At 43.3% G+C, this 72,089-nt stretch overlaps 1 protein-coding gene across 2 annotated transcripts; it reads left to right on the top strand.

Annotated features, from left to right (window-relative positions):
- The first annotated feature begins 31,207 nt into the window (after positions 1-31,207).
- On the top strand, positions 31,208-71,610 carry tfpia (tissue factor pathway inhibitor a). Of its 2 annotated transcripts, none has more exons than XM_041200142.1 (5): positions 31,208-31,435; positions 40,069-40,269; positions 55,592-55,771; positions 68,201-68,386; positions 70,273-71,610. In XM_041200142.1, the coding sequence occupies exons 1-5, from the start codon at positions 31,363-31,365 to the stop codon at positions 70,287-70,289; spliced, it is 657 nt and encodes a 218-aa protein (XP_041056076.1). In that variant the 5' UTR covers positions 31,208-31,362; the 3' UTR covers positions 70,290-71,610. The 2 variants fall into 2 exon arrangements, with proteins under 2 accessions (XP_041056076.1, XP_041056075.1); XM_041200141.1 differs by having other exon boundaries at positions 31,210-31,435; positions 40,066-40,269.
- Positions 71,611-72,089: the final 479 nt, after the last annotated feature.

Raw genomic sequence — 72,089 nt, 5'->3', positions numbered from 1 at the left:
TCTGGTTATAATCGCCAACTGTGTTTGGCCTCCACCAGTCCACATCCGCTCTGCATTATTGTGTGCTGTCTTCTCCTGAAAAGGAGTGAGGAGCATTGACTAGTCCACCCTGTACCTGGATCGCCATTGCGTCCCTGCCACCCCCACCTGAGGAAACCACTGCAGGGATCATGTGAATCGTGATCCTGGAGTAGACGCACACTCACACCAAGTAGCCAGGGCTGACCCCCCTTCTCCACATGCTGCCTGCATCATATTTGCCACCCACACTGTATAACCTTCCAAAGCAAGGACACAGAAGCATGTGGAATGCCAAGGGCAGCAGATGGATGGGTGCCCCACCACCTGGAAGTTCCCCTCCCAGTCAGTCAGCAGCCTGACTTGGACATGTTTCAGAGTTCCAGCACTGCGCCTAGGTGCAGATTCTTGAGGTAGCCCCCAGAACAGTACTGTGGGTGTAAGAGTACCACATGCAGTGGGTGCAGAACCCAGCTCAGTACAACCCTCTCAGGGTGAACTAGGCATGGGCAATAAATGCTGGCCCACCCAGTAAAGGCCACATGCCGTGAATGATTCAATGCAGTAACTATATTCAAGTTGGGGTGAGCGGGGCTGGGTATTGTGGGGGAATGTCAGGGGGGCTGGGGGGTGCCGGTTGGGGGGTGTGGGGGAATGAGGTGGGAAAACCCACCTGCTGTGTTAAGTGACCCATGCCAACATGGTACTCCCCCTTCCTGAGCACAAGAGGACATTGAAACGCTTGTGGCACCGAACCCGGGTGCGTCGCACCAGCTCGTGTGAACTGACAATCTCTGCCTCCTCTTCCCAGGCACGTTTGGTCATGTGTTGGGGCCTCCTCCTCCTGTCCCTCGGCAAGAGGATCTCACACGTGCTGCCACCTCCTCGAGGAGGGCAGCAAGGCACCCGTCTGAGAAGCGGGGGCACAGTGGCCCCCTGCCCTACCCTCCTTCCTGGCCTGCTTACCAGCAGTGCTCTGGGGAGCCCTTCTGCTGACCATGGTTGACAGCCTTTGCAAGGCTGCAGGAACACTCTTTAAACAGGCCACCAGGTCACTATTGGACCCGGCTATCATTGCAATCCCGCCGCCGCCTGCCCACTCCCACTGACCTCGGGAGCCGAGTTTCACCCTGGACGGGCCTTAATTGGCCCACCCACGTAAAAAAGCAACGCAGAGCCGATCGTGGGCAGCAATCGGCTCTGCACCCACCCATGCCCGCTCCCACTCCCAACCGGCCTATCCGACCAGGGGAAAATTCTCCTCCAGAAATGATAAGAGAAGTGAGTAACAAGATCCAAGTGAAATGACAGAAAGTCAAATTTTGCTTTGGTAAAGCTGCCAAACCATTGCCAGAGCTGAGAGTTGGAGACTCTGGCAGAGTGCAAACATTCAACACACTCAACAAAAATCAGCCCATGTGGCAACTTGGAATCTGTGTAGAGAAGTTGTCACCTTGATCATACATGGTGAAAGTGAATGATCAAATCTTTTGTCACAAACGCAGCCATCGTTGTGTGACCACAAAGCTGCTTAACAGCAGACAGTTGACAAGGCATATCTGATTTCACCAACTGAGAATGGAACTGAATGACCATAAGCCCCAGGGGTCAACAGTTCCCCAACAAATGCAACAGATCAGCAGCAACAATTACCACAGCAGCAACATTCACCACAGCAACAATATTCCCCATAGAAGCAACACCACTCCAGGAACCTGCAGACACCAGTTGGACAGCCAGCCATAACTTTCACACGTATTATAAAAGGGCCTGACGCTTAAGACAGCGGGCCAGATTTTTGCAGAGTCGCATCAATAACGAAGGTGGAAAAGCATAACTCAACGGGGACACATTTGAAATCAGTGATGAAATTAAACAGATCCCATTTTGACTTTTGCAAGGGCCTTCAGCCACAGGTTGGAGCCATGAATTGATGGAGTCAACATAAAAGTTTTTGAAGAGTGAATAAGTTCTGTTTAAGTGTCATGATCTGATTTTTTTTAATTGTCCTGCTTTTTAAAAATTAAAGGAAAGCTGCAGCTGTCAGTGAAGGTTATAAAAAAACAGCCGCGCATGGTTATAACTGATAGGCCATCTGGTGCAGGTTAGAAAAAAATGTTTGTGCAGTTTCAACAGACCCCTTTGTTGATATTTCTTCAAGGCCCATTATTCTGTCATAATGAATGCCTTGCTGAGTTTCAAAAGCTACAATTATCTCAACAGTGAGTTCTGAGTTCACAGTTTGTTTGACATTTTGAAGAGACATTAAAGGATTAGATGTCTTTGAGATGAGGTCTGAATATAAGTGTCCTTGTTTTCTTAAGATATTAACCTCTTAAGGAAAGAATGGATTTCATGATTGTGAATATTCTTTCAATTGCATAGGAGTAAGAGCTGTATTAGACTGTTAGAACTTAATTTATTTCATCTCCACATGGCTCCTGCCATGGTGGGAACTGAGCGCTTGGCTATGGAGGGGCTGGGGACAATGAGGGGGCATTCATGGATGACAGACATAAATTAGCATTGAGTTGGCATAGGAGCTCTAAGGTGGATGGGAGTGGGTGGGGGACATGAATTGGCATTGGATTGGAATTGGGGCTGAGGAGGAATAGAGGGCAGTGGAGGTCTGAGCTGGCATGAGGACAATGAGGGTGAATGGGGGTGGGTAGGGGGCTTGAGTTAGAATGGAGGGCCATGAGAGGGCTTGGCTTTGGATTAGGGGCATGAGTTGATAATGAGTTGGCATGGAGGGCTATGAGGGAGCATGAAGGGTGGATGGGGTCATGAGTTGGCATGGAGGGTGTAAGATACCAAGGGGTTTGGCTGAAGGGTGAGGTGCAGAGTTGTACAATTTGTAAGACCGCTGGAAACTAAAACAGGCATCCAAACATTTTTCTGCTTGTTTCCACTATGCATGAAACTCTATAGACAGCCCATTGCCTTGGCAGCACAGATAGACAAACCGCTTGATCCCTTGTCAGCCATGGCCATTCACCTGCGGATGGAGGTTTGGAGCTGCAAGTTGGTTGCCCTCCACCAGTCATTATCCTTGGATGTATTCCACCTCCCTCCCTCCCTTCATCTCTGCCTCTGATGTCAACTGTTGACAAATGGTACAGAATGAATGGCAGCTGCACATCTTGCTGGGATCTCAATGTTATGAGACCCAAGAGTTGGGAACAAACCTGCTGCAATGCAGTCTTCACCACAGAGAAGAAAACACAAGTGAGAATCTTCGACATCCAATTGCTTCAGAATTATTAGGGCGTCCATTTGCTGAGTTCAAACTCCATCCAACTGAAAAGATCCTCCTCCCACCTTGAGGGACCTCACCGACTGACTAACAGGCCCTCCAGGTCCTGGCCTTCCAGAGGACGCCCGCCAAAGTCATCACAGACAGGGTGTCACAGTCAGCAGGCTGCCTCCATCTTCATTGTGGATGTCCATGGAGCACCAAGACAGGGTTAGAGCAGTTAAGGAAAAGTAGCTGCACAGCACAGGCATGGGTGTTAATGATTTGTACATACTGTTCACTATTATCAATAAACTTCTAAGCATGTCTCCCTGCCTATGGCTCCTTGTTCTGATGAGCAGTGTTCTTGTCATTCAGATGTGAAATCTTTCTGCACAAGATAAATCTCAATCCAGGGCCTCGTCCCTGTGCTATGTGCAGCCTTCAGACCACAGTGAAGGTCCGGCCTCACACTCCCTGGAAACATTACTGATGCCTGCACCTCAGCAGTGCTGGTCATTGCTGCCAAGATGTAGTGGCCAGGATCCACAGAGTTCACTCATACTCTCTGTGTGCTCCCACCACATTTAAGGTGGGGCTGGCCCCATCACACCAGCATCTGTGACCAGTGATGCTGTGCACCAGCTCCTGAAGGGCTCAGGTGATGAAGGCGGACACAGCATCAGATGCATCTAAAGTTTCATGGCTGTGTCTCTACGAGATGGCCTTGATCGTGGAACGCAATGAGCTGCCCTTGGCCAAACAGAAGTCAGACATTCACCGAGGCTGTGTGAAGATCTGTGGAGTGTCATCACTGCATGTTGTCATCATCCCCCTGCAATCAAGCGACTATTAGGGCCTACGCTGTCTCTTCATGACAGGTGCATTCTCACAGAGGGTATTAGCACTGCGATATGCCAGACTGGTGTCAAACATTCACAACTGTGATGTGAGAATCTATGGGGACACTTCACTGCGTGTCGTCATCATCCTCCACAAATCTGGCAGCTATGAGGGTCTCCCAAGCACACCTGCCTCATCTAGCCAGTGTGACAGCCTCACCCCAGTCATTGTCACCACTGAGGACATCCTTACCCTCATCCCCCCCTACTGTTCTCATCGGAGGAGACCTCTAGCTCCTCCATTTCCTCCTCAGCCAGCTCATCTCCCCATTGGAACACCAGGTTGTAAAGGGCGCAGCAGACGACAACGATGCATGACACCCTCTGTGGACTGTATTGCAGGGCACTGCCAGACTGCTCCAGGCACCGGAACTGTATTTCAGCATCCCAATGGTCTGCTCCACCAAGCTGCGAGCTGCAGCATGACCCTCGTTATAGCGTCGCTCTGCTGCAGTCTGAGGCTGCTGCACGGGTGTCATCAGCCACATCCTCTGCGGGTAGCCCTTATCCCGAGGATCCATTCTTGCAACCTCTGTGGACCCTGGAAGACTGCAGGGATCTGCGAGCGACTCAGGATGTAGGCATCATGCACACTCCCTGGAAACTGTGCGCACACCTGCAGGACCACCTGCTTCTGGTGATCGCATACCAGCTGCAGGTTCATTGAGTGGAAGCCCGTGCGATAGTCCACCGTGTGTATCGATGGAGACCTGAGCACCACATGAGTGCAGTCAATCACATCCTGCACCTATGGGAATCCTGAGATCAGGGCGAATCCAATGGCCCTTGCATCTTGGCTGTCCCGGTCCCAGGCAAAATGCACAAAGTTGTGTGTCCTTGAGAAGATGGCATCTGTGACCTCATGGATGCATTTGTGGGTAGCGGATTGTGAAATCCCACAGAAGTCACCTGTGGAGCCCTGAAAGGAGCCACTGGCATAGAAATTGAGCACCACAGTCACTTTCACAGCCACTGGCAGTGGATGCCCTCCATGTCCCCTTGGTGCCAAGTCCTGCTGTAATTGGCAGATATGAGCCACCAGGTCCCTAGACGTGTGCAGTCGTCGGCGACACCGGTTCTCGGTCATCTGCAGGAATGGCAGGTGGCGTCTATAGACCCTGGGTGTCGCCAGGCGCCAACCATCCGCGGATCACTGTCGCACCTGGGCAGCATGTGCAGGAACCCCGACTGTCCTTTCTTCCTGAGGTTGCTGCTCCTGCCTTTGCATGGTCAGGTACCTCAGTCGCTCAGTCCTCAGTCTTCTATAGGCCATCAGGCACACAGCTATGTCACCAGGGTCCATAATCCTGACGTGGTCCTCCTGCAGCATGAAAGAGAGAGAGAGAGATGTGGTTAGCATGGGTGTACTTAACATCTTTCCTGGCCCTGTGTGACTGCCCCTTAATGCTTCTTGGGAAATGCTGGCCACCCCTTGGATGGCCAGAAATGAGTGCAATGCATGGCTGCCCTGTCAATCTGCGACAAGGGGGACACTAGCCCAAACCAGGATGCTGAGATTGCAAGGGGCTGTGAGCGCCTCCAACAGTGACTGCTATATGACCAGTGTTGGAGAGGAGAATGTACAATGTGTGCAGTCCAACTGCTGTTCAGTCCAGTAAAGTGGTTGCAAACTTGCAGACTCACAGTCTGTGCTAGGGTGGTGGGGGGTAAGGTTTGGAGGGCTTGGTGGCACATTGGTGCCTCCGCATTGCTTGCATGGGCAGGCAGGTTAGGAGCCCGACCCCAATCATATCACTGTCTCTGTTACAGAGGGATGGTCAGTTTATACAGGTCACTGCATGGCCACTTCCCTTGTGTACCCCGCCCCCCACCTTGATTGCTTCTGCACAGAATCCAATGCCAGGGCAGCAGTTGCCCCAAGACACCAACTCCCCTCACCAACCCCGAAAACAGTCACCTCCATGGCAGGGCAGCAGTTGCCCCTGGACACCACACCCACCCCCCCCACCCCCTGCTTCTGCGGCAGGGCAGTACTTCACCCAAGACCCCTGGCGCCCCTAAAGCCTGCAAAGCAACAGGTGACCATGGCAAGCTGTGGCGAACGCTGCTGCTCACTCATCTAAGTTCCCCCAAAGTGAAGGCCTCCAAGCGCACGTCGCCTGTGTGCTGTTGTGAAGCACCTTGACTTGCTTTCCCGCCAATGTGGGACCCAGAGTTGGGGGCCCAGAGCCTGATGGGATGGCTTTTTAATGAGAGGCTAATATATTACAATGAGCTCCCCGCCAACTGTTGGTGGGAAACGCAGTCTGCTTTTGGCGGCCTTCCCGCTGTCGTTAATCAGATCACGCCATATTGTCCATGCCTGCCACCTATCTCGCCCACTGCCAGCGGAAAATTACGCCCATGGTCACCGTTACTGAGAGTAGCTTTATATTCCAGATTTGTTAACAGAATTCAAATTCTAGCAGATGCCATGGAATGCAAGGATATGTTGATAGGGTGAGAAGAAGTAGGGTGGAAGAAGGTATCTTAGGAAGCATAGGTGATGTAAATTCTATGGAAAACTATGTAATCAAGTACTCTATAGTCATTGTAGGTATATAACATGTTACTTCGCAACTACCTTATCTGCCCTTTTCCAACTCACCAAGAATTAGATCAAATTGCACATTCCAAACTTAATTATTCCCGAAGAGCAATTTCTGGCTCTGGTGTTCACGTTATACAAGGCATTTTTCTTAACAAACCAAGGTATTCCTGCCTAAATACAGGACTCCTGCCTCTTTGTAGTATGTATCAGTAACCAGTAGCAGTAACTGCTGATCTTTCTCCTTTGGATGTTATATTGCGTCCTTACATTACTATGTTTACTAATTCCCCAAGAAATCCATTTCTATGTTGACTATTTATGAACATATGAATTAGGAGCAGGAGTAGGCCATTCGGCCCCTCAAGCCTGCTCCACCATTCAATAAGATCATGGCTGATGTGTTTGCATTTTGAATTCCACATTCCCATCTACTTCCAATAACCTCTGATTCTCTTGCCTAACAAAATTCTATCTACCTCTGTCTTTCAAAATACTCAATGACCCTGCCTCCATCTCCTTCTGAGGCAGAGAGTCCTAAAGTCACACAACCCTCTGAGAGAAAAACTTCTCCTCATCTCTGTCCTAAAAGGGCAACCCCTAATTTTAAAACAGTGTACCCTAGTTCTGGACTCACCCACAAGAGGAAACATCCTTTTCAAGCCCACCTTGTCAATACCGTTCAAGATCTTATATACTTCAATCAAATCATCCCTCACTCTTCTAAATTCCAGTAGAAACAAGCCCAGTCTGTCTAACCTTTCCTCATAAGACAACCCACTCATTCCAGTTATCAATCTAGTAAGCTTCCTCTGAACCACCTCCAATCTAGTAAACCTCCACTGAACCACCCTCATCCAATTCAGCTGGAAACAGCGGCAGACTAAAACGCAAATTGAATACATATTCAGAAAACAAAATGTCACTGACTCCAAATGCTTTGACTTTAATCAACCAACACTTAAAAGAGAACAAAAGTAAAATACTGTAGATGCTGGAAATCTGAAATAAAAATAGAAAGTGCCAGGAAAACTCAGCAGGTCTATGGAGAGAGAAACAGAGTTAACATTTGAGTCCAATAAAACTATTCTTCAGAATAGAAATTCTTTGGAACTTAGATACACAACATATTGAGTGAGGAATATTATAAATTAGATAGCTTTCTAGAGATTTTGAATGCCCATAATCATTCCATTTAGGTGGATTTGTGGGATAAGGGTATCACGGGTTATGGAGTCAATGGTATTTATCAGCACATCAATAATCAGACAGTAGCCCTTTTACCAGTGGCAAAATCCAGGACCTAGATTGGGTACACAATTGTTATCTTTTTGTGAGGTGCAAGGGATTTATGTGGAAAAAAGCATAGGTGGGATTGGTTCCTAAAACAAAATCACAAAATTACATGATTGTTACAGCACAGAAGGAGGCCATTCAGCCCACCATGCCTGCACCGGCTTTCCAAATGAGCAATTCACATAGTACTATTTCCCTGCCTCTTCCCCGTAACCCTGCACATTATTCCTTTTCAGATAACAGGCTAATTCACATTTGAATGCCTGGATTGAACCTGATTCCACCTCACTCTCAGGCAGAGCATTCCAGACTTCAATGAAAACATTTTTCCTCACACCTTTGGTGCTTTCCTGATTGTAATGAAGGATTGCTACTAAAGAATAATCCCATAGTATTTCTGAGTGACATAGCAGGCTGCAGGGGCACTCATCCCAGTGTCAGAGATTGGTCTCCAATAACGTCATTAAGAAGCTGTGTTAACCCAAGGCGAGTTGGAGGGCCACCGGCGGTTCTAATTGGATGAGGGGCAGAATTTTAACTGCCAAAGGATGGGGTGGGGGGAGAGGGGGAGTCACTGGTGCGAGCAGGGGGTGGGGGGTCCCCAAAAAGTGGGATCAGGAAACCACAAAACCTGTCCATTTCGAGATTTAACCTGGGAGAGCTTGAAGGTAAGTTGGAAAAGTACCTACTCCCGTCATCCTATCACCCTGCCCATCACCACCCCACCCTCCCCCTTACAACTCCTCCCAACCACCCTAGAAGCAGCAGTCAGGTAAGTAATTCAAATATTCAAATCTTCAATTAACTCAGGAATTAACTCAGAATTCTGGCTTTAGCAGCGAGTGCACAGGTTTCCCATGTTGTATGGAGTTCACCAGGGGAGAGCAGGGCAGGGAGTGCATGTTCAGTGAAACTGACAGGCAGGGAAGCCTTCAAAGAATGAAACTGAATAACCTTGGCCCTGCCTGGGGAGCAACTGTTGTGCACATAACTTCTTCTGAGAATGTGCTTTCACTGCTTGACAGGGGATTTCCAACTTCTGGTTGGAAGTTCACCTACCTTGTCCTTCATACAGCTCAATGTGATCTTCCCTGCTTCCACTGTGGTATTGGAGCTGTTTATGCAGCTAGGCCTTAGACCTCTGATGAGGGACGAGAGGAGCAGCACCAGCAAAGCCAACAACATCAGGTGCAAAACCAAGAGAAGCACCAGCTGCCCCTTCCTACTTCACTCAGATCCAGTTGGAAGGAGCCAAGACCCCCACCACAGGGTCCACGGGCAAAGGATCAGCTCTCTCAACATGTCTGAGCACCAGTGCCCCAAGAGGCTAAGGCTTCAATGGCAGGTTGGTGCTGACATCTGCAGCCTCCTGGTACAAAACCTCCTTCCCAATAGGCCCGGTTGGCATGCATTTCCAGTGGGCATCAAGGTGCCTATCACTGGATGGGCCCATCCTCTCCCTGAGTTCTCTGCTCCTTCCTGGAGTTCTCCACTCTCTTCTCCTGCAAGAAGAGGAAGCAGAGCAATGCGAGTGTAAGAAATGGATTGTGTGGAGAAGAGGGAATGGAAACAGTTGTGGAGCTGACTGTGAGGGCTGGGTGTGAAATGTCAATGAGATGAGGCTGATGTGAGTGTTGGCTGTGTAAATGGGATGAGAAGAGATGCCTTGAGAGAGAGGAAGGAATGAGTAGAGCTGCCAGATGTATTAGCCTGAGAAGTGTTGTGCAGGAGAATGTGTGAGAGTTGTTACCCAGGAATGTTATGCCAATCACCTTTCCCTCCCTCCTGAGGTCCTTGTACCTCTAAGCACACTGTGTCCAGGTTAGAGAGACCACACCCCTGCTGCTCACTTCCTCAGCAGCTTCCATTCATGCCTGCTTTGCTTGAGAGGCTAGCCTCTTCCTCCCATCCTTGGGAAACATCACTTTTACTTCTGTTCCTCAGATCCCATAGCAGGACTTCTAGGTAAGAGTGAGAGACCGGGGGTACAGCCTTCCCAGGTTTCCTGTCCATTTCTCTAGTTGATAAATCCTCGGGAATCAATGCACAGTTCAACCATTCTGACTCTGGCAGGGCTCACTACCTAAAAATGCTTCCTTTGACAGATTTAGTGGCTCATGCCTCCTGCAGTCTCTGATTGGTCGAGAAACCTGAAAGTGGGCTACTAAGGTCATGGCTGAGTTAAGGAGCCACAGATAGGTGGGTTCAATGATAAGTGGGTTCCTGACCCCTTACTACCTTCCTTTTGTATGCAGATCTGTTTAGATAAAATTCTGCACAATTTCTTCATTCAGCTTAGCCAGGCTGGAAGAGATGCCCAAGCCACAAAGAAAGAGAATGAAGTCTGCACTTTTGTGAAATCATTTAATAATTGATTAATGGCCATGCTTGATTCAACCTGAAGAATTCAACGTGATAGAACAAAGTGATGAAGCACGCGTCCCCTTCATTCATTCCATACATCGATCAATAGCAATGGCATAATTATACTTTAATTATTTACTTCACAATAGGTATTTTAAATTTGATGGTTTCTGATAAAAAATGTTATTCATAAATAATAGAAACAAATATAACACTAAAATACTACATCTTAATCATTTTAGCTCCATGCCCATTGGAACTGGAATAAGGTATATATTTAGGTAAAAGCAAAATGCTGTGAATGCTGGAAATCTGAAACAAAAACAAAAATTGCTGGAAAAACTCAGCAGGTCTGACAGCATCTGTGGAAAGGAAGACAGAGTTAATGTTTCGAGTCTGTATGACTCCTCATCAGAACTCTATCCTCCTTTCCACAGATGCTGTCAGACCTGCTGAGCTTTTCCAGGAATTTTTGTTTGTGTAAGGCATATATTTGTTGATCATCTGTGGTGGTGCAGATAAGTGAAGTGAAGCCAGAGGGTGGAAATAATTGAACTTGGACATGCGGACATCATTCAATCTTCATTTTAAAGTCATCCAAACCTCCACTGTGGGTAGATAAGTCTATAGGAAGTTTCCATTATAAATGTGGACTTAGGAATTTATAATGGGAAACATTGACAGGAAGGGGATACAGATAGAATTTGTAATATGTTAGTTGAAGTGAATCCTTACCAGATAGTACCAATAAGGACATTCTCCCTGCCTCATTTGTGTACCAGGTTTGACAGTTGGCTGCCTTTCAGAAATTAAGACAAGAAACCAACTTTTAAGCAACTTACAAAATTGGAAGTCTGGCTCAGCCACATTAATATTGAGATGTAGGGTTCTTTCAATTTGTTTAGGCTGTGGAGGAGAGGAGAAACAGCCAGGGTTCCTGCTCCTGAATGCTATGAATTGACTTATTTTGGAACTTTTCCCCTTGATTGACGATGGCTTGCAGAAAGCTAACGGCTATCGTTATATCACATAAGTAAATTCCACGTCACACATTCCATGTCACATATAAGAAACAATTGGCACATGGTGTAAATGGCCATATACATGTTTTTTAAAGATAGTATTGAAGTTAATATTATTCAGTAATTGCCCACTAAATTATGCTCCCAAATAGTTTTAATTATGTTATCTGAAATCCTCTAATTAGTAGCAGAATTATTTTTTACTTGTCTCATCTCTCCGTAAACACCAATATTAGCAAAGGTGAGAAATTTACAGGTGGCTGACTCATACTTAAACATACTTAAGGCACAAATAGAATGACATGGAAAAGAACTGTACAGCATTAAGGTCAGTAAATCTTGTTACCTGGCTTGTACATTTATATTTGTTTATATTTTAATTAAACAATGCAACCAAATTGCTGTTACCACCCTTTCACTATTACTTATCAAAGCAATTGGCTGATTAGATAATGTCACTATTGCCGAATCCAACAAACATGTTTCTTTTGCCATACAATCTCTATTGCCCTTTGCACCTTTCTCTGGCAGAGAACACCTAACAGCTGACAGAATATCTACCTTCAAATCTCAGGTAATGTTATTGAGAAAACTACTTGGCAATGCATGAAACTAGCCAAATTGTTGGCATTCCTTCTACTAACCAAATGCTGTTTTTTTGGATCAAGTTGTGTGCAGTTGGCTGTGGGATTTGCCTAAATAACAACAGGAACCAACTTCAGAAGTACTTCATTGGCTGTGAAATGTTGGACTGAGCTGAGAATGTGGTAGGCACTAAATAAACCCAAGTTCTCTCTTTTATGTGCTGTTACAGACAGGGGAGGGATGATAGGGATGGTTTCCCTTTTCCACTTCTAGGCCAACTGAAAACAGAATTTTTTTTAAAAAAGGAAAAAGTATTTTAACTCCCTGGGTGCTGTAACTGTCAGGATCAGAAAATGAAAGGTTTGCTTGTAGGTTTTAAAAAAGATATAAATGTTTAATATTCAGCATGGAAATATATATGCAACCACACCCACTCACACACTCATACAGATAAACAGACACACACATACTCAAGAAAAGATTATGATTGCATGGAAGGTAGTGATGTAGTGGGAATGTCGCTGGACTAGTAATCCAGAGGCCTAGGCTAATGCTCTGGGGATATGAGTTCAAATCCCACCACAGCAGCTGGAGGAATTTAAAATCAATGAATAAATCGGGAATTAAAAGTTAGTCTCAGTTATAGTAACCCTGAAAACATTGTCGATTGTCGTAAAAGCCACTCTGGTTCACTAGTGTCCTTTAGAGAAGGAAACCTGCTGTCCTTACCTGGTCTGCAGACACACAGCAATGTGGTTGACTCTAAATACTCTCTGAAATGAGCTAGCAAGCCACACAGTTGTATCAGACTGCTACAAAGACTAAAAAAAGCTATGAATCTGGACAGGCTACCTGGCATTGACCTAGGCACCAAAAACGACAATGGCACACACCCAGCCATGTTGACCCTGCAGCTGTACAGGGCCTTGGTGAGACCACACCTAAAGTATTGTGTGCACTTTTGGTTTCCTTACTCAAGAAAGGATATACTTGCCATAGAGAGAGTACAGCAAAGGTTCACCAGACTGATTCCTGGGATGGCAGTATTGTATGAGGAGAAATTGGGTCAACTAGGCCTGTATTCACTGGAGTTTAGAAAAATGAAAGGGGACATCATTGAAACATATAACATTCTGACAGAGATGGACAGTCTGGATGCAGGGATGATGTTTCCTCTGACTAGGGGGGTGTCCAGAACAAGCGGTCACTGTCTCAGGATATGGGCTAGGCCATTTAGGACTGAGAAGAGAAGAAACGTCTTCACTCAGAGGGTGGTGAAGCTGTGGAATTGTCTATCACAGAAGGCTGTGGAGGCCAAGTCATTGAATGTATTTTAGAAGGAAATAGGTAGATTTCTGAACTCTAAAGGCATGGGGAGAGAGCAGGAGTGTGGCATTGAGATAATGTCAGTTGATAGTCGGAGATAATGTCTCCGTTGAACACGCGCACATTTTAGCGCTCGCGATCCTCCTGCCCCCACCCAGGCTGCACTGATGTTATCAGCGCATGTTTCACGCTGGCTGGCTATTAACAGGCTAGCCAGCGTGAAATCGCGGTCGGGACCCAATTGTGGGCAGCAGACTGTTGCGCGACTGCTCCCAAGCCCATATGCCATGCCCGCTCGATGAGGTAAAAATTCTGCCCATGGAATCATACCTTACAGACAATATCCCAGATGCAACAATAACCACCAGCGGCAGCGGCACAGCAGCATACAATCGGGAGGAAGTAGCCCTGGGGCTCCTCAACATTGACTCTGGACCACATGAAATCTCATGGCATCAGGTCAAAGATGGCAAGGAATCCTCCTACTTGTTACCACCTACCGCACCACACCCACACACGCCCCTATCAGCTAATGAAAAAGTACTCCTCCATTTTAAAAACCAAGAAGCACAGAATGTACTCTGGATAGGGGACTTCAATGTCTATCACCAAGAGTGGCTTGGTAGCACTAATATTGAATGAGTTGGCCAAGTCCTAAAGGACATGGCTGCTAGACTGGGCCTGCGGCAGGTGGTGAGAGCGCCAACAAGAGGGACAAACCTACGTGACCTTGTCCTCACCAATCGACTGGTCGCAGACACATCTGTCTATGGCAGTATTGGTCAGAATGATCGCCACACAGTCCTTGTGGAGACAAAGTCCCATCTTCACATTGAGGATACTCTCCATTCTGCTGTGTGGCACTACCACTGTGCCAAATGAGATAGATTTTGAACAGAGCTAGCAACACAAAATTGGGCATTCATGAGGCACTGTGGGCCATCAGCAGCAACAGAATTGCATTCAACTGCAATCTGCAACTCCACAGCTCCCAGATATCCCCGACTCTACCATTGTCATCAAGCTGGAGAATCAACCCTAGTTCAATGAAGAGTGCAGGAGGGCATGCCAGGAGCAACACCAGGCATACCTAAAAATGAGGTGTCAACCTGGTGAAGCTACAACACAGGACTACTTGCATGCCAAACAGTATAAACAGCAAGTGATAGACGGAGCTAAGCGATCTCACGACCAATGGATCAGATCAAAGCTCTGCAGACACATCCAGTCATGAATGGCAGTGGACAATCAAACAACTACCTGGAGGAGGAGGATCCACAAATACCCATACCCCCATCATCAGTGATGGTGGAGCTCAGCAAATTGAAGCATGAAGCATTTGCAACCATCTTCAGCCAGAAGTGCCAAGCGGATGATCCATGTCAGCCTCCTCTTGAGGTCCTCAGAATCAAATATGCCAGTCTTCAGCTAATTTGATTCATTCCATGTGATAACAAGGAACAGCTGAAGGCTCTGGATACTGGATAGGCTATGGGCCCTGACAACATTCTGGCAATAGTACTGAAGACTTGTGCTCCAGAACCAGTAACATCCTTAAAGCTTTTCAGCATAGCTACAACACTGTCATCTATCCAACAATGTAGAAAATTGACCAGGTATGTCCATGTATACAAAAAGCAGGACAAATTCAACCTGGCCAATTACTGTCCCATCAGTTCACTTTTGATCATCAGCAAAGTTGATCATCAGCTTGTTGACAGTGCTTTCAAGTGGCTCCTACACAGCAATAATCTGCTCAGTGATGCTCAATTTGGGTCCTGCCAGGGCCTCTCAGCTCCTGACCTCATTACAGACTTGGACTAAACATGGATGAAAGAGCTGAACTCCAGGGATGAGGTGAGAGTGACTACCTTTGACATCAAGACAGCATTTGACTGTGTGTGGAATCAAGGACTCCCCGCAAAACTTGGGTCAATGGGAATCGGGGGGGAGCTCTTCTCTGGTTGGAGTCATACCTAGCACAAAGGAAGATGGTTATGGTTGTTCAAGGTCAATCATCTCAGTCATAGAATATCACTGTAGAAGCTCCTCAGGATAGTGTCCTAGGCCAAACTATCTTCAGCTGCGCTTCATCAACGACCTTCTTCCATCATAAGGTTGGAAATGGGGATGTTCACTGATGATTGCACAATGTTCAGCATCATTTGCGACTCCTCAGATACTGAGGCAGTCTGTGTCCATATGCTGCAAGACCTGGATAACATTCAGGCTTGGGCTGATAAGTGACAAGTAACATTCGCACCATACAAGTGCCAAGCAATGATCATTTCCAAGAAGAGAGAATCCAAACCACCTCCTCTTGATATTCATTGGCATTATCATCACTGAATCCCCGACTATCAATATCCTAGGTGGTTACTATTGACCAGAAGCTGAACTGTACCAGCCATATAAATACTGAGGCTATAAGGGTAGGTCAGTGGCTGGGATTTCTGTGGCCAGTAACACAAGTCCTGTTGAATGAGGAGTGTTGTGGACTACTCTCCACTTGCTTAGATGAATGCAGCTCCAGCAACAGTCAAGAAGCTCGACACCATTCAGGACAAAGCAGCCCACTTGATGGGCACTTCACCTTTACCCTTCAACATATACTACCTTCACCACTGATGTACAATGGCAGCAGTGTGTGCCATCTACAAGAAGCACTGCAGCAACTCACCAAGGCTGCTTTGAAAGCACCTTCCAAACTTACGACCTCTACAGCCAAGAAGGACAAGAGCAGCAAATGCATGGGAACACCACCACTTGGAAGTTCCCCTCCAAGCCACACACCATCTTGACTGGAACTATACCGCCATTTCCTCACTGTCACTGGGTCAAAATCCTGGATCTCCCTTTCCAAAATCACATGGACTGCAGCAGTTCAAGAAGGTGGCTCACCACCACTTTCTCGAGGATCTTTAGGGCTGGGCAATAAATGCTGGTCTAGCCAGTGATGCCCACATCTTGGGAAAGAGCAAAACAAAAGGCAGCATGCATTTCGGTCTTAAACATTGAAAGGGTTCTTTATCACACTTGCTTTTCCCCGAGGTGAAGACTTGAAAACAATGTTTGGGAAATAAGGAAATGGTGGAAATATCACTGTAGAAGTCACAAATAACATCCTAGAAATACTTGTAAAGCAAGAGCTGTAATGGAGGAAAGAACTGTAGTATAACGGTCTGGCATAGAAAGGGTTAATGTGGGACCAAGTACGGTACCATCCACTCTGTGATGGAAAGGAACACATGACCCAAGTCTAGATGGCAGCCTTGGACTGGGCAGAGACCTGTGTAGAAGCAAGCATGGAGACAGCTCCTAGCTTCGATCTTACGCTGTATAATCTTTAGAATGATCGACTTAAATGGAGTTGGTGTACTTTGTGACTGCTTTGTCCAGGTCGGGTGGAATTCCTGAGGTGGCAGCTGCGGCGAAGGGCGGTGCAAAGCAGTTGAAGCAGTCACTGACTAAAGTCACCAAGTAGCTGCCTAAGAAATGAAGAAACTCTCTCAAGCAGAGTTATTCTACTTCCGTGTACAGGGTGCTGACTCAGGTTCAACCTTCCACCAGGATCTTGTCCAAGGCCATGAGTTTTATGAATTCCTTCATTGTCGACATTTTCGAGTGCATCACCTCCAAGGCTTCGTACCTCATTCACTACAACAAGCACCATACCATCTCGGCCAAGGAGATCCAGAGTGCCGTCTGCCTCATGTTGCCAGGAGAACTGGCCAAACTCGATGTCTCCTTACACTGTGTATATGTACATAGTTCTGAGTAGTTAATAAACAATTACTGATAAATAAGACTCAGAACCTCTTCAAGAGACCTACTGAACTATAACAACATCCTACCACAGGAACTTAAATGGAACTCCTCTATGCAAAAAGGAGGGTGAAAAAAACATGGGAATGAGATGCCAGTTAGCCTAACATCTGTCATGAGGAAAATCCTGGAGTCTATTATTAGGGAGGTTAGAACAGGGCATTTAGAAAACCTTAATGCAATTGGGCAGGGTCAACATGGTTTTGTGAAAGGGAAGTAGTGTTTGACTAATTTATTAGAGCTTCTTTGAGGAAGTAACAACAATACGGATAAAGGGAAACCTATAGATGTGTTGCACTTGGATTTCCAAAAGAAATTTGATAAGGTGCCACATTAATGGTTACTACACAAAATAAGAACTTATGATGTAGGGAGTAACATGTTAGCATGGATAAAGGATTGGTTAGCTAACAGGTAGCAAAGAATGGGGATAAATGGGTCCTTTTTGGATTGTTAAACTGTAACCAGTGGAGTGCCACAGGGATCACTGTGGGGGCCTGAACTACTTACAATCTATATCAATGATTTGGATGAAGGGACCATATGTATGGTTGCAAGATTTGCTGAAGATACAAAGGTAGGTAGGCAAGAAGATTGTGAAGAGGATTAAGGAGTTGGCAAAAGGATATAGATAGGTTAAGCGAATGGGCAAAAAATTGGCAGATGTAGTCTAGTGTGGAAAATGTGAACTTGTCCACTTTGGCAAGAAGAATAGAAAAGCAATATATTATTTAAATAGAGAGAGATTGCAGAACTCTGTGGTACAGAGGAATCTGGGAGTCTTGGTACATGAATCACAAAAAAGTTGGCATGCAGGTACAGCAAGTGATTAGGAAGGCAAATAGAATGTTGGCATATATTGCAAGGCAAATTGAATATAGAAATAGCAACTTTTTTCTACAGTTCCATAGAGCATTCATAAGACCATATCTGGAGCACTGTGTATAGTTTAGGTCTCCTTACTTAAGAAAGGATGTAATTGCATTAGAGACAGTTCAGGGAAGGTTCACTTGACTGATTCCTGGGATGAAGGGGTTACTTATGAGGAAAGATTGAACAGATTGGATCTATATCCAACGGAATTTGGAAGAATGAGAGGTTATCTTATTGAAATATATAAGATCCTGAGGTGTCTTAACAGGGGCTGAGAGGATGTTTTCCCTTATGGGAGACACTAGAACTGGGGGATACAGTTTATAAATAAAGCGTCACTCATTTAAGACAAAGATGAGGAGAATTTTTTTCTCTCAGGGGGTCATATGGAATTCTCTTCCCTAGAGAGTAGTGAAAGCAGGGTCATTGAATATTTTTATGGCCAAATTAGATAGATCCTTGATTAATAATGGAGTCAAGGATCATAGGGCATAGACAGGAAAGTAGAATTGAAGCCACAATCAGATCAGCCACAATCAGCAGAGCACCATCGGCAATACAACCATTGTTGGGTCAATGCTTGCCATTGCAGTAGTCCATGTTCACCAGTCTCTTGATTTTATAGATGCCCTGCTGATCTCTTGCTATTCAGGCCATTACTCCTCATGGCCCTGTGCCGAACAGTGATGGGCCCTCCTTCTCATCATCTGAATGTGAGCTGTTACCAAGTCAGGGTGGCCTTCTTGCTGCATCATCGATGCCTCAGTAGACGTGTGAACAAATTAAAGAAATATATTTAGTGATCATGTCCTTTACAGGTTTCCCCCCCATCTCAAAGCCAGCAGCCAAGTGCTAAGTCCTTCACCTGGCCTATGTCTAGACATGGCATTCCCACCCCACCCATTCCAGGCAAAGGACATCCTGGAGCACCAGAGATGTGTGTTCCTCTGTTCATACATGAATGCATATGGAGACATTGCTCTAGGAGGCATTACACCTCCCTCTCTCCCTTCATCTCTGTCTCTGACTGCAGTCGATGACAAATGGCACAGAATGAACAGCAGCTCCACACCTTGCTGGGATCTCAATGTTTTGAGACCCATGAGTAAGGAGCAAACCTGCTGCAATGTGGGCTTCACCATAGAGAGAAGAACACATCTGAGCATCTTTGACATCCAGTTGCCTCATAAATATTAGGGTGTCCCTTTAGATGGCCACTTGTGTGACCTTGAACTCCAACCACCCGAAAAGACCCTCCTCCCAACTCAAGGGATCTCACTAACTAACTGCGTGGTCAAGGTCAGTTTGGGAAAATGGTGCGTGCCACCTTTCAAACTCGCTGCACCACCTTCTACCTTCCCCATCACCCACCAACTTACCGCAAATCATCTTGGACCAACCAAATATCACCATTCCACTCTCCTCTCCCTCGTTACTTTGGAACCTATCACGATCCACCCCCACATACTTTTCCTCTCCTCAGAGCCGACACCTGTTACCATCCACATGCCCACCATGATCCTGCCCCCTCCATTATCTGAGCCGTCTATCTTGTCCCCTCCATGACCCACCTAATGAGACCTTCACTTACCAGACTCTCGCCCTGGACCTGTTACCCTACCGTATCCCACTCCTCTCTCTGACTATGGCGGTTCCCTCCTATCACCAGTATCTTGACTTCGCCCCCTAGGAGCCCACCATCAATACTATTGACCTCGGCCTCTAAGACACTACCCCATTTCCACGGACATTCCCACCCTCTCCTGAATATTCTCCCACCCTTTCCCTGTATGCCTTCCTCCCCTATCTAGCCTTCATCCCACCCTTCCAACCTAACTAACCCCACTTCCAACCTTCACCAGCCTCCCTTCACCAGTTTTGGCGAACAGCACTCAGGTGAAGTTATGCGAGGCCCTGAGAAGCAGAAAGCAATATCTATGGACTTCAAAGTCATTGATGAAGTGAAGCTCATCAGGTGCATGCCACCTATACACAGTCAGGAAACAGACCATTCTAAATTCTCATTGGCGGGGCACTTAATTTGCAGGGGCAACATAAATCCACTGAGGCAGTCTTTTAATGGGCATTCATGAGTTGCAAGTGAATGCAAATGTGCTTCCCGACATAGATCAGTGGGAAATTAGGCCTGCCTTTAATCCACCATCAAAGTTGAGAGGACAAAATTCCAAACTAATTTCCCGCCAGCGGGAAACTGACATTTTCCATCATGGCAAATTTAGTGTCCCCGCCCACCATGATTCCCGCTGCCGGTGGGAGTGGAAAATTATGCCTCTAGTTTCCGTCATGTGACCAAATTATTTTTTTTCATTGTCCTCACAAATGGTTTCTGGTGGTTTGACCATTGTCAAACTATTGGGTCTGAGTTTCATCCACTCACATAGCATTGACTTAGAATAGGATTTGCTCACACCCATTCTCTGGATTGTAAGTTTGAAGTCGAAAAGTCTGCAAACAGTATTGTGAAAACAGTGTAATTATTTGCAGAAGGGTAGTCATTAACCATAGAAACATAGAAAATAGGAACAAGAGTAGGCCATTCGGCCCTTCGAGCCTGCTCTGCCATTCATCATGATAATGGCTGATCATCCAACTCAATAGCCTGCTCCCACTGTCTCCCCATATCGTTTGATCCATTTCGCCCCAAGAGCTATATCGAACTCCTTCTTGAAAACATACAATGTTTTGGCCTCAACTACTTTCTGTGGTAGTGAATTCCACAGGGTCACCAGCTTCTGGGTGAAGAAATTTCTCCTCATCTCAGTCCTAAATGGCCTACCCCATATCCTCAGACTGTGACCCTGGTTCTGGAATCCCCCACTATCGGGAATATCCTTCCTGCATCTACCCTATCTAATCCTGTTAGAATGTTATAGGTTTCTATGAGATCCCCCCTCATTCTTCTGAACTCCAGCGAATATAATCCTAACTGACTCAATCTCTCGTCATATGTCAGTCCTGCCATCCCAGGAATCAGTCTGGTAAACCTTCGCTGCACTCCCTCTATAGCAAGAACATCCTTCCTTAGATAAAGAGACCAAAACTGCACGCAATATTCCAGGTGTGGTCTCACTAAGGCCCTGTATAATTGCAGCAAGGCATCCCAGCTCCTGTACTCGAATCCTTTTACTATGAAGGCCAACATACCATTTGCCTTACAAAACAAAAACAGAATTACCTGGAAAAACTCAGCAGGTCTGGCAACATCGGCGGAGAAGAAAAGAGTTGACGTTTCGAGTCCTCATGACCCTTTGACAGAACTTGAGTCCGAGTCCAAGAAAGAGTTGAAATATAAGCTGGTTTAAGGTGTGTGTGGTGGGGGGGGGGGACGGTGGTGGGGGGGCAGAGAGAGAGAGAGAGAAGTGGAGGGGGTTGGTGTGGTTGTAGGGACAAACAAGCAGTGATAGAAGCAGATCATCAAAAGATGTCAACAACAATAGAACAAAAGAACACATAGGTGTTAAAGTTGGTGATATTATCTAAACGAATGTGCTAATTAAGAATGGATGGTAGGGCACTCAAGGTATAGCTCTAGTGGGGGTGGGGAGAGCATAAAAGATTTTAAAATATTTAAAAATAATGGAAATAGGTGGGAAAAGAAAAATCTATATAATTTATTGGAAAAAAAAGGAAGGGGGAAACAGAAAGGGGGTGGGGATGGGGGAGGGAGCTCAAGACCTAAAGTTGTTGAATTCAATATTCAGTCTGGAAGGCTGTAAAGTGCCTAGTCGGAAGATGAGGTGTTGTTCCTCCAGTTTGCGTTGGGCTTCACTGGAACAATGCAGCAAGCCAAGGACAGACATGTGGGCAAGAGAGCAGGGTGGAGTGTTAAAATGGCAAGCGACAGGGAGGTTTGGGTCATTCTTGTGGACAGACCGCAGGTGTTCTGCAAAGCGGTCGCCCAGTTTTCGTTTGGTCTCTCCAATGTAGAGGAGACCACATTGGGAGCAACGAATGCAGTAGACTAAGTTCGGGGAAATGCAAGTGAAATGCTGCTTCACTTGAAAGGAGTGTTTGGGCCCTTGGACAGTGAGGAGAGAGGAAGTGAAGGGGCAAGTGTTGCATCTTTTGCGTGGGCATGGGGTGGTGCCATAGGAGGGGGTTGAGGAGTAGGGGGTGATGGAGGAGTGGACCAGGGTATCCCGGAGGGAGCGATCCCTACAGAATGCCGATGGGGGGGTGAAGGGAAGATGTGTTTGGTGGTGGCATCATGCTGGAGTTGGCGGAAATGGCGGAGGATGATCCTTTGAATGCGGAGGCTGGTGGGGTGATAAGTGAGGACAAGGGGGACCCTATCGTGTTTCTGGGAGGGAGGAGAAGGCGTGAGGGTGGATGCGCCGGAGATGGGCCAGACACGGTTGAGGACCCTGTCAACGACCGTGGGTGGAAAACCTCGGTTAAGGAAGAAGGAGGACATGTCAGAGGACCTGTTTTTGAAGGTAGCATCATCGGAACAGATGCGATGGAGGCAAAGGAACTGAGAGAATGGGATGGAGTCCTTACAGGAAACGGGGTGTGAGGAGCTGTAGTCGAGATAGCTGTGGGAGTCGGTGGGTTTGTAATGGATATTGGTAGACAGTCTATCACTAGAGATTGAGACAGAGAGGTCAAGGAAGGGAAGGGAAGTGTCAGAGATGGACCACATGAAAATGATGGAGAGGTGGAGATTGGAAGCAAAATTAATAAATTTTTCCAAGTCCCAACGAGAGCATGAAGCGGCACCGAAGTAATCATCGATGTACCGGAGAAAAAGTTGTGGAAGGGGGCTGGAGTAGGACTGGAACGAGGAATGTTCCACATACCCCATAAAGAGACAGGCATAGCTGGGGCCCACGCAAGCACCCATAGCCACACCTTTTATTTGGAGGAAGTGAGAGGAATTGAAGGAGAAATTGTTCAGCGTGAGAACAAGTTCAGCCAGACGGAGGAGAGTAGTGGTGGATGGGGATTGTTCGGGCCTCTGTTTGAGGAAGAAGCTAAGGGCCCTCAGACCATCCTGGTGGGAGATGGAGGTGTAGAGGGATTGGACGTCCATGGTGAAGAGGAAGCGGTTGGGGCCAGGGAACTGGAAATTGTTGATGTGATGTAAGGTGTCAGAGGAATCACGGATGTAGGTGGGAAGGGACTGGACAAGGGGAGAGAGAAGGGAGTCAAGATAACGAGAAATGAGTTCTGTGGGGCAGAAGCAAGCTGAGACGATCGGTCTACCGGGGCAGTTCTTTTTGTGGATTTTGGTAGGAGATAGAAGCGGGCCGTCCGAGGTTGGACGACTATCAGGTTGGAAGCTGTGGGAGGAAGATCCCCAGAGGAGATGAGGTCAGTGACAGTCCTGGAAACAATGGCTTGATGTTCAGTGGTGGGGTCATGGTCCAGGGAGAGGTAGGAGGAAGTGTCTGCGAGTTGATGCTCAGCCTCCGCGAGGTAGAGGTCAGTGCGCCAGACAACAACAGCACCACCCTTGTCAGCGGGTTTGATGACAATGTCAGGGCTGGACCTGAGAGAATGGAGTGCAGTAAGTTCAGAGAGAGACAGGTTAGAATGGGTGAGAGGAGCAGAGAAATTGAGACGACTAATGTTGCGCCGACAGTTCTCAATGAAAAGATCAAGAATCCAGAGGGAGGGGTCCAGGTGGAGGGAGAATATTGGAGATGGGTGAAAGGATCCGTTGAACTGGGAGAGGACTCCTGCCCAAAGAAGTGAGCCCGGAGACGAAGACGGCGGAAGAAGAGTTCAGCATCATGCCGAGCCCGAAATTCATTGAGGTGAGGGCATAAGGGTATGAAACTAAGTCCTTTGCTGAGCACTGAACGTTCAGCGTCGGAGAGGGGAAGGTCAGGGAGTATGGTAAATACACGGCTGGGGCTGGGATTGGAAGATGGGGTGGGGACGGAGGGACAGGCAGGGGTGGAGGGTCCTAGATGGGTGTTGGTGTCAATGAGTTGTTGGAGCTTGTGTTCCTTAGCACTTGACAGAAAGAGAAAAAGTTTCTTGTTGAGGCGTCGGATGAGCCGAAGAATAAAATGAATCTGGGGGCACGCGCAGCTTTGAAAAAGGGTGCGGCGGTGCTGCTGGAGGGAGAGGTCGAGTGTGTTCATATGGCGGCGCATGGCACTGAGTGTGGATTTCAGAGTGTGACGCGAACAGCAGTCCGAGAAACGTTTTATGTCCCGGAGATACCTGTAATCCTGGGTGGGTTCGAAACATGAGGGGTGGAATTTCAGTTGAAATCCACGTGGGGTAAGTCAGAGATGGAGACAGTCACTGAGAAAGGAGATATGGCTGTGAAAGCGGGTTTTAGTAAACACCTTGTCAAACACCAGGAGGGAAATGGAAAGCAATGAAGGTGAGCAAGGCAAAAGAGAGGTACGGAAATCTTGTCGCAGAAAAGAACTTCTTCAAGGAGGTAGGCATTTCTTGAAGAGCAGTGGCAGTCAATTAAACACAGAGATAAAAACAAAAAAACTGCGGATGCTGGAAATCCAAAACAAAAACAGAATTACCTGGAAAAACTCAGTAGGTCTGGCAGCATCGGCGGAGAAGAAAAGAGTTGACGTTTCGAGTCCTCATGACCCTTCGACAGAACTTGAGTTCGAGTCCAAGAAAGAGTTGACATATAAGCTGGTTTAAGGTGTGTGGGGGCGGGGGGGGGGCGGCCTTCTTTACCGCCTGCTGCACCTGCATGCTTACCTTCAGCGACTGGTGTACGAGGACACCCAGGTCTCGTTGCACAATACCCTCTCTCAATTTATAGCCATTCAAATAATAATCTGCCTTCCTTTGCCACCAAAGTGGATAACCTTACGTTTATCCACATTATACTGCATCTGCCATGCGTTTGCCCACTCACTCAGCTTGTCCAAATTACACTGAAGCATTTCTGCATCCTAATCACGGCTCACCCTCCCACCCAGCTTTGTGTCATCTGCAAATTTGGAGATATTACATTTAGTTCCCTCATCTAAATCATTGATATATATTGTGAATAGCTGGCGTCCCAGCACCGATCCCTGCGATAACCCACTAGTCACTGCCTGCCATTTGGAAAAAGACCCATTTTTTCCTACTCTTTATTTCGTGTCTGTCAACCAGTTTTCTATCCATCTCAATACACTACCCCCAATCCCATGCGCTTAAATTTTACATGCTAATCTCTTATGTGGGACTTTGTCGAAAGTCTTCTGAAAGTCCAAATAAACCACATCCACTGGCTCCCCCTCATCAACTCAATAGTTAGATCCTGGAAAAATTCCAGTAGATTTGTCAAGCATGATTTCCCTTTCGTAAATCCATGATGACTCTGTCTGATTCTGCCACTGTTTTCCAAGCTCTCAGCTATTAAATCTTTTATAATGGACTCTAGAATTTTCCCCATCACCGACATCAGGCTGACTGGTCTATAGTTCCCTGTTTCTTTCTCCACCTCCCTTTTTAAATAGTGGGGTTACATTAGCTACCCTCCAATCTGTAGGAACTGTTCCAAAGTTTATAGAATCTCAGAAGATGACCACCCCTATTTCTAGGGCCACTTCCTTAAGTACTCTGGGATGTAGATTATCACGCCCTGGGGGTTTATCGGCCTTCAATCCCATCAATTTCCCCAACACCATATGCCTACTAATACTGATTTCCTCCCTCTCACTAAACCCTGTGTTCCCCAATATTCCTGGTATGTCATTTGAAGACAGAACCAAATTATTTATTTAGTTGGTCAACCATTTCTTTGTTCCCCGTTATAAATTCCCCTGTTTCTGACTGTAAGGGACCTATATTTGTCTTCACCAATCTTTTTCTCTTCACATACATTTAGTAACTTTTACAGTCAGTTTTTATGTTCCCCACAAGCTTACACTCATACTCTATTTTCCCCTTCTTAATCAATCCCTTGGTCCTCCTTTGCTGAATTCTTAACTGCTCCCAATCCTCAGGTCTGTTGTTTTTTTTAGCCAATTTGTATGCCTCTTCCTTGGATCTAATAATATCTCTAATTTCTCTTGTAAGCCATGGTATGGCCACCTTTCCTATTTTACTTTTGCACCAGACAGGGGTACTATCAAATAGGAAAAGGATACAAGTGCATTAAAATAGAAATTTATGAAAAAGTGATGTTTAAAAAATATTACAATAAATGAAAACATAATTTTGCAAAGTGTATCTTATGTGAATTGCATGCATCGGGTGCATCTGTTGCCATGTCACAACCAGCTCCATTAACATTCGCTGACTTGAGAAGGTTCTTGAAATCCCTCCCATATGTCAGACTGTGGGCTACTGTCATATATTTAAGAATTAAATGGGAATTGGCCATGACTTCTTAACTCATTCCCAATAAATCATGTCCTGGTTCATATTACATTCATATTACAAGTCTTGTCATTAAAAGGAAAGTTATAGTTAGCTCCAGTCTCCTAGGGAGTGCAACAAGTGTGAGCAGACCATGATGGCCATCAGCCATGTTGTCAGCGGATAACCCTTGAGACCCAGTGGCCACCCATTGGTTTGCCTTGGTGGCTGAAATGCAGTTGACACAGTTGGACTGCTACAGAATGAAGGTATAGTAGTTGCAGCCAGGATATTGAGAATTGACCTGCATGATTCTCTGCCCCTGGTCACACACCAGTTGGATGTTGAGGAGTGGAATTCCTTTCATTTCTGGTGTAGGGCAGGGTTGACTCATGGTGCCTGCAAAGCAATGTGCGTGCAGTCAGTGGCATCCAGCACCATGGGGAAGCTGGCAATTCTAACGTGCTTACTCTTCCCGCTTCTCTCCGGCAAGGAAGAATGAAATGTAGTTAGCTCTTATTGAATAAAGAGGCACTTTAACCTCCCTTGCCCAAAAAATTGGTGGCAAACTGCAAGATGCTGCAAGTATCTCCAGCTCCAGCTTAGAAAGAGTCCGATGTATTAAAGTTTATTACAACCCATTACCTTCACAGCTACTGACAACATGGTACAAGACCTGCTCTGAACTGCAGTTGGTGGAAAATTTCAGTGAGGAGGATCTTACAGACAGGCAGATGCTGCATACATTTTTCCTCGCTGAGATTTAGGTCAGAGAATTATTCCCTAAATGCCCTGGGTGGATATGACCTCCTGTTGAGCACTCTTCTGTCCTTTATCATCCTCTCTCTTTGAGCAGCTTGTCTTGCTCTGCAGAACCTCTATTCATTCCCCACATTATGCTCTATTCCAAAGGGAATAAGGGGAGATGGTGGCATAGTGGTAATTAGTAATCCATAGACCCAGGCTAAGGCCCTGGGGATATGGGTTCAAATGCCATCACAGCAGCTGGTAGAATTTAAATTCAATCTGGAATTGAAAGCTAGTCTTATTAATAGTAACCATGAAACGATTGTGGTAAAAACCTATCTGGTTCACTAATGTCCTTTAGAGATGGAAATCTGTTATCCTTACCTGGACTAGCCTACATGTGGTTGACTCTCAACTACCCTCTGAAATGACCCAGCAAGCCACTCAGTTCAAGGGCAATTAGGGATGGGCAACAAATGCTGTCCTTGCCAGTGACACCCACATCCCATGAAAGAATTTAAAAATAAACCCAACTAGTACACACATACATTAGATAAACCGATTTGTGCAGAAGCCTTCAAGTCAGCAAAAAAGCCTTTCTGCACCTGCCACACCACCAATCGACTTTTGCAACTTGAAAAGACTTTGGAAGTACCAAACACTTGTATAATCATAGTTACAGCCAGAAGAAATCAATCAGCAACGAAACTGTAAGTAGGCGATGATCCCTTAAAATAGAACAAGCTTGAGTCACCTTCCTGCAACTGGATGAATGTTCAGCTCTGCGAGATCAAGAGAGGGTATCAGTTGGAGTGTCAAGCTCCAAACTAGCACCATTTGAGGCAAATTAGTGTCACATGCTGATTGATGTTATGATTTGCCTGCACTGCATACTTCCACGGGCTTTCACTGCATGCATGCTAATGCTCTCACCATATGGCACCTGGCATGATTCACTGCAAAATTGTGTGTGTGTGTCGTGTATGCCATTTTGCAGATCTAATGGCACTCATAGCACCCATAAAAAGGGTACTATTGGGCTTACCTTTAACCTGGTGTAACTGTCTTTCTCAAATTTCCTTTTGGAGAGTTTGAAATTGAAATTAAATTGAAAATAACTGCAGAACATGGTATCAATCCTTTCAGACTCCACTGAAACATGACCAAATCTTATTAATGCTGCATTCATGCTTTTGGTGACTGGCCAACAGCACTCTGACACATTTTACACTATAATGATTCTCACTTGCTCACAATTCCATTGACACTACAATGACTTGCATTTGCTCATGATCTGTAGCTTTGGGAATAAAATTGAAAATATTAAAACTAAGCCTTAACAATTTACATGCAAACGATAGAAATATTGGCAGAGGAGTGTTGTACAAAAATAAATTGAGCTGAAATGCATCCTCATCATTTAATAATCATGTGAGGTTTGCTCAACGATGAAGTATGTATTCTAAAGGGCATTTGAAACCTTCCGTACCCAATGCATACGGTGTTTGAGGGTGTTGTTGAGTCTAGTGTTTGTAACATTGTCATTTATAATAAAAGCTGCAATATAAGGGTCTGGCACTTATTAGCTTAACATGGGACTGAGTACAGTACAGGGTCAGTCTCATATTGGATACAGCATAGTACAACTGTTGTTCCTGGAATAGGACCGCTCCAAGGCCTGTGGAGAAGGGTTAGATCCCCCTTTAGTCATCCTCTACAGATTATTAATGAATGAATCAACCGGTTCTCCTGGCTGCTGGACAAGCTTTATTAAATTTAGCCCTTTCAAGGACTTTGTTGCTTCTTAGGTTAAAATAAACATCAAATGATTTTAGTACTTCTTCAGGTTGAGCAGATGATTTACTCATTCCTTGATTAGCAATAATGTCACTTGCTATCGGGCCTAGCAAGTGAAGCAGTGTGTTAACTTATTGGGCGTCTGTCTTTATATCTTGACCTGAAGCAGTCATGTATCGAAGGAATCTTTTCCTCCAAAGTCCCTGATTATGTGAGTGAACTGGGCCTTAATTGATCAGGAAGAGTGGATTTCTGATCCAAGATTTCAAAAATTTTATAGTGTAGGTTCAGCTTTAAGAATTCAAGATGTCGAAGCTGTTTCATTTGAAGACAAAGGGTTTATCTGCACTTGCCAGTTTTGGTGAGCCCCCACTGCAATGACACTCGAGCTCAGCCTTGAAAAAATTTTAAATAGAGGCTGCTTGGATTGATTAGCTACAGACTTCTCCGTTTCAGCACTATGCTTCAGGGTCACAAAAGCATTGAATCCTAGCCTTTGCTAGTCTTTAAAGTTGATTCTTTAGTCGTGATTTTACCAAATTAATTAATTAATATGTTTCCTTCTCAGAGCGAGCTTGGAAGCCATATGTCCAGGTACTGACTTGTTAATCAGGTTTTCCGGAAGGTATTTTTAAATGATACTCTCTGACCACCTCTGGTAGGTCTGCTGATTGAAGGATTGAAGCTAGGAGCTATCTCCATGCTTGCTTCCAGAGGGCTGAAGCACACAAAGATGAGATATACCGTCATAGGAAAGGAAGCCCTCGCAGCTACGTGGGCCAACAAGAAGTTTTCAGACTATATCATCAGCCTCAAGGTCACAGTGAAACAGACTATAAGGCACTAATCTCATTACGGGATGAGAAAAAGCTTTTAAAAATGCCTCCCAGAATTCAGAGGTTTCGCTTACACCTCATGAGGTTCACCTATGAGACGGTATACTTCCAAGGTTAAAAACTAAAGAACGGCAGACACACTTTCCAGGACCACAATAAGCCTTCCATCAATCTTATCGAAAAGCTGGAAGCGTATTCCCAGTTAACAAGGACACACCTGCCAGCGGCCATAGGTAAACTCCAACAGATTCAATGCGTGATGAGGAGCGTGCCCACATCTGCCATTACTATCAAAAAGGATGGCCACAACAGAGACCAAGTGGTGGTATCATGAAAGCTTGTTTGAACAACAAGAACACTTTACAGATATAGACGGTCTCCTGGTCTACAATGAGTGGCTGGTCATCCCAGATTCCCTTTGCCTGAGATCCTTCTAAAAATACATCAGGGCCACATGGGCATCACCAAGTGCAGGGTGTGGGCCCAATCTGCTGTCTGGTGTCCAAGCATTTCTAGGCGATTGAGGATACCATAGCAAACAATTAGGTATGTGCGCTGCACACACAAGACCAAAGAGAGCCCCTCATCACCATACAGTTTCCTACCAGGCTATGGAAGAGGCTGGGCATCAACCTATTGTCTTCAACAGCAAGGCGTTCCTTATAGTGGAGGAATATTTTTCTAGATGGGTTGAGGTGAAGCAACTATATATGTCTACCACAGAAGCAGTAATTAGGGCAGTGAAAGAGATGTTCATGAAACATGGCATCCCAGAAAAGATCATGTCTGACAATTTTCAAGTGAGTATCTCACACACTTCGCCACCACATCTGGCTTCTACCACCATACCAGCTTCCTGAGGTACCTACAGTCAAATGGGAAGGCTGAAAGAGGGGTCTGCGCTGTAATAGGGGACTTCCCCACTGCGCTGCACACATACAAGCCCACCCTGTTAAAATGTGGCCTGTCCCATCTAAGCTCCTGGTGGGCAGGAAGCTCCACACACAACTTCCAATCCTACCCAAAAACTCATACCATGGTTGGTAACCAAACCTCTTTAAGACTATGAAGACTTCAGTACCAAATGATATCCAACATCCAACACCCTGCAGGAAAAGCAAAGCACATTCCTTCCCCCATGCTTCTAATACTTATCCCATTAGAAGTTGATCTTAGTGTTACAAATAGCCTCTTGGAGGAATATGGTCCATACTGAAATCTCCTTGCCAGTTTTGTTGGTATATTTCCACTTCTGAAGTACGGAGAATAATTTCAAAACCCCTTTAGAATGATAGAAAAGCGCGTATTGCGTGTGTGAGGTGATTTTGTAGAAAACAGAATTACCCTGCCCTGATAAAAACTTTCATACTTAACTTGCGTTGCTCTTTATTGACTAGTATTAAGGGACACTAATCGATGACAGGTCTTGGTGTTACGTTCGCCTGTAATGATGACTGTATGTATCACAGGATGTGACAAAGCTCTGGGTTTTGTTTGGATAGAGACGGAGTAACAGCCAGACTTCATAGCGTGGAGTCATCCAGCAGCCGGAAGTAGGTGGGATCTTACTTCAGTGAACTTCGAGAGCAAGAACAGAACAAGGGGAGTGGAGAGGATCGCCACCGACTTCCAGCAAATCTCTCCGAGGTGATCGTGGGCAGCTTCAGCGCAGCCCTGTTCTTAATCCATCATGTTCTTCACCCTGCTGAAAGTGACTGTGCTGCTGCTCGTTGTGGACGGCACATCAATTGCCCAGGCACCAGGTAAAGACTAGTAAATACTGTTTGGGGAATCAAGGGTTGTTGACTTGGACCAAACTCGCGCAGTTAATCAGTATGAACGACTCATCGCACCGAGTGTTCTGAAACGTGTAAGCAGTTTCACCAGGGAGTTTTTGGCTGGTGCTGTTTTGAGCAGGAGTGATGGATATATAGGACGTGCGGGGTGCGAGTATGCAGGAGAAATAGTAGGACACTGGTGCACACAGGGTGGAGTCTAAGCAGCTGATCCAAAAGCAAAATGCTGCAGATGCTGGAAATCTGAAATACAAACTGAAAATGGCAGCAGCTCAGGCAGCATCTGTGGAGAGGGAAACAGAGTTAAGGGTTCAAGTTGATGGCCCTTCGAAAGAGTAATCCAAACGTTAACTCTGCTTCTCTCTCCACAGGTGCTGCCTGACATGCTGAATATTTGCAGAATGTTCTGTTTTTATTAAAGGTTTGAACAACTGACCTTCCCACTGACCTATAACCATTAACTGAGCATATGGACCTGTAAGAAAATGGCCGTGGCTTACAAGTTAGCACAACCCATAATCTGTGGGTTCTGGTGGAATATAATAAAAGTGCCACTATATGATGGATTAACTGAGTAACATCAGTGCAATACTTTACACTTAGAACTCAATTGTACAGTTGTTACTATATGCTTTTGATTTTTAATCTCACTGACGTGCAAAATGAAAAGAAAACTAAATAAAGACGGTAGCACTTTTTATTATCTCAGAATATCCCTAGGCACTTTACAGCCAATAAAGTTCTTCAAAATTTAGTCACTCTTGTAATGTAGGATATATCAGTGAACAATTTCCAGTAGTGTAGCTCTGCAGAAGTAACTGAACAAGTTGCTGATAGCTCCTTTAGTGACTATGATAGATTTTTTTTGCCTCTGATCTTGTAAATAAATACAAATAACTATAATCTAATTAAATCTTTGTATTTTGTACAGATGTGCATACTTTTTAAAATATATTTTCAACCTGTAAAATTTATCAATTTGATTAATGATTTTTAAAAATTCTTTTGTGGGATGTGGGCATTGCTGGCAAGGCCTGCATTTGTTGCCCATCCCTAATTGTCTTTGAGCTGAGAGGTTTGCTAGGCCATTTCAGAGGGCAGTTGAGTCAACCACTTGCTGTAAGTCTGGAGCCAAATGTAGGTCTGACCAGGTAAGGACAGCAGATTTCCTTCCCCAAAGGACATTATTGAACTATATGGGTTTTTACAACAATCATTGGTAGTTGTCATGGTCACCATTGCTGAGACTAACTTTATATTCCAGATTTTTACTAATTGAATTTAAATTCCACCAGCTACCATGGTGGGGTTTTAAACCTTGCCCCAGAGCATTAGTCTGGGCCTCTGGATAATGAGTGCAGTGACATCATCATCATCCCACCCTATTTGCTCAATGAAACATTTAAATATATTTGCTGTGGGGTTGGGGCAGTATAGTTACTACCGTGGAAGGCTGACAAAGTACAGAAGACCATAACAAATCTGCAGAATAGACGTGTAATTAATTTCAATATAGTTAAGTGTGAGATTGTGCATTTTGGTAAGAGGAGCAACTGAAGCTCTTATTCCTTGGAAAATAAAAATTTGAATGTGGTAGAGGAGCAAAGGAAACTAAGGCAACAGATCTGCAAATGATTAAAAATAGGAATGAAGGTGAACAGAGCCTTAAGATTGCAAAAAAAGCACTGTGGTTCTTTTCTAAATGAATAGAATTCAAAAGCTGAGAGGTTACGTCAAACTTGCACGGAACCTTGGTTAGACCACATTTAGTTCTGGTCTCCATATTACAATAAAGATGTAAAGGCATTGGTGAAGGTGCAAAAAAGATGACACTGAAATTGAAAGGTTATAAGTGAAAGGAAAGGCTTAATAAGCTGGGTCTCTTTTATCTAGAAAAGGGAAGGCTGATTGCCACTCTGCTCCTTCTTTCTCACCTGGAAATCTTCTCAATCCCGTCTTGCCCAACTTTCCAACTGAGGCTGGTTGAGAACTGTATAGGGCAGTGTGCTCCTGAAGCCTTCAGTTGAGCACTGTAGAATCAGATGGAAGGAGGCCATGCCCCCTTTTTTACAGTACTGGCTGCCGTAAATCAGGTAAGTTTAAAGGTCTGGCCCCTTTCAAGCCAGGAAGAAGGTAGGTTTTTCAGGTAAGTGGTTAGAATTTGGATGAGGGAGGATATCCAGGCAGTTGGGAGGGTGGGGATCGGACAGCCAGGTAGAAGGGGCTGGGAGATCGGACAGTCGGGGGAAGATTAGACAGTCAGGGGGAGAATCGGGATGTTGGGCAATGGGAGGGTGGGATCAGACCGTCTGGGGGGTTGGGGGGAGTGGTCAGGCAGTCGGTGATGGGTTGGGCCTAGGGACAGGGGTGATGTCAGGGGTTTCTGGGGTTGGGGGGAGTCCCATGGGGGGGGTCGGTGTGTGTCATTACAATAGTGATCCAGAAGCTAGAAGTGGTTTTAACTCTGCTAACCTTTTCTGGGTAAGTGCTAACGTAACACAGTTGGAAGCATCTGAAGTTTGCGATTTAAATTGCATTTTTCAATGGTCCTTAATGGTCCGGGAAATTCTGGGGAGTGGGGTTCCCCAGCACATCCTTTGGAGTTGGCCCCAGTTACACTGCCCTGGAGCTCGGAAGTTATCACCCTATTTGTTAGCAGTAGCAATGAGCTTACTACCCTTAATTTTAAAATATACTTTCTTTGTTCTTTCAGTGAAATATTGAATTGCTGATCCCAAGGGCAAAGTGGTTGGCGCTGAAACTTGTGGAAGATGATAAATTTTACGCAAGTGTTTCTTGATGTCAAGGAATATGTAGCTCCTATATAATAATTTGGTTTATGGGAGTATAGTTAATTTGAATAGAGGAATCATATACTGTGGTGTTCAGGGCATGATTTCAAAATTTGCAGAAGATATGAAGATTTGAAACATTGTCACCTGTGACGTGGATAGTCTTGAACTTCAAAAGGACATAGACATGTTGATGGATTGGGCAGACAATTAGCCGCTGAAGTTCAATGCGGAGAAGTGTGAGGTGATTCATTTTGGCATGAAGAATATGGAGAGGCAGTGTAAAATAAATGGAGAAACTCTAAAATAGGCGCAGGAACAGCGGGACCTCAGTGTATATGTAAATAAGCTATTGAAGATGGCAGGGCATGTTGAGAGAGCAGTTAATAAAGCATATCCCAGAAGGAAAAATGATTCGGACCAATTTCCCAGTTTTTACTGCTGTTTTATTTTAAGGTATACGAGTCGAGTTCGGACCAGTATTCTTATTTCCTGGTTTTTACTGGTGATCTATTTTAAGTTATACAAGACCAGTTTGGACCAGTATTCTTATTTCCCAGTTTTTACTGTTTTTTACTTCTGGGATGGTATCTTAGGCTTTATTAATAGTGGTGTTGACTACAAGAGTAAGAAGGTCAAGTTGAACTTGTATAAGACACTAGTTTGGCCTCATCTGGAGTGCTGCACTCAGTTCTGGGCAGCATACTTGAAGAAGGATCTGAAGGCATTGGAGAGAGTTTTTTTTTATTAATTCACGGGATGTAGGCTTTGCTGGCTGGGCTAGTATTTATTGCCCATCCCTAGTTGTGCTTGAGAAGGTGGTGGTGAGCTGCTGTCTTGAACCACTGCAGTCCATGTGGTGTAGGTACACCCACAATGCTGTTGGGAAGAGAATTCCAGGATTTTGACCCAACAGTAGTGAAGGAACGGTGATATATTTCCAAGCCAGGACAGTGAGTAACTTGGAGGGGAACATCCAGGTAGTGCTGTTCCTATCTATCTGCTACTCTTGCCCTTCTAGATGGTAGTAGCCATGGGTTTGGAAGGTGCTGTCTAAGGAGCCTTGGTAAATTCGTGCAGTGCAGAGTACAGAGGAGATTCACAAGAATGATTCCCTGGATAAAGAACTGTAGACATGAGGATAGATTGGAGAGGTTGGGACTGTTTTCCTTGGAAAAAAGAAGACTGAAAAGAGACTTAATAGAGATATTCAAGATCCAGAGGGGCAAAAGTGATCTGAGGAAACTTTTTTCACCCAAAAGATGTTTGGTGTCTGGAACGAACTTCCTGAGAGGTAGTGGAGGCAGGCTGCATCGAGGTATTCAAAAGGGATTTGGATTGCTATCTGAAAAGAAAGAACATGTGAGGTTACGGGGATGAGACAGGGGAGTGGGACTAGGTGGAATGCTCTTTCAGAGAGCCATTGCAGACTCGATAGACTGAATGGCCACCTGCACTATAAAGATTTTGTGATTCTGTTGCAGGAATATTTCTTCCTGAGTTAACATTGCATCAATGCCTAGAAAGTAACCTTGAATTATTATAAAGAAGTCCAAGGAATAATGAGGTACAGCTGGTAAAAGCTAACATTTGCCTTGCATTTTTGGGTTATATATTATTCAGTTTAAAGGTATGCTGTCTTGGAAGATTTTAACATTTTCGGAAAACCCAAATGATTTTTTTTTGGCTGCTGTCGTTGCACTCTGAAAACAAGGATGAGAATCTAATGTTGGCCATTGCGGTGATGTAATTTTTCGCACAAACGTAAGAACAGGTAGAATAAATTTTTGCTTACAAAGGACTTTAATCATTTTCACAGATGTGTCAGGTATTTTCTTAGTGAAGCAGTGAAGGATTTGTATTCCGTTAAGCATTGCTACAGTCTTACATGCTGTACAGCAGCAATGCCATATTGATTGGAAAAAGGAATGGGATGGTTGATAAATTGAGTTATTCTAGTTTTTCCAACTATGAATCATACATGCTACATGCTGTAATCAACATACACAATCCATCTACATTTATTGAATGTCAACTATGCAAAATATGGGATTCACTGTGACCCACACTCTGTTCAGTTTGAGTAATTCAGAGAAGCAGGATGAATTCTGCCAATTTATGTCAGTTGGTTTTACGTAGACGAAGGGCTGGATGTTTGCCATCGAGGCAGGAAGTTTGAGTCGGGAAAGTTCCTGACTGGGAATACCTGTCTCCATAGAAATGGCCCCCGCTGAGACTCTTTTCGCACTGGGAAGGTGGGGGCAGGATTGAGTTGGGACCCCTGACCTCAGAAACAGTTAGATGTGGCCACAGAGGCGTGTGAGTGTTGAGGTTGGCTGGTTAGAAGGCTCGCCTTGGTTGTCTGGGTTGTATTAAAGGCTGTTAGGCCCTCAGGCCTCATACTTCCTCACCCACCCACTGACTTCTCATGTCCCCTCCAAACACCCTTTTCCATGCCTATTCACCTAGTATGCACTAGGTACAGAGCCAGCGAGCCATATTATAACAATGGTATCTCTTGAAATGCTGATGAAAAGAAAACATCAATTCAAAAATCTGCTTTGAAAAATACAGCTCTTCTTACCACCTTATAAGAGTGTCAGTCAGCCTCTGCAAAAATCTGGCCCTAAATCTCTGTAATCAGTTTTGCCAACTTAACAAACATACATGAGCATCTTAAATTCTGCTGTTATAATTTTGTACTTTAATGGAGAAGTGCATTGCAACAGTGGGCAGCGTTTCCCAGTCGATGAGTTGGGGGGGGGGTGGGGAACGCTTGCCGATGTATAAAATGACACAGGGTGACATCGGGCATGCGAACCAACGTCACCCTGCGTCATTTAGATTTTCAGTTCGGTTCACGTGCAGCTGCACACCCGCTGATCTGTCAACGGCCTATTAAGGCCATTAAAATAGTAATTAAAATGATTAATGGACCTGCCCATCCAACCTTAAGGTTGCCGGGCAGGCGAGGAGCCCAGGCGGCCTTCAGAAAAAGCATGAAACCTCATCCATGGGCGGGGAGGGATTTAAAATTTGTGTTACATTTTTAATAAAAGTAACTGACAGTGTCACATGAGTGGACATGTCAATAAAATTTTTCTTATCCTTTACTACCTTTTTAAAAGTAATTCTGATTTCCCTGAAGCAGCACTTTGCCTCCCGGCTCAGGAAATCTCTCCCCGCCTGCACACGCTTCCGGGTGGACATCATGTAAAATGGCGGCGCGCACCCGTCTGGGGGCACCGATCAGGAACCCGCCCACTCCCGCACAACCCCCCGGACAGGGGGAAGATGCTGCCCAGTGACTACACTTGAGAAATACTTCATTGGCTTTAAACGCTTTGGGATATCCTGAGATGATAAAAAATGCCGTATTTCTCAAGCTTTTCTCATTTCTTATTTAGATTTAGCACATCGGAGCTGATACAGGTGGAATCCAAGCACAAGAGATCTTAAATTAATATGCCTTTGTGATATTATTGCGTCATGTGTGAACATATTTTTAGAATACAAACAGTTGTAGTACATTCATTAGAATGTAAGACCACTGTTTAAAGTTGGACAATCAGGATTTCTGAATTCCATTATAATAGTGTGTCTTGCACTTTAGGGCATTTTTGAAGTTAGAAAATGACCTCCCTCCCTGCACTGAAATAAAAATATGGATAGGTTGTCACTAACCAATCAGAAAAAAGAAGAAAATTGGTAGTCATAAATATCAAATCATTTCTGGTCTTGAGACTCTTCTCTCAGTTGGTGACTTTTAAACTTAAGCAATTCATTATTTTCAAGATTAATTTTCTCTTTCCCTTAAAACTTAAATGGGTTTGTCTCCAACCTTACAGCAAGCAATTTCCAACCTTACATCAAGCCTACCAGAAGGTAGACAACTTTAACATTTGTTTAAGATGTGGAAAATTGCAGTGAATACAGTTACCTCTGAGTTGTTCTGAATTATTGGCTTGCTGCCTGTATTTCATTCAGAAAGTATAGAGAAACCTGGAAGAATGACTCATTTCATTTGTCATGTGACAAAGCTGAAGGACTTTCTGAATGTTCTACATCCCATAAACCTAGATTGACATGGTTGTGGTTTGTTGAATAGATATCTCCAGTATGATTTTATGATAGCTTAGCTGTTGATTAATACGCTGTTGACAGGTTTTGGTTATAATGAGTAAGTTGCAGAACTGAAAGCTTGCATTCTTTAAGAATGGGGGGAATCCCATATCTGATCATTTTTAATTTTTGTAACTGTGGTAAGTATATTAAGTGTATTAAACTGTGATATTCTTGTAAATAAATATATTTATCTTAGTCCTCACACTGTAACCCGAGACAGTTTATAGCAGCTCTCAAGGGAGCGTCACTGGTTTAAGGATACTTCAGTTGAGCTACTAATAATTTGATTGAGATAAGCCACACTTGGACTGTATTGCTCTCAGATTGACATTGAATTTAATGCTGCCTCCTCAATAGTTTAGGGAGATTTCTAGGGCCCAGCTCTCATCAATAGAGTAACATTAGAGTAGGCAGTGACGTAGTGGTATTGTCATTGGACTGGTAATCCAGAGACCCAGGGTTATGCTCCACCATGCCAGATGATGGAATTTGAATTCAGTAAATATCTGGATTTAAAAGTCTAATGATAGCCATGAAACCATAGGCAAATGTCATAAAAACCCATCTAGTTCACTAGTGTCCTTTAGGGAAGGAAATCTGCTGTCCTCGCCTGGTCTGGCCTACATGTGCCTCCAGACCCACAGAAATGTGTTTGACTCTTAAAAATGCCCTCTGAACAAGGGCAATAAACGCTGGCCTAGCCAGTGATGCCCTCATCACATGAACAAATTAAGTGTAAGATGCCTTTTTTTAACTCTGCAACTTGCTTTGATCTGGAATGCATTGCTTCTAATGATGCTGAAAGCAGATTCAGTAGTAACCTTCAAAAGGGAATTGGATAAATACTTGCAAAGGAAAAAATTAGGGCAATGGGGAAAGAGCAAGGGAGTGGGGCTAATTAGGATAGTTCGTTCAAAGGCCAACAAGGCATGATGGGCTGAATGGCATCCTTCTGTGGTGTATATTTCTATGATCTCAAAATGCTATCACCACTGTAATAAATATATGAATGCAAGCCATTCTCTTTAAAGGAAAGTCCACATTCTTTATCTTTGAACTGTAAAAAGAACTTTGTAAGTGTTTGCAATTTTAAAATAACTAAATTTTAAATTATTTTGAAATATTGTAACACGTTTGAAGTTGTCCAGATTTGTAGCCTGCAATTTAAAAGACAAGTTTGTACCTACAACTGTGTCAACATTGTGATCAGACATGGTAAAAACCTTTAGTGCTTCTTAAGTTTCCATATTCCAGCACTAAAAATGTGCAACACTTCATTTGTTGTATTTAAGCACATGCTTTCTGGTTGATTCAGCTGGTTAAGAGTTAAGCTCTATTTATACTGGCATTAATCTGGAAATAGGGAAAATAAATTGCACCATTTTGAAGTTGGTAGGCGTCTCAACAACAAGTTATTGCAGTAATAGCAGGCATCAGTTACCAGAATTGTGTGGGATCAGGTTAGACCTGATTTACAATGCCCATAATTGACAAAAATGGCATTTTCAGTGGTGGGAGGTTTTCTTCATGTTTTAGAAATCAAATCAAACACAAAAGAACGAAAACTCGAACAACATTTAACACATAATCTTAGGTGAAAAACATGACCAAATGGAACTTACACTTGAAATTAATATTCAATTTATTTAAGTCCAATAATAACACTGCCTTTTCCTGAAGCAGATCACATGCTCATGGATTTGCCGTATGGCCATGAAATATGCACACTTAAAGCTGATGGTGGGCGCTGCAAAGCTTTAAACAGAAGATTTTTCTACAACTTATTCACTCGAAAATGTGAAGAATTTATTTATGGGGGATGTGGTGGAAATGAAAACAACTTTGAAACCAAGAAAGAATGTCTGGCAAAGTGTAAAGTAAAGGGTAAGCTCATTAAACTTATAATTGTTCGAATATAACACACACTTCCTTGGAACTGGAAATAAAAAATAGATGGTCATCCACCACCTTCAACATTCACTCCCTCCGTCACCGATGTACAGTGGCAGCAGTGTGTACCATCTACAAGATGCACTGCAGCAACTCGCCAAGGCTCCTTCGACAGTACATTCCAAACCCGCAACCTCTACCACCTAGAAGGGCAAGAACAGCAGATGCATGGGAACACACCACCTGTAAGTTCCCCTCCAAGCCACACAACATCCTGATTTGGAATGATGTCATTCTTCCTTCATTGTTGCTGGGTCAAAATCCTGGAAATCTTTTCCTAATAGCACTATTGGTGGACCCGCACATGGACTGCAGCAGTTCAAGAAGGCAGCTCACCACCACCAAAGACAATTAGGGATGGTACTGATGGGCAATAAGTAATGGCCTAGCCAGCGATGCCCACGTCCCATGAATGAATAAAAAAGTATAAAATTTATTGGTCTGATTTTGCAGTCAGTGGTGAATGACAAGTGCCAGCTAGCTGTTTTGCTTGCCTGTAGACTTTCTCGGGGTTTTTACACTGTGAGTTTCTGTCAGGCAACCTTCCAAGAAGCACAGCACCCTCAGCAGGGCATCTGGGATCTGTGTGAACAGGGTAAACAACTGTGTATCTCAGACTGAAGAATATTAATGAGCCACAAAAAGACTGACCTTGATTAGAATATTGAATTCGATGCAAATATGATACTGAGAGCAAAATAAAGAGAAGGAAAGATTGGGTTAAAAGAGTGAGAGAATAGAGACAGAAAGAAAAACTTAGAGAAAAATCAACTTTTTAAAAAAAATCAGCAACAATAATTAAGAAACTAAGGATTGAAGCTCCACAGTGTAAGTTAATTTTAAGGAAGGTTGTTTGGCAATAATTAAAATTTAGCATGCTATTAAATGGATACTTACACTGAAATGGACATTTTCTGACATGTTTATTTCATATATATCAGGCAAGTCCTGCAACTTCACACCATTCAATGTATTCAGATGGTGAGTCAAAAGGTGAAATGCTACTTTCAGAATTTTCCAGAGGACCAGGGCATCTTGGACAGCAGCTTCCTGATTACTATGATTAACTGTGCATGTTGGTCACAGAATTTGCTGTCTGATTAGCTTCATCATCACTCCTATCACAACATCCAATCTATGATTTTGTGGTATGTGAGGAAGTATTAAGTAATGGGCCAGAGTTTTCTGTCAAAATAATGATGAAACTAAAGATACTCTCTGGTATTCATGTACAAATGATGCAACAACTTCAGATGAGTGGCAGATGTGCAGCTAAACACGTATATCCAAGGGTTGCTATCTAAATTGTGCCATTCCACCAATAGCTTTGCGAAAATGGCATCATGTTTGTCTGTCTCACCATTGACATTGGTTGTCTGACAGTATGAAGTTGCTGTATTTGAATGGTAGATACGAACTAAACTCACTACAGAGAACTATGTCGCATCCATTCTAATGTAAGTACCCTTTTAACAATGTGGTAAGTATTAATTACAACCTAACAGTCTCCCTGGCACTGAAAATTAACCAATACAAGTGTAGGGTCCCATTTTCTTCAGGTTTTAATTGTTGTTGGAGAGTTTAAAAAGATGAAATTTTCTTTTTTTTGTCTTTTCCTTCTTGTCCTTATTTTCCTCTTTCACTCCAATGTTTCTATCTATCTCTCTATTTTGTTTTCAGTACAGCTATCCCTTGTTTAGCACTCCTAAGAAATGGCATGCTAAGTAAAAATGTGCTAAATGAAAATCACTTTCCCATAAGAAAGCATGTAATAAGGATGGGTTACATTCCTGACTTGTAATTTTTTTATTAAAAACCTATTAGCTGCCAGGAACCTAACTGGCACAAAAAACCTCTTTCTCCTTACTGCTCTTACTATCTTACTATTCTTTCTACTTACCTCCCACTCTCTGCTTCCTGAGCTTCTGTTTGCTGCTTCGCGCCCCTCTCGCTTCATTCCCCTCACTCCCTCCTGTTCACCGCATCCCTCTCTCGGTGGCGAGAGAAGGGGCAGTGTCTTTAAAAAACAGACTGAGCATGCCCAGTTGTAACAGTAACAGCGCTAAGATGAAAATGGAGGCAGCACGATTTGGGTAAATTTGCAAACTGTTGTAAAATGAAAACATGCCATTTGAATGCACTTTAATCAGGGGATACCTGTATGTGATTTAATGTTGAATTCACCTTCTCTAACTTACACATCCTCCTCAGTCCTTGCACTGTTAGTTTCAGCATTCTTCAAACTGATGGTTAGGGGCATATACTGTTGCTTGTCCTAGTCAGTCAGCTCCCAGATACCCAGTTTCCCTCACTGCAATGTTATCAGCTCACACATTCAGAGACACACCACACAAGCTAGAAACCTAAACATGCAAGGGCAAGTCTGACTGACAGTGGATATTGTTAGATACCCTGCCGAAGTGAATTCTGGGCCAATATATCAGAAAAATGATTCTTTCTATGGAACACAGAAAATAGTCAATTATAACCCTAACTGCCTGTGGAAACCAGGCATAGGATGGTAGTTATCTACTTGGAACTCAGCTTTCCTACTTTCTCCAACATTAACTTGCAGGGCTTTGCAGTCAAGTGAGGCCCCACCAAAAGCCACAGCAGACTTATAAGTTTATGCCAATCAGGGCCCTGTTATGGAACCCTCATTCAATGGCATTTTATCATCTGCTTGAGCAAGGAAGTAGCTGCAGCCTTCCCACAAGGCTGAATCATGATGAGAGCTAGATAGAAGGGTGTGGAAGCCCTTTGGATGTCGGAAAATTTGGTTTGCTGGCCAAACAAGGAAAGTCTTGGCTTTCCTTCCCAAAGAATTCCCCCTTCCTTGGCTCATTGCCTGCAGATGCTTCATCCAGTCCTGTTTTCTTGGTAGCTTTTGTCAGTGGTGGTTTGTCATGGACTGGGCGAGGAGGCCAAGTCTACCTCAGCTGGAATGTGAATCAAGCCCTTGGTGTTATTCTGAACCATATATTAGCCATCTGGTCAACTGCGTGAACTGCCCCCGCACTCTGCAACTTGCTTCTGTCTGTCTTTCATTCGCCCTCATTCTGTGGGTTAGCCGCACAATGAACAATCTTTCTCCACTGATTTCTATATTCTGCTGCCCTCATTGCCTGTCCCATAGAGAGGTCAGTCCATCTTCTGATATTATTAATCCATGCCAATTTGGGTCTTCCTTATGTACATTTTCCAGGGCTAAAATTTCTAGTTCATTGGGCGGGCGCACACCCGACCTGATGCCATTGTGCATTCATGCAATATTTCGGTTGGTGGGTGAGCACCGGTGTCGGCAGCATGCCCGTTGACAATTTAAAGCCCTATTAAGCCGATGAAAAAGTCAATTAAAATAAATTTTTCACTGCCTGTCCAACCTCACAGTTGACGGGCAGACAAAAAGCTTTTGGAAACCTCATCCATGGGTGGGATGAGGTTTCCAAAAGCAGATAAAATTAAAATAAAAACTTGAATTTTTCATTAATAACATGTCCCTGCTCATGTGACAGAGTCACATGAGCGGGGACATGTTTTATAACATTTATGAAATACTTCATTTAAAAAAAACTCTGTTCATCTCCCTGAGGCAGCTCTGTGCCTCAGGGAGATTTGCAAATGATGCTCACGCACATGTGCGAAGTTTGCGTTCGCCCCGCATGCACTCCCCCTCACCCACACAGGCAGGGCTGAGCGCTGAATCTCGTGTTTCACGCTGGGCGGACTTTAATTGGCCCACCAGCGTGAAATCACCTTCCGGCCTTGATCGCAGGCAGCAGTCGACTTCCCAACCACCCCTGTCCGCACCTGCCGAGCCGCCTGACATGGGTAAAATCCTGCCCCTAGTGTTTTTCCTTGCATTACCTTTTTTTCCCAAATGCTCCACTCCTGCTTGCATCACATGTCCAAATATATGTGAGCTTTCTTGATATTACTGCCTCAAACAAGTTCTGCTTAACACCAGCTTTCTTGAGCAGTCACTCATTTGCCTGTTTGACCGTCCGTGATGCACAGAACATCTGTCTGAGTCCTTTGATTTCAAATGCTCATATTCAAGCCTTGTCACCCTTCCTGATGGTCCAGCTTTCACAGCCATATGTTGTCACCAGCCAGACAAGGGCTTTCAGAAGATGAATTTTTGTTATAATATCGATGCTGTGGCTACTTCTATACTTGCATCAGCAAAATATACTTTTGCATATATTCTCTTAGTATTTTCAAGAGCAGAAGACCTAGGAAATGGACTGGAAGTTAAACATTAAATATTGCCATTGGGTTATCGACAAAAGCATTATTGATGTTAGCCAATCCAGCATTTACAATATTGATGGTAAAAACCAAACCACAGATATCATGTTCAGCCCATCTTAAATCCATTAATGTCACAATAGAGCAGCTGTCTATCTCTCAAATTGCTTCTTTTAGCTGGATGCAAGACAACTTGTCCTCGCTTCATTGCAGACAACAGTTTTGGGGACTCATTACTAAATATGTCAGATGTTTCCTGCCTTACATGACTAACCCATCAGTCAAGTGTAGCAGTTACACCAAGGCATTTGGAATCATTGTATGAAATTAAAAAGCCCAATTTTTCCAATTTATTATTTTGGACTTCAGATGTTTCTGGTCACATACCACATGACATTGAGATATATAAACATACTACAATGATTGAAATTTGTTTTTAAGTAAAGAGGCCATTCAGCTTATCACCATAGGGAAATTGTCACTAATCTTTTTTTCTTTCTTTGGATTAGCTCATGTTATACACACTTTGCTTGAAATCTTGTCATACTTGTAAGGTTTTCTTTGCCTGAAAGCATTTTTGTTTGACTGAACAGTTTTGAGTCATTTACAAATATTACTGATCATTTCAGGCTAGCAATACCCTTCCTGGAGAAGCAGCAGCTGCTAACTTGTTTCTGCTGACCATTTTCTTTCTCCCTGCTAACAGACATTATTGAATCAGGACAATAACGTTGGAAGTTATAGTGTGGGGCATGTGAATAACATGAGAGGCTGAATCAACGTAAACTCTGGAACCCATGGCAACAAGTTCAGGAACTGAAAATTCTTCTTTTGTTTCATGAGTTTGGTAGAGCAAAACAATTTGATTTGTGACACAATGACTAAACTTTTCAACTGCATGGCTTAAATTTTGGCAACCAAAATACATTGCAGCTGTAAGCCTGAAAGAGAAGCCAATAACTTTACATAGATAACACAGAGCAGCGTGCACAAACTAATAACTAGCTGGGTTTATTGCATACTTTTAGGGTATCTTTCTCAAACCCAAAAGATAACTTTTGAATATATATGTATGAATATTATCCTCTAAAATGATGTGAACGCTTTTGAGCTAGCAGTTATAAATAATTTTCCTCTTCCTTGCCTTATTAATTTTGTTACACTGACATTATTTGTCAGGGGAAATAATTCGCTGAATATGGGGAGCACTGATTTGCAAAGATTGAAACCATGCACCATACTTATTGAAATAAGACCACATGAATATTAATAGTTAATTATTTTCTCACCCAAGTATTCAGTATTATCCAGTTCATGTTACATTATGATTTCATGTTTCAATCAGCAGTTCTCTTTTTCCCCAATGTATACATACCTCGAATTTTGACCATAGTTTAGAGTTGATGTAAAAAGACAGGCTTTGTCAAGAGCAGCCATTCACTACCATTCAGATACAAAAGAAAGATTCATCATGGTTAGAAAGTTGCAGGAATAAAAATATGCCTGGATTGTTTTCAGGTCCAGTCTAGGCGCTGCATGACCAGTTTGTGTGCCCAAAACACAAGGTACAAGGGCCAAGAGAAACTCAAGCCTAGCTGCTGGCACTAGGCACACCTCCTCAATCCATTTGCTCCAGTGGGAAATGTCAACTTAGTGCAGTCTGCCTTAGCAGCAGTGGTTCTCCGGTAAGCTCCAGGTGAGAGGATTGAAAGAGACTCTGGGATGAGGGGTGGCGGAGGAGGGCTTGGTTTTGACATCTGTTGTGTCAAGGGAATGGTTCTACTCCTCTTTGCTCCATAGGAAAGAATTTTGTCAACAGAATGTTTGACATTTTCCTGATCTTGGTGGCTGCAGAGGTCACTGAAGAATCCTGAGTGAGGCAGATCTAACATTTGTCCTTATCATTGACTAATTTTGAACATCGGTCTTTTAGCAGGCATCGGTCTCCCTGTTAACATATATTCAAAGAATATCAGTGGGATTTTCCGCATCTGCCCGCCACTGCGATCTTCTGGCCCCATCGCAAGTCAATGGACTTCTGGCTGGGGCGCCGCCTCACCCACGACAGGGCCGGAAAATCCCGGCCTATGTAACTAATGTAACTCCTTCAAAAAGGGAGGGAGACAGAAAGCAGGAAACTGTAGGTCAGTTAGCTTAACATCTGTCAAAGGGAAATGTTAGAAGCTATTATTAAAGACATTATAATAGGACAGTCAGATAAATTCAAGGGAATCAGGCAGAGTCAACAAGGCTTTTTGAAAGGGAAATATGTTTAACCAATTTATTGGAGTCCTTTGAAGAAGTAACAAGTGCTGTGGATAATGGGAAACCGGTGTATGTACTGTACTTAGATTTTCAGAAGGCATTTGATAATGTGCCTCATCAAAGCTTATTGCAGAAAATAATAGCTCATGGTATAGGGGCTAACATTGTGGGCATGGATGGAAGATTGGCTAGCTAACAGGAAATAGAGAGTTGGCATAAATGGCTTATTTTCTGGTTGGCAGGATGTGATGAGTGGTGTACCATACGGACCAATGCTGGGGCCTCAATTCTTTACAATTTATATAAATGATTTGGATGAAGGGACAGATGAAATGGTTGCTAAGTTTGCTGATGAAGATAGGTAGGAAAGTAAGTTGTGAAGAGGACATAAGGAGACAACGAAAGGATATATATAGGTTAGGTGAGTGGGCAAATATCTGACGAATGGAGGAGAATGAAAGAAAATGTGAGGTTGCCCATTTTGGCAGGATAAATAAAAGAAGAGGCATATTATCTAAACGGTGAGAGATTGCAGAGCTCTGAGATGCAGAGGAATCTGGGCGTCCTAGTTCATGAATTGCAAAAAGTTACTATGCAGCTGCAGAAAGTAATTAGCAAAGCTAATAGAATATTATTATTTATTGCAAGGGGAATACAAGAGTAGGCAGGTTAATGCTTATTTTACAGGGCATTGGTGAGACCACATCTGGAGTACTGTGTATAGTATTGGTCTCCTTATTTAAGGAAAGATATAAATGCATTAGAAGCAGTTCAAAGGTTTACTAAATTAATACCTGGAATTCGTGGGTTGTCCTATGAGGAAATGCTGTACAGGCTAGGCTTGTATCCACTGGAGTTTAGAAAAGTGTGAGGTGACTTGATTGAAACAAATATGATCCTGAAGGAACTTGCCAGGGTGAATGTGGAAAGGATGTTTCCTGTTGTGGGCAAATCTAGAACTCAAATTCACTGTTTCAAAATATGGAGTCACCCATTTAGGACAGAGTTGAGGATTTTTTTTCTCAGAGGGTTGTGAGACTTTGGGATTCCCGTCCTCAAAAGGCGGCTGAGGCTGAGTCCTTGAATAAGGCAGAGGTAGATAGATTCTTGATAAGCTAGGGGGTGAAAGGTTATCGGGAGTAGGCAGGAAGGTGAAGTTAAAATCAGATTAGCCATGATCTTATGGAATGGCGGAGCAGACTTGAGGGACCTTTGGCCTACTCCTGCTCCTAATTCGTATGTTTGTAACTGACGCTGTATGTAATGCTGGCAGGGCGCTGGTCTAATTTAAAACAGCAGGCAGTACAAAGTAGGTGTGCTGCCTGTGATAAAGGCAATGGACATGGGTTAATTGCACATCATGATCCTGGCAGTCACTTTGGTGGGGTGGGTGGGGGGTGGATGGGGGGGTGGGCTATCAAATTTAGTCCCCATTGACTTCTAAGTAGTTTATATTTGAATTGCTATCCAGATTCCTACATTGTCCATTAGACTAACTCCCTGTACAAAACCAAAGCTGTAGTGAGTGCTCCCTCTAATTATTGACAAAAGCTGATCCTAGAGCACTGAGGCCAATCTGCACAGTGTACTTTTCACTGAGTTAGTAGCTAGCCAACGCTGCTTCATTGAAATCTCAAAATCATTTATACTATTCATCAAGGGCTGTACATTATTGAGAGCATAAATTCAGCTTGCATTACTGATATAGCGGTTGCGATGTAACTTAAAAACTAATAAATATGTCACTGACTATATGGCTAAACAATAGAGCTAAAAAGACTCTAAGATCCATCATGCTTCAGTCATAAAATTTGAACATATGTATCATGTGAAATTTTAACTGGGCTTGTACTAACAAATTCAAACTGATTTCTATTAGCTATTGTTTGTTCAATGGCCCTTCCATTATAGATACAAATTAGATATTTTCTCCGGTTCAGGGGTACTGATCACTTCCATTGATCGGACCAATCTTTAACTCTATCTAGCCACTGCAAATAGGACAGTAGCTGCATTTCCTCAAGGCTTCTACTGATTGCTGCCATAACTACAGTGGGAAAATTGGCAGAAAGCCCATTTACATGGCATAAATGGGGTCTCTGATTATCTTATATTGAAATTACAATGTGTTCTGTGGATGATCCCCTAGGAATTCCTGGCAATGGAATTTCATAACTTCCTGTAGAACTGTGGAAAAGTTGCACAGCTAAAGATGAAACACGGGTCAGGGGAGGTGATGCAGATGATAGTTAATTCCAGTGTTCATGTTGCAACTGCAATGCCTGTATGGAACTGAAGTAATGCCACTTGGAACAGGTAGGATGAAAAGCAAATTATTGGCTTAGACAGTGTTCCCAGACATTTAGTTATTGCTGTCATATGTGTCAGCTGTGGTTCAGTGGTCTCTGACCAAGAAGCTTGTGGGTTCAAGTCCCACCCCAGATACTTGACTACAAAATGTAGGTTGATTGTCCAAGCATTACTCAAGGAATGCTGCACTGCCAGAGGTGCTCTTTTCAGAAAAGACATTAAACTGCACTCCCGTAGTTTCTTTTAGTTTAGTTACAGTGCCTTTTCATTTTTATTATTGCTATGGCTACAGTTTTATCAATTTAAACTTGAATTGTATGAAGTATAATTTGTTGGACAAACTTCAGCAGACACAGGAACACAAGTAAAAAATATTTTTGTTGACTTTCATGCATAGTTAGAAAACACTTTGCTAATTGTTTCCTTGTTAGTTGAATGATATCATTACACTGACATTAATTTTCTTGGGAATATGCTGAGTACTGAAGCAATGAGAATGAATAAGTTGAAATCATTCACTGGGTTGGTTAAGATTATGCCACGTACAGATTCATTGTTAATTCTCATTATCACCCAAGTATTCATAATTACTCCAGTAGCTTTCCATTCACTGAATTGATTTTTTTTAAAAATTGACACTTCACATTACACCTATGCATTTGGTGCTGGACTAGACTTGTTATTAAAGACAGGCTGAGTCAAAAGTGACATGGCCTGCTCTTTAGACATGAGTTAACTGCCCTTCCTGATTTCCTAATGGTTACTGGTAAAGGCATCGATCGCTGGTTTGTGTTGAGTCTCTAATGATTTAGTGACTAAAACCATTATGGTACATACGAACATCTCTAATTCTTTCCTGATGCAGATTCCATTTGCTCGGATTCTTGCTCAATATCTAAAAGTGCAATGGAACACAGCCTTAAGATCCTAGGAACATTCACTCTCAGCTTTTGGTCTATGTAACCCTTGTAGGCATGGTACCTGAAGTGAGAGAGAACCACTGTGGCAGATTTGTTTTGTTTTGTCTTCTTTATAACAGGAAGTAAGTAAGTGAGAACCAGCATAGCAAATCATGCTGTTTATAAGGCCAGAATCTTCAGCTTGCTGATTGAGGGTGGGGCCCGCTCGCCGATGTGTAAAATGATGTGTCCTGAAGTCACTGCGCGTCATTCCGATTTTCAGTTTAGCGGGCGCGCACCGGAGTTGTCTGCGCACCCGCCGATCTGTCAAAGACCTATTAAAGGCCATTTAAAAACTAACTAAATCACTTAACATAGTTGCCCTTCCAACCTTAAGAGCCCCGGCGACCTTCACATTTTTCATGAAACCTCATCCCCGGGCAGGATGAAGTTTCATGAATAATTTATAAGTGAAACGAAGATTTTCATTAAAATTCATGGACATGTGTCAGCTCATGTGACACTTTCACATGAGAGGACATGTCCTAATTTTTTTTTCTCTTTATTAAAATGTTTGAAACTGAAACTGATCTCAGGGAGATTTCTGCACTCTTTCTGCGTGAAATAGTGCAGGCCCTGACCCACCTGCACAGGGAGTGCTCAGTGCTTCCAGGTATGCATCACACTGGCCGGGCCTTAATTGGCCCACCCACATAAAATGGCAGCGCACAGCCAATTGGCTGTGCACCTGCCCACTCCCGCCCAACCCCCCGACAGAGAGAAAATTCTCCCCTAAGTCTCCACAATAACAATAATGGCAATTATTTATATAGCAACTTTAATGCACTAAAATGCCTCAAGGCACTTCATAGGAGCCTTATAAAGCAAAATTTGACACCGAGCTACATAAGGAAATACTAGGGCTGATGACTAAAAGCTTGGGCAAACAGATAACTTTAATGAGTGTCTCAAAGGAAGAAAGAGATAGACAGGCTTAGGAAGGGAATTTTTTAGGCCCTCGACAGCTAAAGGCAGCAATAGAACAATTAAAATTGTGGCTGCTCAAGTAGCCAGAATTAGAGGAGTGCAGTATATATCTCAGGAGGTTGTGGTGCTAGAGGAGATTACAGAAATAAGGCAGGGGAGAGGCCATGGAGGGACCTGAAAACAAGGATGACAATTTTAAAATTGACTCCTGGTCAAGCATTGTCTCAGTGTAGATCAGCAAGCACAGGGGTGGTGGATGAATGGGACTTAGTGTGAGCTAGGACTTAGGAAGCAGAATTTTGGATGACCTCAAGTTTAGAGATATCAAAAGCATGGATCAGGGTTTCAGCTGCAGATGGCTGAGGCAGAAGCAGAGGCAGGTAATGTTATGGAAGTAGAAATAGGCTATTTTAGGGATGGAACAGACATGTGGTTGGAAGCTTATCTCAGGATCAAGTATGGCACTAAGGTTACAGATAGTCTGGTTGAGCCTCTGTTGTTAGGGTTTGCATTTTGTGATGGGGCTGAAGACAATAGTTTGGTCTTCCTAACATTGAATTGGAGGAAATTTTTGCTCGTCCAATGCTGGATGTTAGATAAGCAACCTGATCATTTAGTAAAAGTGGAGGAGTTGAGAGAGGTGTCGGTGAACTTAGTGTACATGTTGAAATTAATGCTGTGTTTTTGGATGATGTTGCCAAAGTAGGTGAGAAATAGGAGGGGGGCAGGTGGAGTGGGGGTGATCAAGGATAAATCCTTGTGAGACACCAGAGACAAAAGTGCCTGAGCAGAAAGAGAAGCCATTGCAAGTGATACCCTGACTTCGATTAGATAGATGAGAATGGAACCAGGTGGGTGCAGTCCCTCTAAGGCCAGAGTGGGTGCTGGAGGGAGGTGTGCTCTCAGCAGCTCTCCTCCTGCCACTGGGAGCCTGAGGCAACTCCAACAGGGTTTGCTTTTTGGGCTGCCCACATGGCAACTGCTCTACCCGCTACTAGTTGAATACCAGCAGCAGCGGATGAGGCCCTTAAAAGGGCATTAATTGCCCACGTAAATGTTTCAGTTGGCATCTGGGCAGGAAGGTCATCCATCAGCCTTCCCACACAGGACTTAATTGGGGCGGAAGCGAGAAGGTGATGGTGTCCCCATTTGTCACCCTACCACCCGATTGAATGTCTTCTGCCTCCAAACTCACCTCGGGGGAGGCTATTTATATTCGCCCAATATTCCAGGAAAAGATTAACAGTCAGCTGGACAAGTGTAGATTAATTAAGGAAAGCCAGCATGGATTTGTTAAGGGAAAATTGTATTTAACTAACTTGGTTGAGTTTTTTGATGAGATAACTGAGACAGTTGATGAGAGTAATGTGGTTGATGTGTGTATGGACTTCTCAAAGGCATTTGATAAAGTGCTACATTATCGACATGGCAGCAAAATTTAAGTTCATGGAATAAAACGGACAGAGGCAGCATGGATAGAAGTTGGATGAGTGACTGGAAGCAGAGAGTAGTGGTGAACTGTTGTTTTTCAGACTGGAGGAAAGTATACAGCGAGAGTCCCCAGAGGTTGGTATGAGGACCACTGCCTTTATATATATGTTAATGATCTAGATTTTGGTGTCTCTTTATCCAGGTACCATGATCTGAGAGGGCATTGAGCTCCATGTTAATCTTGCTCTGGAGGCATGCACCTTCTTTGTTGGGGGCACATTCATCCAGTTTGCGAGGCTACCTTGATCTCTTTTGCCATTAAGCTTTCCCATCAGCATCAGACTTCCTAAATCATGATTTCTTATTATATGCCCAAGAACTTCCTGATCTTGGTCTGCAGAGTTCTTTTGGTCCCAGGTTTTACTAGCACTTGTTCATTGGTAATGTAACTTGTCCAAGATATCTTCATTATTCATCTCACTAACCACAGCTCTGCAACTTCAATTCTTCTCTGCATTGCTTCACTGATCATCCAACACTCAATTCCCTATGTCAGAACTGGTGTGATGTAGCATTGCAGGATTCTTAACTTTGTTTTCATGGCTAATTTTGAGTTGATCACAATCTTTTCTATTTTTGGAAATGCATTTTGGCCATTCCAACCCTTCGTCTTATTTCTTGGTCACATTTTCCATCCGATGTTAACATACTTTCTAGGTAATTTCAAAATTTGCAGATGACACACAATTTTTATGTATTGGGAACTGTGAGGAGGATTCTGATAGACTTCACACAGACATTGACAGGTTAGTTGAATGGGCAGATAGATGGCAGGTGCACTTTAATGCAGAGAAATATGAAGTGATACATTTTGATAGGTAGCACGAGGAGAGATAATATAAACTAGAGGATGGACAGTGTAGGTGGAGAGAAACTGCCCATTGGCAAAACCAGAGGAGACCAATATAAGGTGAATGGTAAAAGAACCAATCTATAGATTCAATATAATTGATTACTTGTAACATACATGAAAGCATGATGACAAATGCAGAAGCTTTTATCCCATGACTGGCGGTCATGCCTCATGCTTTCTAATGCTGCCCATATCCAAATGCAGAAACACCTGAGCAATATTCAGGCTTAGACTCTTAAGTAGAAAGTAACATTTGTGTGATGTAAGTACTGGGTAGTGACCATCTCCACCAAGAGAGAATTTAGCCATCTCCGCATGACATTCAAGGGTATTACCATTGCCGAATCCCCACCCATTAACGCCCCGGGAGTTACCATTGACTAGAAAAGTAACTGGATCATCCATATAAATACTGTCACTACAAGAAACCTTTAAGATCCTGAGGGGTCTTGACAGAGTGGATGAGTAGAGGATGCTTCCTCTTGTGGGAGAATCTAAAACTAAGGGTCACCGTTTAAAAATAAGGGGTTGTTTATTTAAAACAGAGATGAGGAAAAACATTTTCTTTTAGAGGGTCATGAGCCTTTGGCGCTCTTTTCCTCAAAAGGTGGTGGATGCAGAGTTTTTGAATATTTTTAAGGCAGAGCTAGATAGATTTTTGATAAAAAAGGGAGTGATAGGTTATTGGGGATAAGCGGGAGATGACAATCAGATCAGCCATTATCTTATTGGTAGAGCAGGTTTGAGGGGCTGAGTGACCTACTCCTGTTCTATGTTCATATGTTTCTATGTATGTAGGTCAGAGGCTGGGAATTCCTTGACAAGTAACTCACGTCCCGACTCCCAGAGGCTGTCCACTATCGACAATGCATAAGTCAGGAGTGTGATGAAATACTCTTCGCTTGTCTGGATAATTGCAGCTCCAACAACATTCAAGAAGCTTGACAAAACAGCCCACTTGATCACCACTCCATCCACCACTTTAAATATTCACTCCCTCCACCACCAGCGCACAGTGACAGCAGTGTGTACAATGCAGCAACTTGCCAAGCCTCCTTCAACAGCATTATCCAAAACTGTGACCTGTACCACCTTGAAGGACCAGGGCAGCAGATCCATTTGGAGCACCACCACCTGGAAGTACCCCTTCAAATCACACACCATCCTGACTTGGAACTATATTTCCATTTCTTCCCTGTCACTGGATCCTGGAACCCCCTTCCTAACAACACTGTGGGTGTACCTACACCACATGGACTGCAGCGGTTCAAGAAGGCAGCTCAGCAGCACCTTCTCAAGGGCAGTTAGGGATGGGCAATAAATGCTGGCCCAGCCAGCGAAGCCCAGATCCCATGAAAGAATGAAAAAAACCCTCTGTCTCTCCATCTCCCTGCCGTCTTTTAAGGCCCTTCTTAGATCCCATTTGTTCAAATAATCTTTAGGTCCATTTTTCTCCCTTATCCCTGTGTCAAGTGCCTCAGGTTGTTTCTTGCTATGTGGAATGTGCTCTATAAATGCAAGTTGTTGCTGTGGTCTCAAGTGATCTCTTGACACAAAAACATTTTAAAAGTGTACACAGGAAACCTCTTATGGGACAGTAATGTTAACTTGTCTTTTTTGTATTTAAACAGCATGTATTTTGGCAAATGCGATTAATTTTTTTTTATTTAACTGAGAAACCTATGCCTGTCTGCAGTGGATAATCTGAATGTGAACTGTGATGTGTCCGCATTTACGCTTCCTTTTATTTGTTCTTGGGATATGTGTATTGCTGCAAGGCCAGCATTTATTGCCCATCCCTAGTTGCCCTTGAGAAGTTGGTGGTGATCCACTTTCTCAAACGACTACAGTCAATGTGGTGTAGGTACACCCACAGGGCTGTTAGAAATGAGTTTCTGGATTTTAACTCGGTGACAGTGAAAGAGCAACAATATATTTCTAAGTCAGGATGGTGTGTGACTTGGAGGGAACTTGCAGGTGGTGGTGTTCTGGTATATCTGCTGCCCTTGTCTAAAGCAGTTAACTTGGCTAAAGGTTTAATTGCTATGAAGATACTCAAATTGAATAGTGCATAGCTCCAGCTGGATTATGTCCCTTACTGTTGGTTGCTACTGTGCAGTTGAGTGTAAACACAATACTAGAAAACTTTGAAACTTTTGTTTTGCAATATTAATGATACAAAAATATACACATTTAACAGATCGAAGAAACCCTTGCCGTATGGTTGCTGATAGTGGACCTTGTCGAGGCCTTTTTTATCGGTATTTCTATAACAAGCTCACAAAACAGTGTGAGGAGTTTATTTATGGGGGATGCCTTGGAAACTTGAACAACTTTAGAACTGCGAAGGACTGTCAAAATGTGTGCCACAAAACAAAAGGTAAGTGAGTTTATCCTGAATCATTTCACTCCAAGTTTTTCCTCTTCTGGTGATTGAGATACTCAAAAATATTAAAGCTTAGACAGATATGAGATAATACATCAAATAAACATTCCTGAAATATTTTATATTTATATTTTTTGTTTGGATGGTAGGAAAGAAAGAACTTGCATTTATAAAGCACCTTTCATTACCTCAGAACATTCAAAAGCGCTTTCCAGTTAATTGAACAATTACTGTTAAAATGTAAGAACAGTGGCAGCCAATTTACGCACAGCATTGCCCCAATGAGATAAATGGCCAGATAATCTGCTATAAATATAACTATGAATTTAACCAAACCATGTCTGAGTAGAAATTGCAACTGCTTTTCTTAGGACAGACTCCATGATTGGGTGCCTCAACTTTGCCAACCAGAAATGCTGATCTCTCATACTAATTATGCATTGCAGGTGAAACAAAAGTAGTTGCGTCAGAATGCAGATTTATTGCCCCAATTTGAACTTGGGGCAGGGAATGGGCAGCAGGGACTGAGGCAGAAGGCAAGCTGCCCTGTCCACAGTAAAACAAGGCCTGGGCAATTTTAACTGCTGCCCACCCAAAACTTATGGGAAGCGTCAGCTGGCCAGTGGGCAGGAGTGCAATGTTGATGTGAGAGAAGCCTATTGCTGGGCATGAAAGGAATTGTCCCTGACACTCAAGTTAAGTTTCTGGGAGGAGGTTTCAGAGGCTTTGCGATTGGGATGAGTGCAATACCCTGCCTCACTTGCACCCTAAGTTGTTGAGGAAATCAGGAAATCTCCCTCTTTCCTTGAAAACCTACCAGAGTAAGTAGTAAAAAAGCAAAATACTGTGGATGCTGGAAATCTGAAATCAAAACGGAAAATGCTGGAAAAACTCAGCAGGTCTGACAGCATCTGTGGAGAGAGAAACAGAGTTAATGTTTTGAGTCCGTATTACTCTTCTTCAGAGTGTTTTCTGTTTTTATTTTAGAGAAAGTTACAGCATTGGAGGAAGTCTGTTCACCAACATTTGTATATAAGACAAAGGGAGAGTAAAATACACAGTACACAATAAATACCTCGCCATAAGAGAAAACAGGACCAGACACAATTAGCTGCAATGACATTATACACAATTACAGAACTGCTCTTTTCTTTGTAAAAATATGACTAAGTATTTTGTAAACAGTTTCTATTAGTGATAGCATCCACTTGAAAACAGTAATGTGAGTCAGAGCCAACCTAACAATTATGCTCCTGTCTTTCACAATATTGAGATTTTGGTGGGGCTCAAAACATCTCCAAAGCAAATGTTTTAAAGAAGCCAACTAAATTTTGTGCCAAGAACTTTGAAGTCAAGAACAAAGAATGTGCATTTCAAAAATTGAAAATGGTACTTCTCTTTGTCATTCATAATTATCTTGTATTATGGAGTTGAAAGATATGAGAGGTTATGTAGCACCTTCTTTCCCTCCTGTGCCTAGTGGCACATAAGGCAGACAAAGCGTGTGCTTATGTCTGTTCCCAGTTTTTCCTGTGTGTCAGGAGAGGTTACAGCTTGAGGGCCGCCACTCTGCATCAAGCAGGAAACTCTCCTGCTCTTACCACCTGCCATAGATGTATTGGAAGGAGTAACAACCTGTTTGGCACATTATGAGCATATCTTCCTGGTCATACAGTCCTGGAGTGGGACTTGAACCTGGAGTCTTCTGGCTCAGAGCCAGGGACGCTACCCACTCTGCCACAAGACCATGGGAATGTGGGGGGCGTAGGGGGTATGGGAACAATGGGGCTGTGTAGAGGGCTATGGGTTGAGGGGCCTGATTATTCTGAAGTATGTGGTTCACCTCAAAACCACAAGACCTCCCCTATGTACCACCAGTGGTACCTTGTATTGAGCACGAAGGAGCAGCATTCTGAGATTGTGATCACCTTTTGTTTCACTCGGCTGTATTAATTTTCCATTCTTAATTGTCCTAAAAACCTGGAGGTAGGCTTTCTCTTTGAACTTTAAACCTTATGGTGAGAGTGCTCCTGCAATGCTGTTCGGGATCTCCAGGATATTGACCCAGCAATAAAAAGGGAATGATCAAGATAGGGTGTGAATTGGAGGGGATCTTTTAGGTATGCTGCTCCCATGATGTTGCTCCTCTTGTCTTTATGGTAAAAGTCGCAGGAAGAGAAGTGAGTGTTACAGTACACCCTGTAAATACTGCAGACAAAGCATGTTGACGATGGAGGGGGTAGGCATTGTGTCAGTGGCAGGGAATCCGATGAAGTAAACTGCTTTATTGAATGTCATTAGTGCTTTTGCAACTAAACTTAACCTGACTAGCGATCAGTATTCTATTCATTGAACCTTGTAGATGGGAAGAGGCTCTGAGGGATTTTGAGGTGAACCACATACTTCAGAATAATCAGGCCCCTCAACCCATAGCCCTCTACACAGCCCCATTGTTCCCATACCCCCTACTCCCCCCACATTCCCATGGCCCTCTGTAGCCCCTATGCCAACTTAGTGTCAACTTATACCAACCCATGCTCACTCACTCCACCCTTTTCCCTTTGCCACTGCGTGCCAACTCACCTATTATTCTTTGCCAGTTCCTTGACAGCTTTGACAGTTACTTGGCAGTGTGACAGATCCTTGACAGCTTTGACAGATCCAACGAGGTTATGCAATTTTTACAAGCAATCATGTTTACTTTTAATAATTCCAAAGGGTGCCTTACTTCTCCCAGAGGTCCCGGGACCATATCCAAAGGGGTCTCCTATCTCTCCATAGGATGTCCTGGCTACCCAAACAAATCCACCAAGTTTATAGCTTCTCTTACCTGGTCTAATCTGCACATTCCTGGTTTCACACTCCTGGCCTACCAAAATCCCACTTTAGTGGAGGTTGCTGGTGACTTAAATTCCCAGCTGCCTCCGTTAGGGGCACATGCGCGAACCCTGGCCTGACTCCAGTCCCACCCCCATGAAAATAGAAAATGCTATGATCTGGAACAGGACATTTTTGGGATTTTTGCCATGACAGAGAGGCTCTCTGTGGTAGCAAGAATCTGGGCCTCAACCTCTGAACTGCTTTGATATGCATGGTCTAGATAAGCTTCTGGTCAGTGATGAATCTCAAGCTGTTGATGGTGGTGCCATTGAAGGTCAGGGAGATGCCTGGGCTTTCTCCTATATGAGATGATCATTACCTTGTACAACATGAATGCTGCCTGCTATTTACCAGTTTAAGGCCTGCTGCATTTCAGGTCTTACTGCAGATTATCAGAGGCCCTGAATTTTGTGGAATCATCAGCAACCAGCACCCCTCTTGATTTCATGATAGAGGGAAGTTCATAGATGAAGTAGCTGAAGATGATTGAACTGAGGACCTTCCCTGATGGACCACTGCAGTGCTGTCCTGGGCTGCAACCTTTGGCTTCTGGTAACTGTAACTGTTTTTTTTTGTGTCAGGTGTGATTCCAGTTTCTGAAAGGTTTTCTTTTTTCTGATGCTATTAACCTTATTTTCTACTAGGGCTGCTTTGTGTCATGCATAATGTGAAGGACAGCTACTCCTATGTTTGCATCAAGCCTGTCATGACGTCGGGAGCCAGCTAATGCTGGTGGAACCCAAGCTGAGCATTGACGAACAGATTACTGATGATGGCATTGTTGTTTCTTCATTCCGTCACTTTACTGATGGTTTGGAGGAAGCTAATAGGGCAGTAATTGCCTGGGTTAGATTTATGCTGCTTTTGATAGTTTCACCGCTGTACTTGATCCTCTTTCAGTTTCTGGCTGGGTGATATTTGTGGATAGTAATAGCTTAATTTAAATATTATAATTTTATTCAAACATATTTGAATGAATGCACATGCAATTAACTGACATATATGCGATGTGCATCCATATAAACTAGGTATTCTTCTAAGTTGGCTAGATTGCCTGTTAACAGGAAGTCAACGCGCATGATGGCTCTATCATTCAAACATTTAGAATTGGAAAACTTGCAGGAGAACAACAACATGATTTTTTATTATTTTGAACCAATTTGTACTAAAAGTTTTGGCACTGCCATTTTCAGTTGGTGAGAATTACTTTGGCCCCATGGGTCTTTCAATAGAAAGACTTTTATTCTAATGTTCTTTGAAGGCAGAACGAAAGGCAGCAAAGGGATGTCAGAGAAGTCAGCTTGCACCAGAGGCAGACAATCCACTTCCAAGATTACCCTCAACCGGGATCTGCAAGCAAAAGCACTGCCTAAAAAGCTTGCTTCACCGAGTTAAGAGATGGTTTTTGTGAGAAGCAAACATTTTCAGAGAAGGAAAGCAGAAAGGAAAAGAAATGACCTTTGCATGAGCTCCTGCCAAAGGCATGTCTTTTTCAAGCAAAGGAAACATGGAAATCTGTTTGAAAGTTATCTTTGGTTTTGATCATGGACTGTTGTGCTTGGCAGCCATAGCAGTGGGGGAGGCTGCAAAAGTGGAAGGGTATTTGGTCAATAAGTTCAAACACGAGAGAGATTGTTTTAACCCAACTCACTTGGCACGGAACGGTTATGTTTGAGTTCAGTATCACACATGTGCAGTTTAGGCTCCCTTGGTATACCCCTGTACAATTGGAGAGATAAAAGCTACAGAGGTTTGACTGATGGATGACATGAGCACTGTCCAGTAGGTAGATAAGCTAGATGATTGATACTCTCTAATAATGATCCTGTCCTTTGGTCTCCTATTAGTTTAGCAAAACAGAGCACATGTATGTTCATTATTAACTTAATTAATGCTCAAAGTGCTTGCCACAATGTTTCTTGAGCTAACCATATGGTGCTACTGCTTATTCATCAGTGGGCCATCGTCAATCACATCTGAATAGGTGGCACATTTTAGGAATGGAGGTATTTGTACATAGCTAACTGATTGGAATAAAACTAAAAAATAAATAAATAATTTTATAAATCCAAGCAGAAAACAACATTGTTTCTTTTGCTTAAGATTTCAATCAATATGGGTCTGAAAACGCTGCCAGAAAGAGATGCTGCTCTTTTAATGATAATTAAACCTTAATTAGGGAGCCATTTGCTTTAATCAGTCTGAAAGATGTTTGTGGCTATAACTCATCACATTACATAAACTTCTCCACCATTTATAAAGGGAATAATTGCTGCTGTCAACATTCTAATGTCTCTTCTCATTTTAGAAATTCCAGCCATTCAGAGGCCACCAAGCCGGGTTCTATACTTGTGTCTATTTACCCCTGTGTAGAACTGCACTTTCCCCAGTTTCAAAATGTTGCACAGTGATGCCGTAACTCAACCTTGTTTAATTGAACTACATCCTCACCACTCAGTGTCCCGCTGAATCCGAATAGCTGCCTATAACAGGCAAATGGCACTGACCATTAGCCAGCATTGTGGGCAGCAATTACAGAACTGCCACTTAAATTATATTTAATGCTCCAACTATTATGAGCAGTTCAAACAGAAAGACTTTTTCCTCAAATGTTCACACCTTGATGAAGTGTAAATACCATCAAGTCCATTCAAGGTTCTTGGTGGCCATTTCACAATTACATTGGGCCATAACTTCTGAGATCCAAGGCAATGTAACTGGGGGGTACGCTGAAGATGTGCTGGGGAGCCCCTCTGCCCCCACCCTGCCTCAACCCCCCAGAGGTTCCCAGGTAAGGTTTGCACGGCAATTGCCCGGGCAGTGCAAACTTCTTATGGGCAATTGCCTTGAACTGGAAGCCATCTGTAAATGTGATTTAAATCGCAAACTTCGGATGATTCTGACTGTGTTACAGCAATAGTTACCCAGAAGAAGCTAGAAGGATTAAAATCACTTCTAACTCCTGGATGACTAGTGTACGGGCCCACGCCAACCCCCCTACGGGGCTCCCCTCACAACCCCAAACCCCCACAGGACCCCTCCCAACCCTCAACTACCCTCTACAGGGACTCCCCACCCCCACGAAGACTCCGCACTCCCACGGGACTCCGCCCTCCCCCCTCAAACAGAACTCTTCCTTCACCACCATCGGGAGTCTGGCCTTGAGGCCCAATTTCAACCCCCACCCCCGCAGTCTGATCCAACAACCTGCCCCCACCCCACCCCCCCTCCCCCACCCACCCCACCAAGGCACAACACTCTCCCTTCCCCCCAAATCCTACCCGTGTACCTCATACACTGACCTTTTCCCCAGCCTGTCAAGGACCTTTAAACTTGGCTGGGATTTTAACTTGCCTGGTTTGTGCCAGCTGGTGCCGTAAAAAAAAAAGGTGTGGCCTCCTTACATCCGACTGAGCTGCCCTCGATGTTAGGTCCCGGGGATGCGCTGCGCAGCCTGGATCTCGCCTGGCCTGAGTCTGAAGATAGGATCAAAAAGGTTTCAGGTGAGAAGTAGGAGCGGAGTGGCAATCCGACTCTGACTGCCACTCAGTGGAAGTTCGGGCCCGTTATTTAAGGACAAGAGAAGAAAGTGACTCATTGAATCGGCTTTTACTCATTCAAATATGCCAACGGCAGCCCTGCCACGTTTTTTCCCCTCCCCTTCCTAGGCCTCGCAATCACCTGTGAATTCTTGTTACCAGCTTGCTGAGTTCCCTGTTGTTGCACCATACTACTCTCTTTAAATCCATGGTTACAACACCCGCTGCATATAGCAGACAAATCATACCAACTTCAACACATCTCCTATAAGACAGTGTTGAAATGTTATCGTCCCTGTACCAACAAGCTATTTATCCAGTGGAGTGATTCTGACTGGAATCTAAATGAATTTTTTTTCTTGTTATATCAATCAACGAATTTTGCTTTAATCCCTGCCTGTGAAGCTTTCCAGCTTTAAGTCCATGCATGAAGCACAGAGTTAGAACCAAGTGAAATTAACAATGGGAAAGAAGGTTTAGGTGAAAACATACTGCTGATTCACCATGAACTGTATTTCACCCAGTGATTACAATTAAAATAATCCTTATTGACTTCATAACCAACTTAAGAAAGCTGTAATTAAGGTTATATTCAGCTTATGAATGAGTGAAGTTAGCAGAATATAAGAGTTCAAAGCAAGATGACATGTTTGTTCTACAATTGCTGGCATCATTTGCACTAATTTTTTTGGGTGCTACAAGTGCCTGTAGAGATCCAAAATGCCATCCAGGGCATGTGCACATATCAGTATTGTCTTCTTGCTGTTCCTCCATTTCCTGGTCAGTTTGCGCTTCCTGCATATCTGAAGGAATGAAGGCACAATAGTAAGCTTATGGTGAAGGAACAGAGCGAAGGTGGGAAGTGCATGCTTACATCATCTGCAGCTTATAAATTAGAAGAGAGTGGGTGACGAGAATTTGGCATTTGGGGAGGATTAAGTACAAAGATACTATAATCAGTAGCAGTCCCGCTACTGACCACTGCCTCAGCAATGCCTATCACAATAAAGACCAGTGCCATCTCCTCCATGGGAGCCAGAACATGGAGGTATACCCACCAACATTTGGTTCTTACTGCCTGCAGTTATGTGCCACCTTGTCCTGCAAGGGAGAGGGAAGTGAGTTTTGTACAATTTGTTTGGGTGATGTGACTTTTTTGGTCAAATAGCTGCCTGCTTTTTCAAGAGATGTAGCTGTGAGGCTTGCAGCAGTGTGGGAGGGTCCGTGGAGCATATGAATGTCAGATATAAATCCTGACAGAGATTGTTGGTAAATGATTGATGGGGGTGTGATAAATTGAGCAGTGTCTAAGACTATTGATGTAGTTGGTAGGATATGGCATTTGAAGATTCATACACTGACCTCAAGCACTCATGTGAGGCCATTGAAGTTCTTGCGAAACTGCATCCAGGTCCTTGAGGTTTGATTCCTGGCATTGACCTCCATGGCCTTCTAATCCCACTTTCTTCCGAGCATGTGTTGGGAGGGACCTCTAGCCCCTTGCAAATATAGGACACCATTCCTCCTTTCACCTCCCCACCAAGGTCTCCAGTGCAGTGTCTGACAATGTTGGAGCGGACACTCTTCCATATTCTGCCAGTGTTTCCCAGGTTCGATTCACTTACAGCAAGACTGCCAGCTCCTGCTCCAGCCACATTGCACTTTCCCACTTTTCTCTCTTTCCACTTCTCACTCTCCTTCGATTCTGCTTCTTCTGCTTCTGTTTTGGTTGTGTTGGCATCACAGACTTACATCCGTATTCCACCAACATTTATGGTGTTAATGCCAGCGGAGCCAGATGTGACCTACTGATGTGGTAGTCATGATAATGAAAAACTCATAAATGGAAATAACCTAAAGGTGGGTCTTGAAGATTTCAAGTGATGGGGTTGTGATTATTTCATTTGGCAGCTTGTTACATTGTGGGATTGTCCTTGGGAAGAAAGATTATTGGTACACTGTCTTGGAAATAAAAGGTCTTTGTATTTTGTGGATGGCTACCTAATGTTTTGTATTGACGGAGGGCACCAAGTTCTTGTTTCTGTCAATTCCCACCAGTCATTTCCATATTTTATAGAGCACGGTAAGGGTATTTTTCTCTCTCCTTTGCTGTATCATTAGAACTACAGAAGGTTACAACATGAAGGCAGCCATTCAACTGACTGTGTCTTTGCTCATTGCTAAAACAATCCATAAGTAATCCTGACGAGCTCTGAGCTCTGAAGAAGTCATACAGACCCGAAACGTTAACTCTGTTTCTCTCTCCACCGATGCTGGCAGACTTGTTAAGTTTTTCCAGCATTTTCTGTTTTGATTTCAGATTTCCAGCATCGGCAGTATTTTGCTTTTTACTAAGATAAACCAGCAAGCCATATTTGAACCTAATCATCTTCGAATATGAAATCCTATCTTGTAGCATTAAGGTTGGAAGGGTTAATGTATGGGACTGTATAAACAGCACTGCCCACAATGATGATGTAAAAGACATATGAATGTCCTAGCTTCAGCAGTGTAACACCTAGTCATGTATACCTGTATATAGTTCAGTTATATCTAATAGACCATTTGTTGTTTAGGCATACCCATGTCTCAGCAATCATTCCTCGGCCAGTCCAACCAACATACAACACATTTCACTTTCACCTTGTTTTCAAATACAGTTTGTAAAGTTGAAATTTCAAATGCAAATTTGTTACCAACTATAAACTAAATACGTTACAAATTTTCTTCCATACAAGATTTGACTTTTCAAAGTCATCTTTTTTTTTCCCAGTACCAGCTCTATCCTGTTCTATTTAAGATTTCTTTACGTTGTCTGTATGAAGTGATTCAAATATGATCTCCTTGTGCATCAGCCAGGTGACTAATCTGCAGGCAGTCTGCTTTGAAGCAAGCTTTGACATTAATCTTTGACTGGCAAATTTCCATTGTTTCGCCTGCTGCCCATCACCATCTCACCCCTCCCAAAAATAAAACTGTGTACAATTTGTATGTCCACCAATGCAAGTTACTCTCGTTTTTGTATCTTCTCACACTTTCTCTTGGACAATAGTGGAAAATAATGAAAAGATTTGCAAGCTGATTAATAGTCTGATGGGTCACAATTAAGATGCTCCTTCCATGTCTGTAAGCATCTTTATACCAGCCAATAGGGTGGTTAGTCCCATAAGGTTTCATCGGCTGTGCTGGCTATGAAAACAAAAGAAAAGTTTGATTTACGTAGTGCCTTTCACAACCATTGGATGTCCCAAAGTGCTTTACAGCCACGGAAGTACTTTTAAATGCAGTCACTGCTGTAATGTTGGAAACACGGCAGCCAATCTGGACGCAATAAACTCCCACAAACAGCAACGTGATGTTGATCTGTCTTTTGTGATGTTGATCATGAGATAAATATTAGCCTGGACTTTGGGATATCTACCCTGCTCTTCTTCGAAATAAGTCCCTGGGATCTATTATGTTCACCTGAGAGGACAGAGGGGCCATGTTTGCTGCCTCATCTGAAGGAGAGCACCTCTAACAGTGATGCGCTTCCTTGGTACTACACTGGAGTGTCAACCTAGGTTGTTGTGCTGGATCCCTACGGTGGAATGTGAACCCATCACTTTGTGACTCAGGCATGAGTGCTACCCTCTGAGCCAGGGCTGACAGGCGTATTGTGTTTTATTAATACATGAAAGGGGCTATTTTGTGATTTCACTCTCAACAGGGAACTATGCTTACAGTGAAGGTGGGATGAAGACAGGGCAACAAATCTATAGTTCAATTCTCCAACTCATGCTTCCTGCAAATGCAGCCTCCCCCCCGCCCCTCACCCTCCTCCGATAAAGAATTTGAATCCCCTGTGAAATTTGCATGTAGAGGTTGACTACTTTCTTGTGGCACCAGCTTAGTATGTGTGATTGCAGCTTCCTGCAAACTGCATATCATTCCAAAATCTCGACAACATTACTGTTATACTGTTATATTACTGCAGTAAGTTTACTTTATATGTCTTTCAGTGCAATAGGATTTCTACTATATACCATTGGGTTTTGGGGGGGCTTTGGGAGGGGGCACAGTCAGTCAGCTCCAATACGTGTAATAGTATCTTATATGGCTGCCAGGCTTCTCCTTCTGCTGCAATGCTTTAAATATTGCTGTTAGCTCTCATGTGAGCTGGCAAGAGAGCTGAAGGTTTGTGGAATCTGACAGATGATATACGATGGAATAAATCCCAGCTAGAATTTAGCCAGTTCTGTACGCAATATCAACTGTCTCAATAATGTTGTGTTTCCTTTTTCTAAGAAAAGCTGTTAATTGCTTGGGAGGGAAATATTTTGATTATTTTAATCAGAAGGTTCGTGAAGTTTCATAGAAATACTTGGAATGTTATGGACCATATTTTTATACCATGATAATGATTTACATTGTGCAATGAGAAATAAGACACGGCATGAGGCAGTACATTCTGGGCTCTGTGCCTTGATGATTCAATATGCTGCCTTTGATACTGATTTATTAGCTTAGTGAATGGGGCAGAATATAAGGCAGGATTGAGTTCTGATGCTGGAAAGCCTTCAGTTTTTTTTTCTCATTGTTGAATGAATTTAACAATTAAATTATAGGGATATTTCACCACATTCTTCAACTGCACTCTGAACTTAGTCTGGGCCACCTGCTGAAGGCCTCTGTCCTGTTCATGGCCTTCAATAGGAGCTCACCTTTTGATTCTTCCCCTTTAAGATCTCTAGCTGCCTGTTCTGTTGAAACCCTGTGAAGCACCATCAGTTTCCTCACTTGCAGTGGTTGGCTCCCTCTTAGAAGCTTGGGAACAGGAGTAGGCTATTCCACCCTTTGAGCCTCTCCCACCAATTAGATCAACTGTGACTGATCTTCAATTGCCTTCAATCTCCATATCTCTTGTTTGTGAGAATCTTGTTGGAATCCTGCCGTGCATATACAATGAGCATGCCCAGGTTCGGAGCATTGATTTGTTAAATGGTTCCTTGTCTGGAACTTCTTGCACTGTTGTTCAAAAAGTGGGTATATGTCAGTATAAGATGGCAGAGTGTGAAACCCTCATTACTGATGGGGCAGCTGAGAGCTCCAGCCACTCACTACCAGAGCCAAACAGTGGCTCATGCCATGCTCCTTTTTTACCCACATGCATTGTCTCTGGAGACTGGGAATGAAACTTTCACTAGAGTGAGGTTTTGGTTGAGTGTCCAAGTGTTTCTTTGAAGGGAGTTGGGACTGAAAGAATTAAATCTTGGCAGGAGTTAGTCTGTATTGGTATTTTCTATAATTTTAAATATTTCAAAATCTTTTAGTGTTCCATCAACAGAGTGAGGAAGTTAAAGATTGTGAGGACTTAACAAGAAGAAAGCAAGCTTAGATGATGAGAAAGCCAACGAGAGCTATTAAAGGAAAATATTCAGATACAGTAAGTTGGCTGGGGCAGAGGCTAGTAAGAATAACTATGTGGAAAGAAAGGACCTGCAAAGGACAGTTAGGTGGACTGCTACTTTCTGACGGTTTTGGACAGGAATGAAGATCTCAGGGGCCTTCCCTTACTGAGGTTGAGGAATTTTTCTTTCAGCTTTGGGCAGTTCGCCATCCGCACAACTCACCCAAAGTTCAAATTGGAACTTTGTTCTGTTTTATATGTACTGTTGTTTCAGATAAATTAAACATACATTTGAAAGTCATAAAAAGATTCAGGAATGTTTCCTGTGGAAAAAAGGAGTGTTTATACTGAGACAAAAAGAAGTAATGGAAGCACAATAGGATTGCTCCCTGTCGCTGTGTGATCCTGCTGGGTATTTCCACAGAGGCTGTGTGATATTAAAAAATGGCGCATTGCTGATTTAACTTATGCAACTCAGTGGGAATAGAAGGTGATCACTGCAGCTTGAAGAATATTGCCTAGACCACAATTGATCCTGGAATTGAAAATTACTTTGGTGTTACTTTCTGGACATCAAATAGGTCAGGGTTAATTACTTTATCTTTGTCTCAACAGCTTTACATTCAGATCTCCCAACCCTCTGTAAGGCCCCTGCCAACCAGGGTGACTGTAATGAAACCATAACCAAATACTTTTACAACAATTCCACTGGCAACTGTGAGACCTTTACCTACAGTGGATGTGGAGGAAATAAGAACAATTTTAACACCAAGCATCTATGTCGCCAGAGCTGCAGAAAAAGTATGTACATTGAAACAAGAACCTCTATTCTTGTGTAAAAGCAAAATACAATAGATGCTGGAAATCTGAAATAAAAACAGAAAATGTTGGGAATACTCAGAGCATTCTGATGAAAGGTCACAGACTTGAAATATTAAATTTGTTTTTCCCTACACAGGTGCTGTCTGGCCTACTGAATACTTCCAGTATTTTCTGTTTTTTTAACTCTGTTCTTGTGCTACTTAATACTATAAAAGGAGCTGGGGGAGATAAAGTTAAGTATCGCAGAAGTGAACGTAGTGAGCACCTCAAGTTTTAAAAGTAATAGCAATAATGCTGTACAAATGCATTCTATTATAGAGTAAGTATATATAGAATGGGGATGCAAATCTTTTAGGATATATTCAGCATATGCTGAAGATATTCATAAATGCAACATATATCAAAAATTCTTTAGCCTAGAAACTTGCAAACAAAATTTCTGCCGTTCATTTTAAGATGGCTATTGAAATAATTTTGCTGTTATTGTTGATTTCTGTTGAAGAAGCCCCAAACTGCGTTAAACATGGTCAGAAAAGGTTAAACTAATACCGTAAACCCTATTACAGTCCAAACTTGATATCAGCTGTTTGAATAGCATACAGAATTTGGCTACACTTCCTAGACCACATCTTACTCATATATTTTCCATGAAGTTGTAACTCTGCTGCAAACTAACTAATTAATGTTGGCTTATTGATATTCTGTGTTTTTTTTTTGCTTGATTTGCGATTGGACATTGAAACAAAAGGCAACAGCTCCCTCTACTGATCTGTATGATATAAATGAAAAGCTTGTGTTTGAGTGGCTGGGAACCATTGAAAGTCACTCTATGTCAGTCTAATTTTGAATGTTCAGACCTAGGTCCCAGGGTACAAGTTTGACATTCTGTCACTGGAGCCTTCAGGGCACTAGTAATTTAGTTACCTGAATGGGTGAAAATTGTTGCCTGCGAACTACTGGGTTTGTTTTAAAGGGAAAGTCAAAAGTGACAAATGTTCTGATCTAATGAAGACTTCCTCTTGTGTTTCTGATGTAATTGCCATGTTAAAGCCAGAGGAAATCTTTCACCACAGATGAATGTCGTCTGCTCCACTACCATCCCCCTGCCCTAACTGACAGACCACTCTGTCAAAGTCTGTTAGCAGAAATGCTCTGAAGTGTGTTCATTTCAAACAGTCCACCTTCAAATCAACCTGGTTTCTTGGTCGAATGTGTGTGGTGGTTTTCTTGGATCATCTGGGTGGGGAGCGGTCCTCAGACCAACTTGCAGTCGTATTCCCACTGTTCACATGTTCACAGTGGAGCTGCTTCAGGACACGTGAAAACTTTACATAATGGGAACGACATAATAAAGGGAGAAACTCTATTTGAGGGCCTTCAACTCAGCAATTAAAGTTCTGTCAAATAATTAAAGAGCAAAATAATTTAGTCAGTGGATTATTTTCTTTCATAAAACCATTATTGAATTAAAAAAAATGCTCCCTAAATACTCATTCCCCATTAACCTCCATTCCAAGCTGAAGGACAACTTTGGAATAGGCCACAACGATCTATTTTAAGTGTGGAACTTTGGCTTCGTTCATAAACACATGTTTAATCCAGGCGATTGATTGATTTGTGCATCTTGCCTTTTAGCTGCTTTGATAAATTACTCTATGATTTATTTGGAATTTCTGAATGTCATAGAAATGGAACATCTTGCATGAGGTCTACAAAGACCCTATGTCCCATCCTTCGCAGTTTTAATAAACATGTTCTTGTGTGCATTGAGATGTGCCTCCTCAGTGCAACAGCAATTGCTTCAACTGTGAAGGAAACAACTCAAACATTTCACAACAATTAAACTTCTTTATTTTAACTTTCAGGAACCAGAAGGCAATAGCCCTGAAAATTGCCTGAAAATACATGAAACATTCAAACAAACTCTGAAAAGAATCAGATCGTCAGAGGATGCCCTGCAATCTCTTGGGATTTAAATTATGCTTAACCTGAAGATGGCACATCTTTTAAATACCTCTGTTTAGACTGTTTTCTTGTTTGCAAAAGCAATGTTAGTGAACACAGTAGCATGTTGCCATGTCACCAGCTATCAATATCTGCAAACTTGCATTCACCATAGGGGACATATGCTGTAGTCAGTGTCAGAAAGATGCGGTATCTGTTCGGCCTGAGACTGTCTTCAAGGTGACACATGTGCCTTTAAGTGTTTGATTGTGACAACTTGTTAGCAAGCTTGTACCATGGACTGTGTAAAGCCAATATGGCACTCCTGACTGAAAGCTTTGAAAAATAATAATCAACAAATTTCATATTCACCTGAGATAGAAGATCAACTCCCCTGCTTTTATAAAACAAAAATCAGGATTGTCTTCATTACCAGTTAGTAGGTGATATAACAGTGCTTTTACAGTGAAGTTAAACTTTTCATTGCAAATTCCATTATCGCATAGATTATCCAGCAAATAAGCAAAAAAAAGATCTGCCGAACACTTCTTAATGAATATCGTAGCCTAATACACAACTCTGATGGTTGGGACTTAATAATTTCACTGTATAGCGGTTACATTCATTTTAAGGTGCTGGAGAGCATGGAAGCGCAATGTCCCAATCGGTATTTATAGTTAGTTGTAAAAGGAGTGCTTATTCTTTTCTTAGTTCAGCACATTGGTCCTTTACCTTTTTAAACAATGGGATAAAACACTGGAGGCCCGTTTGGTTCTGCTACTGTACACCGGAAACTATTTTTAATATAACAAGAATCCTTCCTTAATATGTTTGTATAAAGGGTAAATGGATTAAAGTAACATTATATCAAAATAAGCTACAATTAGGTCAGGATTTTGAGGTTATTGGCTTGCCTCAGTCTTAATGCTTTTCATTTATGATTGCCAGCTTTTGAAAAACACAATTGCAACATTATTAATGGTAGTGGTTCACAGGTTAAGTTTCTATTGGATTAATATGTTTGATATGATATGCAGTAAATGAATGCATAGCATTACAATGGATAACAAATTTTGAAAGAAAATACAGTTTGTATTTCAGTCTGAAGTAAATCATTCCTCTTAATAACCTTGTATATCTGGTTAGGAGTATGTATTAACTGTGGCAAAAAATATTGCAGTTCTTCCTTAATTACAATATCAATATGGCAATTAAGAAAAGATGCTGTGCTTTTGTGACATAAAGTAATTCATAATCTACAAATGTGTTTATTTAATGTTCCAGACATTTTATCAGTGCTAGGGCAACAAGGATTCTTCCCGATGGCCGTTCCCTGAAGGCATTAACTTCTGCTGCCACTTGGTTCCACAGGCATGATCATTCCTCAGTGCCTTGTAGGCAACTGTTCATTTGTGAGTCTTGATGATGGATTCTGCTAACCTTCCATCCAAGGGAGACTAGGGTCAGTATTTTGAAATTAGTACAGGGTCTGGATCAGACCAGGGCAGGCATGCAATTGTGCGTCACTGGTCTCCATGCCAGTTCTTGACCACAATTCTGACCCTAGGCCATTTTCAGTGAAGGTGGCCTGGGGTCGGATCAGCTGCACCCCGCATCCTGGCAGGCAGGCCAATTATTGATGATTATGAGGCCCATTAGGGCCCTGTTCCCATGTCGGTTGCAATTTGCAGATGGCAATGCAGGCAACCCGTGCTGATCTAGACCATGTCCAAGCAAA

This window comes from Carcharodon carcharias, chromosome 12 (genome assembly GCF_017639515.1).
Source record: "Carcharodon carcharias isolate sCarCar2 chromosome 12, sCarCar2.pri, whole genome shotgun sequence".
Taxonomy (NCBI): domain Eukaryota; kingdom Metazoa; phylum Chordata; class Chondrichthyes; order Lamniformes; family Lamnidae; genus Carcharodon; species Carcharodon carcharias.
Note: the sequence above shows the minus strand (reverse complement) of the source record. Positions and strands in the feature narration are given on the sequence as shown.

Bases quoted from the DNA above. Each gene is read 5' to 3' on its own strand.
- tfpia (XM_041200141.1), top strand. From the start codon at position 31,363: ATGTTCTTCACCCTGCTGAAAGTGACTGTGCTGCTGCTCGTTGTGGAC. The intron at 31,436-40,065 runs GTAAAGACTAGT...CTTTTCCTGAAG, and splicing joins ATCAATTGCCCAGGCACCAG to CAGATCACATGCTCATGGAT. The intron at 40,270-55,591 runs GTAAGCTCATTA...CACATTTAACAG, and splicing joins GGCAAAGTGTAAAGTAAAGG to ATCGAAGAAACCCTTGCCGT.